The sequence below is a fragment of the Emydura macquarii genome, unplaced genomic scaffold (assembly GCF_026122565.2).
Source record: "Emydura macquarii macquarii isolate MOO-44397 ecotype Brisbane River unplaced genomic scaffold, CSIRO-AGI_Emac_v2 contig_2406, whole genome shotgun sequence".
Lineage (NCBI taxonomy): Eukaryota > Metazoa > Chordata > Testudines > Chelidae > Emydura > Emydura macquarii.
The window spans coordinates 597,541-669,629 of record NW_027132543.1 but is presented as its reverse complement, the minus strand read 5'-3'; positions in this window follow the sequence as shown (position 1 = coordinate 669,629).

Genomic DNA, 72,089 nt, shown 5'->3' with positions numbered 1-72,089 from the left:
ATCTTCTGGCCTTAAAAATCTATGAATCTATTAATATTTTAGGATACAAATGGATGCTAGGTGTTTTTATCTTTGTACACTTGTCAATTACAGCTATTCTAACTACTTAAAGAACTTGAAAAATGTTTTGACAGATTACAAACATACTAAATCCAAAATGTTAATTTTACTTTTCTTCTCTCCCTAGAAACTGGACTTTTATTCTCACACATTGTGAACAACTCAAAGTACTCAATGCTGGCCTAACTCTGTTTCCATGGACATCAATGGTAAAACTCCCACACACCTCAATGGGAGCAAAGTTTGCTCAATGGTGAGCGTTGTGGAATGCTGAAACCCTCTAACCACTTTGTCACAAGGGTTTTTTTTGTTTAAATGGTATTTACTTTGCAGGGATCTCATTATTAATATTTTGCATTGCGCAATGGTTCCCATCCATGTACTTTTACTAGTTGTGGTCAAATTATTCATTGCAAAGAATACCTATTCCTAAAGCATCCCTTTCTTCTATTTGTGTAGCATTCATTAATCAGCCATGATATTTGCAACTAGGTTTATAATATTCACTAAATAGTTTGGACAAACAATACTCAATTTATCCAAATGGTTTCAACAATGAAATGGGAAAAATGACTCTTCAGGCAGGAACTTGGGGTGTTGAATTTGCAGCAGGACCCCCTGGCTTGAGGTGGCTTCCATCATATACAGGTTTTACAGGTTTGTTCAATGACTTTCAGCACCCCCACTATAAAAATTGTTCCAATGCCACTGTCTTCAGGTGAGATTGCAGTTCATTCTTCATAGATATTAAATCATTGGCTTCTTTGCTATGACTTTGTCAGGAAAGATGCCAGTTAGTTTCAATTTATATATATTTTTATGGACACCTGCTCACTAAGAACTAAGATGACCAACCATTTCACACAGGGCTCTGAAGAGCCATCAAATAATAATGACTTTTGATGTCTACTGACTAAAACTAGATGATCTAGGAATACTGTATGACATTCTCAATGCCTTAACCTTATCAGTCTGCCATTTTTCCATCGCTATCATTTCTTCTAATAATGCTAGCAAAAATCAGGAAATGCAGTGTGGTTTAAAACAAGAAAAAAATAAATGTAACCCTTGACCAACACTTTATACACTGTGGCTTTTGTGCCACATATCAAATCATTCTTATGAAAAGAAAAGCATGCTATTTCTTTCATTATTTCATCCTAAATTACTTCAGGTTACATTGGGAGATTTGCTTGACAGAAATTTACAATCATTTCCATATTTTCAAATTTACAAATTTACATATTTACAAATTTACAATCATATTCCATATTTTCTATTTAGTACATTTTATCTTCAGTTTCTAGTCAGCAAAAGTAATGTATCTATTAACTGATCTCAGATAAAGATGCCTTGTAATTCCTTGGGGGTATCTCGATATTCCTGACATATTAATCGCTCAGTGTCTCAAGTCAGTTCTGCTAGAGATTTTTCATTTCACCTAATACTGTTTTTGAACAGCATAGCGGCCAGTTTTGTTTAATATCCAACTCGAAAATGAATAGTTAATGCGGCTACTAATGCTTGATAGTTCTCACTGTATTTTCCTGACAAATTGCTTAGCAAAGTAAGTAGTGGCCCCTTCAGAGATGCAGCAAGAAAGAGCACTTTTGTTACTCAGTCCAAAGGTTCTGTGACTTATTATTTTAAATTGGGCATAAGAAGATTTCCATGACACTTTTCCTATAAAGCTGATATCAGCAAAGAGATTTTCCTATTTCCTTTACAAATTGACATATCAAGATTTTTGATGATATAATCTTTCTAGACACCATATTCTTATATTCATTGCTTCTGCTATAATCCTGCAAACACTTATGCATCTATGTTACTTTACTACCACTAAAAACAATTAAACTATTTATGGTAGAGCAATCCATGTGCATAAGTGTTTTTATGATTGGATCCTTGTTATCTGGTCTATACAGTGTTTGCAGTTTACAAACAAACAGATGCCGTATGTTCAATCTGTTTTAATTAAGCACTCTTGGGAATATTGCATTTGTTGATTTTATGTATAATAGAACCTCAAAATTAAGAACACCTCGAGAATGGAGGTTGTTCATAACTCTGAAATGTTCATAACTTTGAACAAAACATTATGGTTGTTCTTTCAAAAGTTCACAACTGAACATTGACTTAGTACAGTTTTGAAATTTACTATGCAGAAGAAAAATGCTGCTTTCCCTTAATTTTTTTTTTTAGTAATTTACATTTAAAACTGTACTGTTCTGCACTGTATTTGTTTTGTTTTGTTTTTGTCTCTGCTGCAGCCTGATTACATACTTCCAGTTTCAAATGAGGTGTGTGGTTGACTGGTCAGTTCGTAACTCTGGTCTCTGTAACTCTAAGGTTCTACTGTATTACTGTTTGTTTTTGAGCCCTCTGCACTATATTTTACCTGTTATTTTTTCTGGTATTTTACATGATCTTGGTTAGTGATCATCTGTGCTTTTATTTGATCCTATTTAGCTTTTGTTTGTTCCATTGTTTGGTCTTTGATTTCACCTTGGCTTTGTTTTACTTTTACTTTCAGCACTCTTCAGTGGCAATACTGTTTCTACCATTTGCACTGATCAGAATCCTATTCTCAATAGCAATTTAAGATTTGAGATCATGCAAATTAGAGAAATCATGTTCATGTTTATTTTCACTAACAATAACTTCCATGCTTGATTCAATATCAGTGAAGAAAAAATCCTTCATGGGACATTAATAGAATATTAAAAAACAAAACATATAACTAATGATGCATTTTCTCTCATAATTAATTTCTTATCTTTTCCATTTCACCTTAACTCTGATGCCCTCAGTCCCGTTATGGAGTTAGTAGACACTCCATAGCTAAGAATGCAACCAGGCTACCTTTATAAGACTGATTTGGAACCCCTTTGCAAGAAACAAAAATCATGCATTCGAACACTGAAGATAAAGACTATTGGCAACTATTATCAGTTCTGAACATCTTGAGAAGAGTGAGTAGGTATTTTTAAAGGTGCTCAGAAATTTTCTGTTAAAATTAAATCTCAATGAAAAGCAACAGATTAATTAAAGCAGCAGGCTGGAAAAAATTTCATCAGCATAAGATTCTGCAAAAATTGTTTCCAAATAAGTTTGTGATATTTTTTCTAATGCTTCATCCAGGAGCCTATAAGCAACCCTGAAGTGGGTTGTCTAGCTAGCTCAGGTTGCTCGGAAGTGAAGCTGTGCTCTTACTGGTTTCTGCAGGTTCCCCTGATGAACCCTTGTTCCATTATGGCACTGCCTTTCTTGATTGTCCCTATGATCTGCTTCAGCACAATCCTCACACATCAAATCCTAAACCCCTACCTCAGTCTCCAAGACTGGTACCTCTTTCTTCCACACATTCTCCAGTATGTCACTGTCTTACATTACCATCCACCACGCCCCTAGACTCTGGCTTCCACATGTCCTTCCCCCCATCCATATCCTAAACTGCTGCCCTTTCCTCTGAAGCACCATAGCCCTACACCAAGGCTATGAATAGTCTTCTGTGCAGTTAAACTGTATGATTAAATTCATATGCCTTCTCTCTCACATATAATACCCACATGACTCCACTTCCCTTACAACATTCACATCCAGTCCCTTAAAATCACACTCACATGCACAACTTTAACTCCAATGGCCCAACTTTTAAAATAATGTCAGATTACAGACTTTGAAATAAAAAGTCCCTGCCATTCAGATGTCCTGGTCATGTCAGTATTTTCAAAGTGAAAATGGAATTTGTAAAGGTGAGAAGTCCAAATGTTTTGAGAATTATAGTGTGTGGGTGGTAAGTCATGTGACTCAAGATCATTCTGGATCTCAGTATTCCTTTATCTGTGATTGACTTGATTTTTAGTGATTTCATTATAGGAAATGGACATGAGCAACCCTACATTAACAAAAAAATTTTGGGTACTGGAATTGGTACTATGATATCATCAGTTATTTGCTTGTATGTAGCATTTCTCATTGTAGTATTCTTTCATGCACACATTCTATTTTATATTCAATGCCAAACCACAGCAAAATAAATAAACCCAAGCAAACAAACCTGAAAAATGTAATTGATTCGTGCATTTGGCTCCCCAATGGACACTCAAGGCAAACCAACCAAAAGGACAATCCAATAGAAATTGAAATGCTTGCTAAAGTAACTCATTTGCAACAATGCCTCCAGTGGTGCTTGAATCCATACAGCAGAAGCAGCAGATAGCAGTACATGTCTGTTTATTGATATAAGAACTATATTACAATACAGAGTTGTAAATTTTGAAGAAAAAAAAGTGCATATTGAAGTTATCATGAAAAATACTTAAGCAACTCCCTAAGGGATTATCAGAAATCAGTGGCTTAATAGAAATGACAAGAAGTAAGCATAAGGATTCAACTCACTAGACATAAAAGTCCCCATAGCTTACAAAATACTCCCTGTCCCGAAACCTTGGAAGTATGCAATTTAAAATACTCACTTACAGAGTGCTGGAATCAATAACCTCAATTTAAAAAAATTGCCAATTTTTTTATAGTTCCTAGCTCAATGGTCCCTCACTGTCGGCTAATAATCAGGGGAGACCAGGGATACATACTCCTTCTGACATGCCCCAAGAGATACATTTCAACAGGACATGGTGACAATTAACAAGCAACTCAGTAACACAGCAAGCATAGTTCTAATCTGGTGAACTGTCAACTGACTGCCATAAGCTTCTACTGTACACCACTCTTCCTCTCTAGTCCACTCTCAGCATGACGGATCAAAGTTCTCAGCTGCCTGTCTTTACTATACTCCAGTCCCTGGCGTTTCCCAGTAGTTCTCTCGTTGCCCCCTTGTTAACTTTGAACTCTCAGAAAGGTGTAGGGCACATCTCCCAAGTCTGCCACAGGCTGTCAGACGATGTGTGTGCTGGAGGAAGACGGAAGGTGAGAAAAGGTTGTTGTCCTCTGAGTCCTCTCATCTGAAAGAAACCTGTATTCTCTTTTCAGAACACATGCTGTTTTCTCCCTGAGCATGACATCATAAGCAGGTAAGAAACTCTTCTTCCTATAAAGAGGAAGAATAACAGAGAGTTAACTGTGTGTTCAAAATGAGACAAGTGTGTGTGTGTGTGTGTGTGTGTGTGTGTGTGTGTGTGTGTGTGTGTGTGTGCGCGTGCGTGTGTATTATCTGTCTGGGGCAAATTAATAATTCTCCCCTGAGTGAAGATGTCCCCAGAAACAGTGGAATTGGTGTAATTCTGCTGCATGGAAGGGCAGAATTTGGAAATTCCATACATTGGATACCCATGACCTATGTGTGGCACTTCGCCTCTGAGTGTGGCAGAGTTTTCTACGTTATGGCAGCACCCTACTGGGTTTTAGAGGCTAGACAGGAGCTGGACTTGAGAAGTGTAGGGGAATTCACCAGCCATTAGCCCCCGCAGGCCCCATGGGAGCTGTTGTAGCTCTAAAGCCTTAGAGCTGCATTCGTGGCTATAGGCTTGGGGGGAGGTGCCTCATGCATAACTCAGCTACTTGTGAGCTTGAAATGACTTGCATCTTGAAGACCAAGACTGGTGTTTCACTTATCTTGACCCCCGCATTTTATAAAAGGGGTCATTTTTCAGTACTGGCAATAGTTAATTTCAGTACTGGCAATAGTTAATTGTGGGATTTTGCTTCCTGCTTTGGGTGTGGCATGGTATCTATTACTTATGTCTGCTCTGTGCAATGTCACCCACAGCTTTTGATACTATGTGCATTGACATCAGTTCTCAGCATGCTTTGCAGAGTCTATGCCACAATATGGCCCTTAATTTCGAGAAGACTGAAATACATTTCACATGGTCTTTTTCATTTACATAAAATTAAAGCTTGTAAAGTGACGTAAATTCATTTACATAAAATAAATAACCTGACTTTATATGTGAATCTGACTCAATGAATTAGGTGTATGGCAAATTAATGTTTCTGTTACTATTTCACTGACTATTGAACATCTGTCTAATGTCATAGTTTAAGTGCAGACATTTTGTTTAATGCTAAGCCCAAATGAAGCATACTTATTGTGTTAGCTAATATTTTTCAGACATAATAGTGGAAATTCAAGTTATTATAAACTAGATAAATGTCCTAATGGTCACTGGTACAGAACCCATTTAGCTAAGCTTGGGAACGACAGTCTCCTTCCTTTTGGCAGTGAATTAAGAGTTACCAATGCATAGAAGCCTTTCACTAAGGCCTCCCAAAGTATATTAGACTCTAAGCCAGATCCACAAAGCCATTTAGGTGTCTAACTGCCACTCTAATCACCTAAATACAAAATTTAAATCCTCACAACCCTCACCTAGCCCTGTATATGCCTAAGTTTCCTCAGCACTTAAATTTCTGTTGCTAAAGTCTCCTAGGCACCTAAATTTCTGCCCCTGGGCACACACTGTTGCACTGAAGTTCTGACACCGAGGTGCCTGACTCATGCCTACGCCCTAGCAGGATGCTCAGGCAGGGGAAAGCCTTGCTTATCTCTACTGCCAGGTCTGATCTGGTAGGTGGTTTCAGAGGCCTTTGTCTCCTTTGTGGACCTAGTCCCAATAGCTAAGGGTCTGAAATTCAGATAGGGATTACTTCATTTTACTTGTATTAATGCAAGACAAGGTTGTAGAGACTGAAGAATAATGTATATGCTCCCTTTGATGCAAAAGGCTCTTACATCCCCATTGACTTGAGCCCCATTGACATCCCCATTGACTTCTCATGGAGAGAAGGGAAAGTGTGTCAACACAATTCTTCAGGTGTTTTCTTGGATTATAGTATTGTTTACAGCAAAAGCCTTCAAACATATGTTTTACTGCTCTTAAAATATAAACGTGAATGAATTGATGTCTGTTTATGTTATTAAAAAGGCCCACTAAGACTTTCTGCACTTGAGAAATTAGGAGGGAAATGACAGGACTGTTACACTGGCACATCAAGGCTAAAATCATTTAACTATGTGAAAGGATGTAAAGGCAAATAAACAACCCTTTCTCTGAAAACCAAGGGAAAATAATATAAACATGAAAAATTAAAAGGGATATATCAAAGACGGAATAGACAGAGCCTGTGGGCAGCTTTTTCTTTCACTAAAGAGAGAAACATCAAAGTACAGAGTGGTGAGTCAGGAAGTAAAGCTAAACTTTACTTCCAAGCAACTGCTGTCATGAATTACTCAGGAGAAGAAGGTGGTCAATTTTATCACTTTAAAATGTGGTTGTATTTTGAAAAGTAGCTAAAAATCATCATATTTTACATATCAGTGTCTGAATTCATTATTCTAACCTCTTCCTTTGGTGCCAAAAATAAGGTACCAGTCCTTCAAACACGCAATTTTACTTCATGAGTAGTCTTCATTTGAACCACTAATGTCCATAAAGTTACTTACATGAGTGACTAAGTCGAGGATCAGGGCAAAGTTTGTATTAGAGTTACTCTTGTTAACACTGCACAGTTAATACAGTAAGATTTGTCAAAGACTTTTTCAACATAAAATTGGGATTTCAACAAAACAAACATATTTTTTACAGATACTGTCTGCTTTCTTCAAATATTCTCAAGTATTTTGAATTTTAGGTTTTTTGTGTTTTAAAGGAAGTCAAATTTTCCACAGAAACAGAAGTCCATTTTCTGATCTGCTTCTCAATACAGCTATATTCTTTCCCAGTTCACTTCTGAGCAACAGGGTCATTGACAAGCTGAGCAGCAAACAGTAATTCCAGTTTGCAGTGAATTTCAACATCTCAAAGTTAAATTTGTTCTGATTCAGAACGAAAACCCGAAAATTTCCATGAAATTGAATAGAAGTACTGGGACTGCAAGGCAATACACTGAACAGGCTGCCCTGAAGCCTGGGACCCTGGAGTTGGAGTTCCAGTGGAAGATGTGAACTCAACATCTTCATGGAATATTTTGATTTCACCAAATAGGCAAATTTTATCTCTCCTCTTTCCCCTCCAAAAAAACACATAACATTTTTGACCAATTCTAGTTATTAACTAACTTAAATTGTCAGGGTGTGACAATTTGGGGATCTGTCTGTACAATTTATGAAGTCAGCATGATACTATGAACTCTCTGTCAATGTCTTTATCAGACTGCAAACTCCATTTTGAATGTGGGCAAGTTGTCTTCGATGCAGTCTGTCTGCATCCATGCGGGGCAGAAATGATAAGGTGTAGTGATACCGGGTTGACCACCCAGGGTCATTAACTTGGGTCATGTACTCTAATACAAACATCCTAGAGAACAGACTGGCTCCCAACTGGCAGAACTAGTGTGTCAGTGGAGAGGTTGCCTGCCAATGAAGTTACCAGAGTCAACCAACAGAGGAATTAGAAGGTTATAAAGGGAATAAGGTAATCTATTCAGGGTCTTGAGCCATTTTCACCAGTTCAAGATGAGGGAACTGCTTCAGGATCCCAATGAGGCAGGGGGAATACTGCCTATCTGAAGTCAGATGCCCCCTCAAGAACTGCCAAGAAACGGGTACACTAGAGTGAGAGGTACTGCATTCAGAATGTTTGTTGTTTTCTATGTGGTCTGTATTCCCTGTGTATTGTGCAAATAAGTAAAGAATGATAGTGCTATATATCTCTGAGCAAAATATCTGTGCCTTTCATGTGTCACACCTATCACAGGCTCTTGGAGCGATAAACCAGAAGGCTCACACCTTTAAGTAACCCTGAGGGATCAGCACTGATTCCAGGGACTGGGCAGAGGGAAATGTGGTCTAAGCTCTCAAAAGGTGATGCTAGACAGAAAGCTTGCACCCTGAGAATGTGTCTCGGGAGCCCAAGGCTGGGGCAATACTTGGATTCCATTCAGATTTCAGAGACTTAAAATACCCGGGCGTTCAGTGGCTGGTACCATGTTCAAAAGGGAGTGCTCAATTAGACCTATGACACAGGGCCAAATTCTGCTCTCATTTACACCTCAGCATCTCTACTGAAGACAAATGGGTTGCCAGGGTGTAAATGAGGGCAGAATGCAAAGATAATAGGGTTGCATAGTTGTAGCTGTAACTTAATTGGGGGGGGGGGTGGGCAGGATGAGGGGTACCAGCCAACAGAATCTTTGTTATGGATGACGATGCACAAACTAGAAAAGAACACAGCTTGACTTATACACCCCAAGATTAATTTGCAGTTAGGAAAAAAAAAAAACCCTTTTACTTTCTCCCCATCTGATCTGACTCCCACTGAAATAAATGGGAACTATTGATTTTAATGGGAGTCAGAATATGCCCTAAAAAGCAACCTGTTTTTTAAAAGCCATTGAAAGACAGTAAACATGGATTTTTATAGTCACTTTGTGGAATGGAACCACACTTTAAATAGCATTTGAAAAGATTGCATTATCTTGGGAGTGCTGTATTTGTCAAATTATAATAATTACTAACAATGAAACGTAATTGTCGAAGTCAGAGTTCATGGATGCTAAATAGCCTCTGATCCATAACTGTAAATTTTGTTCTGTCATACAATTTTCTTAAGTCTCTTTAATTCTTATGGAACAATGTCCATTCTCTTGACTTTTTAGGCTCTTCTTTGGATTGCAAAAGAGAAATGGGTCCTTGTTATAGAACTTTTAAACCAACCAATAGATTCTATAGAAAGATATCTTCTACTGTATCCTGTCTTTTATTTTTGCAGTATTTTCTATAGAAACCCATTGCTTTCGTGTCCATTATATTTTATATTACTTTTTTAAAGGTTGGTTTGGGGTGTGTGAATTATTTAATCACTAAAAAGTTATTTGAGAATAATTATAGTATGTAAATCTCTGCACTCTGACATTAGCCAATCAGAATGCTTTGCATAACCACTATGCAACTATTTCTCAATAGTTGTACAGCAAATATGCAAATATCTCTACTCTGTCTATATCCCCTCTGATCTTACTACTACTATATTCAGAATATTCAAGTTGTTTTATAGAAATAAAGCTGTCTTCTCAGCTGCTCTCTACCCTTATCTGAAGCAGAAAAATACAAAAAGACATGAAAAAGAGAAGGGGAAGGAATACCTCAAATGAAAAATTTATGGGGCTGTGAAACTGCTGAAAGGGGAATTGTTTAAACACATTTCCCTCATTTATAGGGTTTTTTTTTTTTTTTTTTTTTTTTTTATACATAGAATGAGACATTTTTGCCATTGACATCAGTGAAAGCACAATCAGGCCCTTCTTCTGATTGTTCTCTTATGCCCCGTTTTGCCTTCACAGGCTAGCAAGGGGTTAATGTATCTAGATTCACTGTCATATTTGTGTTCATGTTGACCCAGGTTCAGCACATTTAAGCACATGGCTAGCTTTGAGTAAGTGAATAGTCTCAGCAATGCAGTGGGTTAAAGTCAACCACATACTTTATGTGCTCAATTCTACAAAATGCTGATCATTCTGGTCTCAATCCAGCAAGCCAATTAACTATGTGGTTATCTTTACGCATATAAGTAGTGCCACCAAATTCAACAAGACTGTCCATATGCTTAAAGTTAAGCATGAGCTTTTAATGATCTGCTGGTTTTCAGCCAGAGCCCACAGCACCTTGCAGAATTGAACCCTTAGTGCTTTGCTGTGGGCCCTTGGTCATTGCCACACACTGAGACCTGCACTACACCTTAAACTTAGATCAACCTAGCTACACCACTTAGGGATGTAAAATATTCACACCCCTGAGAAACATAGTTAAGTGGCATAGCTGCAGTTGTGCTGTTCTAACTCTTATAGTGTTGACATACCCTGGAGAGAAGCCCACCTTCCCCTATTCAATTTTGAAACACAGAGGCCAGAATCACTCCTGTTAAGGAATATGGTAGTCTGTGAGGGCTCCTACTGAAAATAATGAGACTATTGCTGAGGTCAGGTACTAGCCAATGTGATGCCGTCAACTCTCTCAGAATCTGGCCAAAATGCAGAAAAGGCTCTGGCTGACCAATGCACAGGGAAGAGGAAGAGTTGAAGGTCAGGGAAACGAGTTAAGGAGAGAGCTGCAGAGGGGGAGGAAAAAAAGACCAAAAATGTTTGAAGTTTCTTTTAAAAAACAAATTTACTTTCCACCTGTTAAAAATCCCAAAACTGGTATTTTACATACTCTTAGTCATAATGTGAATATTGAATTAAATGTTCAGTATAAAAGTGATAATAAGCTAGCTTCTTGTCATTCTATAATAACACCAAGCTGGGTTCATGTACTTTTTGGCCTCAATGTTTCAGGTCATGAATGTACAGTATATCGGCTTAAACAGAAAGTACCCTCGTGTTGCCATTATTGACATTCATATAGTGACTTTCATTCAAAGATTCCACCTGCTCTAAAACCTTTTCAGATAGGTTACAAATGATCAACTTCTGATTTTAGTTCAGAGAGTGAAAGTCCTAGGAGGAGAAAGAAAATAACAAGCCCAGCTAAAATTGTTGAAAACCTGTGTGAGCAGTTCAGAACCAATTTGATACCATCCCTTCTCCCTTCAACCCTTCAGGATCTTCCCCCCACCCTCCAAAACACACAGACTGGAAATTTGGGGTTCCACACATTTAAGGGGGGCATGTACATGTAGGCAAATACAGCGATGAAGGGATAGCCACACTATGTGGCAATCCCACCATGCATTTAGTCCTCCTCAGAGGACAACAATAGGATGACAGAGTGGCTCCAACTGGAGAAGAGTGCTAGCGAGAACATGGAGACTCAGGCAGTAGTGGAGATGACCCAGGCCTCCATGTGACTTCCCTGTATATCTCAGGAGATGTGTGGGGTTGGATGGACACTCCTTCTGCCTATTCTGCAGAGAGGTAGCTCCAACACTCTTCCCACAGGTACATGTTTCCTCAGGAATTCTCTATATGGATTAGGGTTAGGGCACCAATATGGACACAAGAACAAATGGATATAAACTGGCCATCAGGAAGTTTAGACTTGAAATTAGACAAGGGTTTCTAACGATCAGAGGAGTGAAGTTCTGGAGCAGCCTTCCAAATGGATCAGTAGGGGCAAAAAACCTAGCTGGCTTCAAGACTGAACTTGATGAGTTTATGAAGGGGATGGTATGATGGGACAGCCTAATCTGGCAGTTAACTGTATTAGTCAACAACCTCTGATGGGATGTTAGATGGGGTGTGTTCTGAGTTGCTACGGAGTATTCTTTCCCGAGTGTCTTGGCTGGCAAGTCTTCCCACACACTCAGGGTTTAGCTGATTGGAGTCGGGAAGGAATTTTCTCCCAGGACAGATTGGCAGAGGTCCTGGGGGCGGCGGGGGGAGTTGCCTTCATCTGCAGCATGAGGCACTGGTCATTTGCTGGTGGATTCTCTGTACCTTGAAGTCTTTAAACCATTTGAGGACTTGAATAACTCAATCATAGGTTTGTAGTCTATTACAGGAGTGGGTGGATGAGGTTCTGTGGCCTGCACTGTGCAGGAGGTCAGACTAGATGATTATAATGGTCCCTTCTGACCTTAAAGTGTATGAGTCTATATGTACTCACCTCATAATCACTGTTGTCATCCTACAGGTTTTCCCAAAGGAATCTATTATTATTTATACTGAAATATAGTGAGACTCACATGTTGGATGCAATTTGTGGCCCCAAAAGGGGGGGGGGCACAAAAATTTATTAATGCAGGAGGCTTAACATATTATATGGTTCCTTCCTGTGTGATCAATAATTATCATCTCAGTTTCATGATTCTTTATTTCTGATGTAAATAATTTTAACATTAAAAAAGAGGGATTAATAAGTTTGTGTGGAACATAGGTAACTTTGAGAATAAAGCAAGAGAAATGTGAAAAACCTGTTCAGGGCCCCTGTGTCAAATATGGGGGTGCTCATTGATTAATATTAATCGATATTCCAAAACATCTTAATGTATTGGATTTCTCAGATGGTGTCTTAGTAGACTTTCAGAAGGGAGGAGACATTGGCAACACCCTCACAAGCAGGCAGATACAGTTACAAGGCCAGTGATTGCAAGATAATAAGCCTGAATGAGTTTAACTGCCTGAACAATGGAGCAACCATCCTGACAAAATCCTCCATGTTGGCCAGATGGTCAGTTGGGAAAAACAAATCACAGACAGAAGGAAGACTTCACAGATGGGCCCTACCCTATAAGTATATGGTAAATGGCCCAGACACACATACAGGGAGGGGAGGGTTTTATTGGGGAAAACGTAGCTTTTCCTCCTATAATTAGAGAGGAAAGCCTACCTACTTAATTTATGTTGAAGCCTTAGCTTAGATGAAAGTAAATATTCATGAGAGCTCATTGTTTTAAAATCCTTATTTTCTAATGCTTTGTTCCAACTACTAAATAACAATACTGTATTTTAAGAAGGCTGTTGGCACAATATCACTGGTGACAGGTTCCTAGAGGTAGGAAATACATATGCCTGAGATCTAGTCAGACTTTCAGGATGGTAATATTTCGTATATACAGGGTAGAGAATTCAGGTTGACTTAAGAATTATGTTTGACTTAAGGGTATAGAGCCCACAAGGTGGAAGGGTGCATAAAATTAAGTGTTTTAACACTGAGTCCTAGTCCCCTTTTATGGATCCACACCCCTGTATTTGTTTCCTTTGGAAAGCACTATGCTCTATTCTAGCATTATACATACATACATACATACACCCCCTTTAAATTATTGTAATAATAACACTTGAGAGGAGTATTGTGAAGATTAAGTCATTATTGTTTGTGGAGCAGTAGGTGTAAAAATGCTTATTATTCTTATAAATTTTATGAGTCCCTAAGAATCAGGCAAGTTTTGCAATTAAAACTCAAGACGGCTTCTTGCTTGAAGTCATAGCAAGACTTAAAAGTTTAAATTAATAAGTGGAATACGCTTTGGACAGTATGTTACATTCTGCTGAAAACAGCCAAAGTTGCACGTGCCTTTCAGAATAAAGTGCACAGCAATGTTATTAATGTTTTAATATTACATAATTGTTTTACATGGAGTTTAAACATTTGCAACTATTTGCACCAAGGCATAGGAAGCTACTGTAAACTAGCTACTGGTTAGACAAGACAGGAGAAGATAAGTTAGTGCTTTGCTTCACACTAAGCTATGCTGCATGTTGGAGGAGGCAGTAAGGAAAAAAAGGATAATTTTGTGCTTAAGGTACTGAATGAGGGACTCAGGAGATGGGGGTTCAGTTCCTATCACAAGATCCCTGTCTTGATCATTGGGAAGTCACAATCTCTCTCTGCCTCAGTTCCCTTTAAGTAAATATGGGAAGCATTATCTGTATTGTGACTAAAATGTTTACAAGCTGTTCAGATATTGTAGTGATGAGGATGAGCAGTACATAAAATAACACATTACTATTTAATCACTGTAGTGGATGCTACTTGTGTAAGTTTTTGAACTGTAGAGTGGAAAAAATTATCTCTAAATACTATCTTCTTTGGGTTTCATTGTCCAGAGAAATGGTACTGCAGCATTGCTCTTCCCCATGAGCACACCAAGGATTGAACTGTGATTCAAAGTCCTAAGACAACATTTGCTGATGATGATCCCCAGCCACACTGTTTTATCTGACACATGAGGGAGAAATAATGGATATGCCAACTCCCTTCTCACTCCATGCCTGTCTGTGCAGGAGGGGGATCAGTAGCCCCAAGTTTGCTGCTGTCCCTCGATGTAACTTCAAGTGGTAGAACCCCGAGGTGGTAATGTACTTCTTATTTCCTTTCATGGACATTTAGGGATAGCCACAATCTTCCTCTAGTTGTAGATGGAAGGATGGGGATATTGCCTCTTAAAATACTCTTCATAGGATGGGACACAGTTTTGTAACAGATTTATGCATTCTAAAGAACAGTTATGTACCTTATCCGCCCCCGTATTCACATCTTGCACATTATTGTAATAATCTTTGTACAAGATATGCCATGTGAAGTTTCTTCTAAAAAGTGAAGACTCACTGGTCAATGGTGTCATGGTGAACTGTATGTAGCAACATTATGTGCAAAGTTATGAAATCCCTAATGTATGATGTTAAAGGCACATGTTCAAACACACATAGCTGCAATTAAATAGAACTGGTCAAGTAGCACTATTTTAAACAAAGGGATCTGCATTCACCACAGTTTGCATATAAGCTGTAAACAAAGTCCTCAGACAGCAAGTGGGACAAAAAGGAAGACAAAGAAACTTTGGAGTTCAGCATAAACAGGTGGGAAAAACAACAGCATGTCACCTCTTCCCTACCAGAAACCATGTCACCTTGCTCTCAGCTAGAAAGAATTTTATCTAAACGTGACACTCAGGAAAATGCTTTTCAAAAGGGTGACTGAAATATAAAAGCAAAGGGTAAAAAAAATCACCAAGTTATATCTCCTTAACCATCTCTCTTTTTTCATCTAAGAAGACAAAAGAAACAGCCTTTGGACTTTGGGAGCAGTTCCTAGCCTGAGACTTTAGTCAATACTGTACTGAAAATATATGGTAATAATTTCACCATGAACCAAGTCTATTGTGTTAAGAATAAAGCACTTCCTAGCACTAAACTTATTTTTCTGGTAAACATTTCTGACTTTAATGCCTTAAATCTTGTACTCACTTAAAATCTCCCTCTTTGGAGTTAAACTTGTTTTATCATTTAATCAAAACTAATCCAGTGTTGTGAACTATATGGTTCCATTTAAGGCAGCAAATTGTTATATCTTGACTGCAATGGACCTAATATATCTGGATTGTCCAGGAGAAGGTGGACTATGCAAAAAACATTTGGGGGCAAAATATGGGACTGGCAGTGTGTTGGGGTCTCACTGCATATAATAATTAAGGCAGCTTGAAGCCAGAGCATTACTCATATTTGCTGACAGGCTGCTGAGGTCAGACTTGCAGGACCAATGCTGTGGCCATACACAGACGCTCAGAGTGTGATCTGCATGCCATTTGTGAGGAGCCCATATTGGAAGTCACAGCAGCAAAGTATTGTGAACCACCCCAGCTTGCAGGGCAGGTGGTGACACAGCTCCTCACTGGTCTAGATAGCACCCCAGAATGAAATAACAGTATAAGATTCCAATGGAAAAATGTGACAGCTTTAATTGGGAATTTTAAGGAGATATTTCCAGTATAGCCGCTGATTTATATTGTGATTTTGGACCTTTTAAAACTGGTTAATATGATGCCAAGTTCTGGTTCTTATTTTTGACTGCTCCTTCTTTTTCAGTCTTTTCTGTCTGTGCTTTTGTTCCTTTTCCAAAAGCAGAAAATTGCCATCAAAAGCTTTGCAAAGTAGAGTCACAGGTTTCTGAGCAGTCATGTGGGTTAACTTTAATTTTTTTTTTCTGATTTCAACACATGGACAAACTTCTGTCACCAAGTTCCAAGCTGCTTGATCATGAGGCTGACTAGTGTTATATTCTTCATCTGTCAGGGTAGAAATATTCCTGCACCAACTTTCTATGTCAGTAGCACTGAGAACCCTTGCTTTTTCTGGAACTATAAAGTTGGAAATGACCATCTGTTCAGCTTTCTGTTATCTAAGTTCTCCATAAATAGTTTCCAAGCATATATTGAGAATAGCACAGAACCAGGTAATTGGTTAAAGATTGGTGATGTTACTTTAACTCTTTCACATATGAAGAGAAGGATTTCACTGAGAATATATAGTGTTGTATACTAAAATAAAATATAGAAGTCTAAGTTAGTTTATAACTTTAAGCTCTTTCAATCAGCAACCAGAGCGGTCCATGTTTTTTGTACAGTGCTTAGCACAATGGAGCCCCAGTGCAGAGTTCCAAGAGTGTTCAGTGTTAGTCAAAATCAATGGTAAAAACCAATGCTGAGCACTACTGAAGTGCCCATTCACAGTCTTGAGTAAGGGTCTTGGGTGCTAATACATTGCTAACTGAGTTGTGGTAGTCAAATATGACCTATCCACTGTGATAAAGTATTTTGAATGTTGCCTATAAAAATTGCATATAAAAAAAAGCCTAAAATAATTTGCAATGTATTTACAATCCATAATTTACAACATAAACACTGTTAGAATCATACATGTCCTTTATTTAAAGAATGCATATTTCATTTTACCAAAATTAAGTAGTTACAGAATCTGCACTTAGTTTGTCTTAAATTGTCTAACTCCAAACCAGTTTGGAGTTTGTCTAACTCCATTGTTAAATTACTGCAGTCATTTTTTAGTAAGTGAAAAATAAAATTAAATAAAAAGAATCCTGCTGCACTTACACAGGGCAAATTGCTGTGCTCTGATATTTCTTGTGCGCATCTCCTTAAATATGCATATTAAAATTATCCTCCAATGTAGCAGTGATCCGAAAGCCCCTCCGTGCCACTGGCAAGGATTCATAGTCATGTAACAGAAGCTCCAATTAGGTCTGACAAATGCACTACACCTAACACACTGCTATCATAGTATTTATCTATAAAGAATGTTGTGTCAGGTACCACATGAAAACTTATACTACCCATAGTAATCATTGTGTGTTGTATGTATGGGTAATTAAAAGGATTTAGGTTTGTACTGAAAATATGCTCAAACTATGAAACCAGGTAGGTTTGATTTGCCTGTCAGCCCAAATCTCAAATGTAAATGAAGCAGAGTAAACCAAAAAGACAATGGGAATTATGTCTGCATCTGAAGTCAACAGGTGTGACACGCTGTACCCCATGTACACCCTTATGCTGTGATTTGTGTATCATTCATGTTCACCCTTATGGTGTAACTGTGTATTGTCTAATGCAAAGTATGTCATGTAAGGTGTTCTGGGAATGCTCATGACATACTGAACATTATTGTTATGGTAGTATGTTTCCTGCAATGTCATACATAAATAGCTATGGAACTCTACTATGTAATATTCCCAAATGTGTGTCTCACATGGCTTGAATAGATCCAGGTAAACACAAAACTAAGTGAGAGTTCACGCCTTGCTGAGGCATGCGTACAGGAACAATGGACTGGCCTGAGCACCTGATAAGATACCGCTCATTTAACTTAAGTGGAGGAAATCATGCCCATTGCCGGACACGACCAATCACCAGGCCCCAGTGGTGAGGAGGAAACCTGTTAAAGACAGAGGCGTTTTTGTCTCTGGAGCTGTCCCTTGGAATCCATCTATGAAGCAACAAAAAGCAACTGACAGGCTGCCCATGGGGGGAAGGAGGGAGGGCTGGTTGAAGGAGTCAGCCAGCCTGTTCGGTAAGATAACACTAAAGACCACTAAAGTGTAAAGTTTGGTTTAGAATGTGATTTACCCTTTTGTTTCTTCTTGATCAATCTGACTCATATTAATCTAATTTATAATCATTTAAAATCTTTCTGTACTTGAACATATTTATTTGTTTTATCTAAAGCAGTGCCTGTGGTTTGAGTGTATATAGAGACTTCGTTTAGACTGATAGAGCTGGTTCATATCAATTTATTTGATAAATTGACTTACCAATGAGCTTGCAGAATCCAGTGGGCAGCACTGAACTCTGAAAGGCAGCAGTTCCTAGGGTTGCATCTGGGACTGGGGATGTTGGCTAAGAGTTACACCCTTGCATAATTCCATGAGTGACTGGCCGGAAGCATTCACTCACTAAAATAAGAGCATCTTATCTGCAAGAGGCTGTGAGTGAACTGACCCAGGAGTTGGGGTTCATACAGCAGGACGAGGGCAAGATGAGTTTCAGGAATGCGGAATTGAAGTGACTCAGCGATATACCAGTCCAGATTGCAAAGAGGAACATCACAACAGGAAAGCTAATTAACAAGAGAATGAGAAAAAAAAGACATGGTGCCCACACTCTGAGGAACAAACAAAAATACTTCTCAAAGTTTTACTGAACTATAAAAACAAGGGAGAAAGACATTTTGATTATCCATCCATGAATGGTGGATACCCAGGCAGGTGGGTTGATGATGTTGAGAGGTTTTCTATCTAACTTAGAGTCCTGAATTTCCTGAAAAAGCATCACAATAGCCAACACTTTCACCAAGTCCAACAGTGTAATAAGACTTATGATCTTCTCTTTGCTTAAGTAGCAAGAGAAAGCAGCAAGAGAAAGCTTGTCCTAAAAACTCCACAACAGACAGAGGTGTCTACCATCACCACATTCATAATATAATGGGCAAAGGAAAAGTAATACACATGAAAAGAGATTCAATGCTACTAGGAAGAACATTAACTTTTGGTCCTTTTAATTTGCAGACCAGGTCAAATTGTATTTCCCACCCTCTTCCCCTCAAGTGGACCTATACCTGTAGTCGAACAGAGCTCAGCTCATGCATTGTGGGTACATAGGATTTCCTCATACTCATGTGTGCTCTTTCATTTTCTATGGTATGAAACAGCTGCAGGTAAGCAGCAAAATGTCACTGAGGTGGTAAAATATCAGTTTCACTGTACATAGATTTGGCAATATCCAAATGTGCAGTTAAGTTTGAATGACAATAAATCTACAGCTATTGTAACCTTTGGGTGGGCCATAGTTTATTTCACTGCCCTTCTCCCAAAACAACTTTCATAGAAAAGCACACAGAGAGCCAGAATTCAGTCACTGAGGATTTTCAACGAGGATTGCACAGGGTCAACCTCTCCACAATCAAATCCGAAAAGAACAAATTAACTTAATTCTTAAGTACCAACTTTATAAAATCTTATGATAAAGAAAAAATAAATAATAATAATAACTTATTTTTTACAATGTAAGATGGGAACTTTATAATCTACATACATTATACAACTTATATCATGGTTATACGTAAACATAAATAAAGAAAATAAATTAAATGTAAACAAGTCAGTCCCAACAGAAACACAGTGAGAAGACACTCAAAATTCCCAAAATCTTAGGTTGAGTTCACCGGAGTCTCAATTACAGTCATTGAACACTAAAAACTATACAATCTGCTGAGTCAAAAACACTGCAACAATCTCTTCCCTCCACTTGCTTGTAAAAAAATCTTCAGCTGGAATCAATGCAGACTCTTCCTCCTCTACCACTGCAATCACTCAGTTGGCTAGTCAGCTAACTAATTGACCAATTACTCCCGTAGATCTCTTAAAGAGATATCTCCCTATTAGGCATGTAGGTTACACCATTTCATTACAATTGCTGCAATCAGGTAGCAGAGTGCAACTGTAAGGTTGAATATTTAAGATTTTTATACCCATCAGTATTCATCAGGGGCATGATCCAGAGCCCAGTGAAGCTAGTGGGAGTCTTCCTATTGATTTCAATCTGTTAGGCCTCCACATCATTAGTTTCTCAACAGGTAGGCGTCAGCAAGGTGTCCCAAAGTATCATTGTTCTTGGGCCACACATGACTCAGTATTACAATGTGGACTTAGTTCGTTGGTCTCCATTAACTCTGATAAATGTTCCCCTTGTTCTATCTCATAGAATCTGTTGTTTTTAGTAGAATAAATGAGCAATTGCACTTTGCACACAGAATTAATTTGAATTGCAATGTCACAAATTAAAAATTCATCTTGTAACATTTTGTTCTTGTGACAGAACATTTAAAAAAATAATGAAACAACTCACTATTATTTGAAGCATCCATTGTTCTCCTTTGTTTTGGAAACTGGAGCAAAACAACTGGAAAGATTTCCATACTTTGCTTCATTAACAAGACAGATGTGACTGGTACTGTGCCAGCACTGCTTTAGTCTCATCCCACGGTGGAGAATTAAAAACCACAAGGAGGCTGAGCCATTCAGCACTCTGTCCTTTTCTTGGTACATTTTGAAAAACAGACCTCTGCAAAGGTGCAAATAGTGGATCTTATTTTTTAAAATAATCAATAATTCTTCAGTATCTGAAAATATTGTAGTTTGTCAAGTTTAGTTACCACCTCCTTTACCAAAAAGCTTTCATATTAAATATCATGAAGGATCATCTGTGAAGGATCATCTGTAAATATCATCTGTGAAGGATCATGAATCAGGTAAGGCAATAAAGCACATGTTTGAATTTGTGTGAATTGAAGTCAATTGGATTTAAGCATGTGGCTACAGTTAAGCATGTGGTTAAGTGTTTTCCTGAATTAGTATCAAAGTGATCAAATAGCAGAAGAAAACATAATTTAACAAGACAATGAAATATTGCTAAAATTAAATCATTGAACAGTTATGCCATTTAAAACATCACAATATACACTATACAAGACTCTGTTTACTGTATCTATACAGTGTGTTTAGAAGTCAAGCATTAAAATCAGTTCAGAATATGATGATTCTTATTCAAACAAAGCTCCAGAATCTAGTTATTAGAGTGGGTTGACAAAGTCAAAATGACACAGTGAAAGAATGTATTTGATTTTAAACTGTTAATTATTTAAATAAAGAATACAGCTTACCAATACTTGAAACAGTATAGTGGCTCAGCTGCAGTGCTATGGTGTAAACACTATCTATGCCAAAAGAAGGGATTCTCCTATCAGCATAGGTAATCACTTTCCGAAGAGGAGGATGCTAGGTCGATAGAAAATTCTACACCAGTGGTAAGTTCAGTTTAACTACATTGCTCAGAGAGGTGGATTTCTCATACCCCTGAGCGATGTAGCTGGGTTGACCTAACTTTTTAGTGTAGACCAAGCATAAATATATATGTTTAGAAAAATATTGCAAAATCTTGAACCACTGATAACAAGATTTCTCTTTGTGTTTGGCCAGCAACTCAGTCCATGCAACCTGGATTAGAAGCAGCTGGAGTTTTACTAGCAAAAGTAAACTCATAGGTCTTGGATGGGCTGCTATACACAAACAAAATTGTTCAAACACAGGTTCCTAAAATAAATCCCCTAAACACATATTTAGTTATATTTAAGTAGCCTGGTTATTTAAATACTTGAGTGTGGGATTTTGGAACTTAACTTCCAGTACTTACATTGAAGATTTTGGCCACAGTGTAGTCTTTAAGCTACGGGCTATGTAGAGAGGGATGCAGAGGGTCATCCACAAGCATATCAAGGGGCATTCTGATTGATTCAGCGCAAATTTCCCCAGTGGTCTTTGGAAGAGTGCAGGCTGAAGCAGTAGCTCTCCTACACTAGCTTAGCTTTGTTGGGCTGTGCAGTGGGCTGTGGGGCTTACACCCAACCGCCCATCTCGTCCATTACCATCAGAAGTGGATTCTTCGTGCTCCCAGTTGGGATTGTGGCTGGCCTGTTACACTAGGTCAAGGGAAAAAATGAATGAAGATTTTTTATGTTCTGTGCCTACCCTAGACATAGTGCACAAACAGCAATAATCCATTTTACAATATCTTCTTCCAAGTAATTAACTATGGCACAGTTTTGACATAGATCAGATAAATCAAACTAGATATTTTTAAAAGTTAGGATATGAAAAATCCATCCTCTTTGTTCAGCCTTCTGTACATGTAGAGACATCATTGATTGTAACAGGACCAGACCTCTCCCCATGGCTTTCCTCCCTCTCTCTAGATTAAAATAATAAATAAAATATTGCGGTGAAAATGGGTAGGTTACAATTACACAGCTATAACTCTGAAGTATCTTTTCCAGTATACCCTTTCTTTTCTATTCTTCTAGAGGGGGGCAATCTGAGAGAATGTTTAAATTGTCCCACAGTTTGTACTATAGGAGTATGAAGATGTTTGTTCAACATCTTCATTAATGATGTGGAGGATGGGGTGAATTGCACCCTTAGCAAATTTGCAGATGACACTAAGCTGGGGGGAGTGGTAGATACACTGTAGGTAGGAATAAGATAAAGAGTGATGTAGACAAATTAGAGGATTGGGACAAAAGAAATCTGATGAGATTCAACAATGAGAAGGGCACAGTCCTGCATTTAGGATGGAAAAATCCCATGAACTCCTACAGACTGGGGACCGACTGGCTAAACAGCAGTTCTACAGAAAAGGACCTAAGGGTTACAGTGGACAAGAAGCTGGATATGAGTCAACAGTGTGCCCTTATTGCCAAGAAGGCTAATGGCATGTTGGGCTGCATTAATAGGACCATTGTCAGCAGATCGAGGGAAGTGCTTATTTCCTTCTGTTCAACACATCTGGAGTATTGTGTACAGTTTGGGGCCCCCCAATACAGAAAGGATGTGGACAAATTGGAGAGAGTCCAGAGGAGGCAACAGAAATGATTAGGGGGCTGGAGCACATGACTTATAAAGAAAGGGTGAGGGAACTAGACTTGTTTAGTGTGCAGAAGAGAAGAATGAGAGGGGATTTGATAGCAGCCTTTAACTACCTGAAAGGGAGCCCCAGGGAGGACGGAGCTAGGCTGTTCTCAGTGGTAGTATATGACAGAACTAGGAGTAATGGTCTTAAGTTGCAGTGAGGGAGGTCCAGGTTGGAAATTAGGAAAAACGTTTTCACTAGGAAGGTGGTGAAGCACTGGAATGGGAAGCACCTAGGAAGGTGGTTGGAATCTCCACCCTTAGAGGTTTTTAAGACCTGGCTTGAGAAAGCCCTGGCTGGGATGATTTAGTTGGAGTTGTTCCTGCTTTGAGCAGAGGGTTGGACTAGATGACCTCCTGAGTTCCCTTCCAACCCAAATCTCCTAAGCTTCTATGAATAACAGTGCACACTAAAGTGCTGTGCTGTAACTCCCTCGTGTAGATGCTCCAGGCATGAACTTAAAGGTTTGTAGTTTGAACTAAAGTTTGCACCTGCAGTATCCGTACTGGGGAGTTACACAACTCAGCACTTTAATGCACATTGCTATTCACACCCCTGTAGTCTGAACTGTGTGGCAATGTTGACATGCCCAGAGTTATTTTAGGTTTAGTTTAGAGCTGATCTTAGAATTTCATTTCAGATCAAATTTCACACACAAACCCACTTTATATCTGTCTGAGTTTTGGACACAACCAAATTTCAATTATATTTGAGCAGACTTCTCACAGCTTAGTTTCCTTCCCTGGAGTCAGGCCTCTTGGCACTACCTGGGAAAAATCTTTCTCCAAAGCTAGGGTCTGCAGAGATTTGTCAGCTGCACTCTTCTCTGAGGCAGCACGTAGTCCATGACAGACTTTGGGAGTGCCCTAGCCCTCAGAGCAAATGTTCTAGGCCCTTGTTCTGGTGAGCTCTCTTGGGAGCTCCTCTCTTGAGAAACTTCTTGTCTGCAGGAACCACCGCAGCTGAGCCCTAGTAACCCTTTATCAGGCTAATTAACTGCCACCCAGCCAACTGGGGAAGTAATTACTTCCAGGTAGGTTTGAGTTGGTCCTTTTCCCTTACCAGAGCTTGTCACAGGTAGGTTAGACCCTGTCTCCTGTTAAAGACCAAATCCCACTTGAAAATCCCATTAAATGATTGCATCTGCTTTTTTTATATTTGTGGCATGGGAGATTCTGAGGTTTAAATCTATCAATTATCATTTAGTGACTTCTGTCTTCCAAATACCAATGAATATTAAGAGTTATCACAGCTGTAGAGGAGCAAGTCTAATGGTGCAGTGAACTATGTGTCATTAGACAGGAAAGTTCCTTTGGGAGAAATAAGAATGCCTAGACTCGGACACTTCAACCAGTGAAAGACTATCAACTTGACACAAGAAACATCAAGTGAGTCACAGAATGGCTGCTAAGGTATCCAGTGCAATCTGGTGTGGAAGATGGATGAAGGTCCTATTTCTTCATAGAAGCACTACATGAAGCATGCAGCAAACTAGTTAGTTTTCTTTGTAGTGGAAAAGGTGGACAGACCACATTCAGATTCTCAGTCTGCTACTTTAACCATGAGATCAGGGTTTCTCAGCATTTTCCCATTAGGGATCTAAATGCTGGAAACCTCATACCACACAGTCCTTGAAGATAGATGGACTATTAGAAATCACTGAATGCAAACTGTTGGAAAGAAGAGGATTAATACCTTAAAAGGGACATGTCAAACCACACTTAAATCATGAGAGTATTTCAACAAGTGCTTTATAATGTTTCAAATAGAAATGATATTCTTTCTATAAACAAGTAAACCATTAACAATGTCTAAGTCAAGTCAACTATCATATTACCTGTTTTAGGCCTCACTTCATCACAGTAATTTCACCTACAGCTCAGACACTGATTCAACATTTAGATACTCTTTTTTTAGGCACATTAACAATAGTGGCCTTCTTTCTTTGCAGGTTAACTGTTCAACATGGGTGTTGCTTTAGGTAACAACAATTGCTTCTTCAACAAATGTGTCCTTATATTTCTATGCTGTGAAATTGAGGAAAGAGTTGCAAAGTTACTTTATAGTGATTTGTGATTCTTTAAATGAATAGCTCCCATTTAATTCCCAGTGACATACCTTATCTTAGCATTACAAATTGCATTAAAATCATGGAGAAACAGATAAATGATGTCTGTCTTGGCACAATAGACTAATTATCCATACTAATTTAGCTTCCCACCTGGGGAAGCAAGCAGTGATTTCTGACACATTTCAGGGTATTGTTGACTGTATTGTACTCTAAGCACTGTAATTGTTATTTGTTCTGCATTCATTTAGGTACTGTAATGTGTCAAAAACATTTTTTTCCATTAGCATATGTTTACTATATTTGTCTCCTCTTGAAATTCAAAACTCACAACTACAGAGGAAAGGAGAAAGCCTAAAAAAGTAGTGCTAATTATATGAAAGGAAAAATGTCATAAGAAATTCTAACATAACTATACAGATAGATATTTTCAATGGAAAGGAAAATGGTTCATTGAAGATTCCATAGGCTTCCAGATTGAGATGCTGCCAGAGTCTGAATTTGGGGTTGAGATATTTATTTATATGCTGGCAGCCATCTGCATGCTAATTTGGACATGGCATCCTAGTCAAAATAGAAAAATTCTTGCAAGGACTTTCTCAGCTAGGGATATGCTATTTCTGTCCCCCACCTGTCCTGGCCACCCTCATGGCTCTTTCTGCTTCTTCATGGAGATTGCCAAATCAAAGTCATCAGCCTCCTAATTCAGAATGGAACTACCAAGAAGTTGTAACTATCTAAACAGACAGCATCAGGGAGTAGCTCTGTCCACTGCTGGTTAAAGAGCAAATACCATAATTTCTTGAATAGGTGCAAAGTAAATCCTAAGGAAGGGAGACAGTAAAGACCCATGAGACTCCCTCCCAGAGAATAACAGCAGTGAGTGGGAGCCTTTTAGGGGAGGAGTTCTGCATTCTGGATCCAAATATTCCCCAGTAGTGGATCAAACCAGTTAAAGTTGGCCCCTAATTTCATAATCTTCTAGGGCACCTGCAGCATTCTATGTTGAGATTCTATGAAATCTCAGTTCTCAGGAATGCAACTTCTACTTCTTGACAGTTACCATTAGTTTGTTCTTAATGAACCATTTTAAGGATTTTAACAGACGGCAGGAATGGTATCTAATTCTTTTGTTGTCATTCCTGATCTCCTATCAGATGTGTCATTGGAGTCTCAGTGCTTTTAGTCATGCAGAAACTTCAGAATGAATTACACAATCAATACCACTCTACGTATGCATTCACCCATAGACAAGAATATTACGGATTTACTTTGTGTGCAGGCTTAAGCTGTTTATTGACTTGATAGTTTTAAGGCTTAGTAGGAGGTCAATGGCTTAGGGACTAATTCATTAAAAAATACTTTACATCAGATGGAGTACAGATTTTTTTCTAAAGATCTTAAGCTTGTGGGTGGGAGTTGAAAGCAAAAATTTGGCAAATGTATACCAACTTTGGTTTGCTTATATAGGTATATTCTGGTCTAGTATGCAAACACGGGCCAGGCAAAAATACATATATATCTATATTTCACAGAGGCATATACATATACATACACCAATACATTTAGAGATTATTAAGGTTATGAAATAATGTGACAAAAGCAAAGGGGTGAAAGTTAAAACTGAATTGAGCCAGTCCAATTCCATAATAGTTATTTCTGATCTAAAATAGTCACAGTAAAAATGAGATCAGAAACAAGTCTGAAATGTTCTTGAGTCATGTCAGTGTGCTGTGGGTCGGAAATAAATTCATAATGTGTACCACCACCTACTTTATTACTTGAGCAAAAAGGGGAAAGCCTGGTAGGGATGGAGTTATCTTGTCTTTTTTTTCAGCCATTTCTCACAGTGTTAAATACACAATTTAGAGATAAATATATATGGCTCCTTTTTGAAAAAGAACAGCACAGATTATAAGAAGAGTGCGGGGGAGTGCTGATGAAAACTAAGTCATATCTGCCTAATAATCTAAGAATTACTAAAAATAGATATTTAGACTATTTATTATGTTAAACCTGGGAGCAGCAATGGGTCAGATCATGAGACCCAACCTGACCCACCCTACTGGATTTGGAGAAATCCACTCCCTCCTATCTGCACTATTCCACTACCCCTTTGTTTGACACTCAGTCATGCCACTCCCAGCTGGACTACATCTAGGCTTACCCATTTAACATTTTACAGGCCCACTCCTCCAGCATCAGGCCAGCTGCATTCTCAGAGCACCATCTGGTGGCTAAGACAGTTTCATTAATGACTGAGCAGCTAGGCTAGCCCACTGGCATTTTAACAACAGTCTGCTGGAGAATGTGGACTTTTGTGGCATCTTACCAAGAGATTTGGCTGGCCTGGTGGGAGGCAGAGACATGCCTTTCCCTTGGAAGGTATGTGCCCGGCTTTTCGGCTATGATTATCCCGAAGGGGGCAGTCATAGGAGGGATGTAGTGATGGAGTAGTTGGAGTGGGAGGTTTTGGAGCTGGAGAGGTGCCTAGCTGCTTGCCCCAGGAACCCATCTCTGGGTAAATAGGTGGGATGAGCTCCAGACCCTTGATGATCATTGGGACAAGGGTGTTTTTGTTAGATCCCATATTCAGTTCCTTCTGGAGATGGATCACAGCTCCTAATTCTATGCCCTGGAGAAAAACAGAGGTGCTGAAAAACACATCACCTGGCTCCTGATGGATGACAGCATCCTTCTTATATATCGGGTGGAGATGGGGGAAAGGATGAGGGTTTTTTATGCTAGCCTCTTCTTCCCATACCTGACCATCCCACAGGACCTTGAAAGCACCCACATTGAACTGCAAAAGGTCAGCATGGGTGACTGAGACCAGTTAGAGCTCCTTCTCACTCTGGCCAAGTTCTCAGAAGCCCCCCAGCTCATTCCCACCAACAAATCTCTATATTTAGCATTCATGTACTGATCAGTTCTGTCACAATTCTGAGAAGTTCTTTTCCTGTACCTTGCTACCAGCTGGGCAGAGTCATTGGGAAGTGGGACGCTCCCCTTGTTGTGCAGGTGGGACAAACTCACTCTGCTGCCCAAAAATGGGGACCTCCGTTACCTAAGGAATTGGAACCCATTTTAGCTCTTCAGCATGGACTACAAAGTCATAGCAAAAGCCACCTTGCTGCAACTGAGGTACATGCTGGTGGACATATGCACCATCCTGGGTCAGACCATCTTTAACAACCTCTGTCTGCTCTGGAATCCTGCATTTAGGGATGGTCCATAACTTGCCTTTCTGTCCTTGGACCAGGAGAAGGTATTTGACAGAGTGGATTATGGGTCTCTTATGGACATTCTGTGGACGTTTACCCTCAGGCCCTTCACTGGGCTTCTCCAGGTTCTGTACGCTTCTGCAAAGTGCCTAGTCAAGTTGAACTGGCCTTGACCGAACCAGTCACCTTCATTCAAGGGGTACATCAGGGCTGCCTGCTGAATGGCCAACTATGTGCCATCACTACGAAGCCCTTCCTTTATTGCCTCTATAAAAGGATGATGAAGCTGGTGTTTCAAGAGCCAGACTTGCGGGTGATCCTGTTGATGTATGCAGATGATATACTCTCTGTGGCCCAGGACACCTGGCATGGAAGGAGTCTTGTCAAGCCAAGCCAAGCCATCTCTTCAGCAGTCTTCTCCATCCGGGTCAACCAGGTCAACAACTCTGGCCTGATGGGTGACAGGTAGGCTCCTTCCCACCTGCACTTTATGCCATCTGTTGGGACATGGGTCTGCTGCTATACTGTGGTTTCTGTCCTTTGTTTCTGACAACTATCCCTCCCAACTGGAGAACTAAATTGATCTGGAGATGAGGGTGTGTGACCAGCTGTGGAGGTAGACAGAGCTGCTTTTCTATTTTTCTCTTAGAGAGGTGTCTGGTGATCAACCAGGTAGTCCTGTCCATTCTTTGGCACTGGTTCAACACCCTGAGCCCACCCTGGGTACCCTGGCCAGCCCCCAGAATAAGATCCTGGGGTTTTATGGCCAGGGTCGCATTGGGTCTCTGCACATGTCCTAAGCCTCTGCCTGGAAAAGGGCGGACACGGCCTGGTATGTATCTGTAGCCAACTCCACATATTACAGCTTCAGGCACTGCAGAGGCTCCTTGATAATGCTCATAAGTCTGGCATGGTGCATACTGCTGCATATCTTCCTCTGCCATCTCCGAGGACTCTGACGTATCAGTAGTTCCTCTATCTCCACCCAAGATGTCTCCCCTGAGATTTCTCTGAGCTGCTGGTCTTCTATCGGGACCTCTTCTGGACCTGGAAGCTACTGTCAGCAACCAGGTCTGCAGCAGCCGGGGAAGTGGAAGATCTAACAGAACACCTGCTACACAACCTCAACCTTCATGTGCAGGTGGTGCAGACCACCTTGGTGCATCCAAGGACGGTCCTGACTGGTAACATCAGAACTAAAGACCTCTTGGACTACAATCAGAGAGACTGGGTGAACTCTGCGGTGCTTGTCCAGCACATAAGGTTGCCCACTCAATGCATCCCTTGCTGTGTGCTCCAGGAGGTGAAGAGAGCCTGGGTCCTTGTTTTTCCCCCAAAACATAAACTCCTACTTACATTGAAATATATTTCCCTCTAAGGTCTAATGTCAGTTCCACTTCTGTGGAACTTTCCTGCTGGTGTGGAAACTTATTTATAAAGAAAAGAGCAAAGTTTTCAAGATGATGAGTTTTTCTATCCAGCAATTAGAGCAGAAGGAGGTAAAAAAGGAAAGGTCCAAGACACTTAATTGATAACTGGCAAGGGCACTGTCCCTCTTTTATACAGGTATTTTAACTATAAACGGTATGTATAATAAGTCAAGATCTCAGGTAGAGTAAAACTACTGGAATCAGGAAAACAAGGAAAAAGATAGACATATCTCTGTCTTATAAACTAAAATAAGACACAGCATGGTAACTTTCATCTGTTCATTTAGCCACAACCAGTTTCAACAATATCCTATATGTACCTCTGTTTTATTAATTAATATCAATAACCTTTCTAGAGCATGAGACACCCAAACAACAACTCCTATGAGGCACTATGACAGCATTTCCTAATAAAAATGTTGAGTTTGTGTGCGTTTGGTTTTTCAACAAATGGAATGTTCCTGGAAAGAAGACACTTTTCATAAAAAATTAATTTAGTCAATGCAGTTCTCTTTTGAAAAATAATTTCAATAGAAAAATTTTGGCCAGCCCTCACCAGAGTTAACATTTCCAGAGTCATCATAACGTTTAATTTTTTCTAACTTTCAATCTCAGAGCATTAATGTTACATTAATACTATCTTTTGCATTTAACTATAGATTGTTTGCTTGTGTATGCACTGTATGGCATAATCTGCATACATTAATATCCTGCTGCCACTTGAGATTGTTGAACTAAGTATTGCAATAATAAATAATTATGTAAAATCATAGGACTGCGCTGAGAAGGCTACCATAACTGTTCTTTAAAATAATCTTTCAAGGATTTTTTAAAATTAACTTTTTGAATTAATAGATTTGTGTTTGACTTTATGCATCATTTCCCATTTTGCTTATTTTGAGCTCCTGTCTCCAACTGATTAGCAGGAAATCCAAGTGAGGTGTTCAATATTACATGAGTTCATTCAAAACACACTGCTGTGATTTACATGTTCATTTCCAAACCAATGATGTTCAAGACTAAACAAACAAAGCACGGTACAATTATTTATGTCCTGTAAGTAGCTCTGTTAAGGAATGTTAAAAATAGAGTTGGTTGAAAAATGGAATTTCCATTCCATAGAAATTCCAACATTTGAAAGTTTGTTTTTGTTGCAAATAAGAATAAAAGCCAAAATTTGGAAGTTTCCTGTGAAATAAAAGTTCAAAAAAAGTTTGGTTTGGAATCATGGAAACATTTTGATGGTGTCAAACACAATTTTACATCCTTATTATATAATTAAGATTTTACTATAATATAAAAGTCTAAATGGAACATTTTTACCTTCAAAATAAAATATTTAGAGATTATCAAAACAAAATGAGAAAGTTGAAGTTGTAGAATCACTGAAATGTAGGACTGGAAGGGACCTCAACAGGTTATCTAGTCTAGTCTGCTGCACTGAGGGAAGACTAAGCATTATCAAGACCATCCCTGACAAGTGTTTTTCTAATCTCCACTGATAGAGATTCCACAACTTCCTTAGTTGATTTGTTCCAGTGCTTAACAACCCTTAGAGTTAGGAAGTTTTTCCTACTGTCTAACTTAAATCTGCCTTGCTGAAATTTAGACCCATTACTTCTTGTCCTGTCCTAAATGGTTAAGAAGAACAATTTGTCACTTTCCTTTTTATAACAATTTTTTACATATTTGAAGACTGGTTATGTCCCTCCTTCCCCAGTCTTCTCTTCTCCAGACTAAACAAACCCAATTTTTTCAATCTTTCCTCATAGGTGATTTTTGTTTTTCTCCTCTGTATTCTCTCCAGTTTGTTAGCATCTTTCCTGAAGTGTGTTGCCCAGAACTGAACACAATAATCCAGTTGAGGCCTAATCAGGGATGATTAGAGTGGAAGACTTATTTCTTATGTCTTGCTTACAACACTCCTGCTAATACACCCCAGAATGGTGTTCACTTTTTTTGCAACAGTATTACATTGTTGATTCATATTTAGTTTGTGATCCGCTGTAACCCTTAGTATTCCTTCCTAGACAATCATTTCCATTTTGTATTTGTGCAATAGATTATTCCTTTTTAAGTGTGGTACTTTGCATTTATCCTTACTGAATTTTATCCTATTTTTATACTTCAGACCATTTCTCCAGTTTTTCAAGATCATTTTGAATTCTAAGCCTGTCCTCCAAAGTACTTGCAACCTCTCCCTGCCTGTTGTCATCTTCAAACTTTAAGTTTATTCTCAGTGCCATTACCCAAATAATTTATGAAGATATTGAATAAAATCAGACCTAGGACAGATCCCTGCAGGTCCCACTTGATGTCCTTCCAGCTTGACTGTGAAAAGTTAATAAACTACTCTGAGTATTCTTTTCCAACCAATTGTGCACTCGTCTTATAGGAGTAGGTTAGTCTAGTCTATATTTCTCTAATTTATTCATGGAAGAGGGTCATGTGAGACTAAAGTTGAACTATATTACATCAGGTGCTTCCAACCTATCCATAAGGTTTGTTACACTGTCAAAGAAGGAAATTAGGTTGGTTTGACATGATTTATTCTTGACAACTTCATGTTGACAGTTACTTATAACATTATCTTTTAGGTTCCTACAAACTGATTGTTTGATTATTTGCTCCATTATCTTTCTGGGTACTGAAGTTAAGCTGACTGGTCTGTAATTCCATGGGTTGTCCTTATCCCCCTTTATATAGAAAGGTAATATATGTGCCCTTTTTCTGTCCTCTGAGATCACTCCTATCCTCCAGGAGTTCTCAAAGATAATTGCTAATGGCTCAGAGATCTCTTCAGCCAGTTCCTTGAGTATACTAGGATGCATTTCACCAGGCCACACTCATTTTAAATCTAAATAATTCTTAGCTTGTTCTTTTCCTATTTTAGCATTAGATCCTACTCCATTTGCACTGGTGATCATTATATTAGTCACCAATCACTGCTACCTTTTTGGTGCAAATTGAAACAACAAAAAAAGGCATTTAACACTTTGGCCATCACTGTGTTCTCTGTTGTCTTTCCATCCTCATTGAGAAATGGGCCTATCCTGTCTTTCTCTTGCTTTCTCATATATTTGCAAAATGTTTTCTTGTTACACTTTATGTCCCTAACTAGCTATTTCATTTTATACCTTGACTTTTCTAATTTTCGAAAAACACTAATGTAACTGCCTTGAGGGCAGATATGTATTATTAAATGACACCTGTCTATAACTGTACACAAACAATAGCTCTTTGATCTGATTCAGCAAAATGGTGGCAAAACTTGTAGGTGAACTTTTTTATGAACATGAATTGTACCTTCAAAAGAAGTGGTGCCTCACTCCTCACACACTATTATTCTTGACAGAGCTTTAGACCATTTTTATTTCTGTTTTATGAGAAAGTTAATGATGTGAGGGATACTTTAATTAGTCTTAATACTGTAACTGGTTCAAATGTATTTATAATCATGAACTTTATGCTTTTGCATTTTTTCCCTCACCACTCTATCAGACATGAAATTTAATCTTCAACTATTTCCAGAGTCCTGATGTATTTCTGATATAAAATACAGTGCTTTTGACTGTAAAATTACTGTGTGTATTCTGAATCATAATTGTTTCCTAGTATGTTTTTTCATTTCTCTGCTTTATTTCTTTTCTTTCCTATCTCTCTCCTTCTGCCTTCTGTTTCATGATAGTCTGGTTTAGCCAGCTAAGACTGCATATTTTGCAACACTGCTATGAGCCTGTGACTAGAAAGGCAACTAAAAGCAGGGCTGAAAACAGCCTGATGCTGGTATAGGTTTGCCGGGCTTCAGAGTGGCTTATAAGACCAGGTGTTGGAACTGTGTTATATCAGGTTGAGATTGCAAGTGAAAGTCAACACCAGAGCCAGAAACAGCAGTTTCTGTATTTGCTATTCTTTTCTCTCCCCTTTTGTGTGTGTTTGTCTTCATAGGAAATGGGACGAGACTTTAACAACAATAACAAAAGCTCCAAACTATCTCAACTAATTTCTTTTTTCTCCAGAAAGGACAGTTGGTACCATATAAAAAACTGTCAGTTAAGGGTTTTTTTGCCCCCCTTCTAAAACCTCTCTCTAGCTAAATGGAAAGGGAACAAGATGCTGTTAAAATAAAAGCCTTATTTGATATTTTATCTTTCAAATGCTGTAACTGTTTTTCCTTCTTTTCTCTATGTCTAATAAAAATAATATAAAGGATTTTAATGGTGACTTTGCTATGGTACTAAGCAGGCTAAGGTGGCTGTATGTCAAATCCAAAACCTTGTTTAAAACTGTTTAATGTTGAATTGTGACTGGGTTTTGTTAACACCTTTGAGACCATATATTCCATCTAAATTCATAGAGATGATCATGACAGCATGTGCCATAGAATAGAAACATAAAATATTAGAGTTGGAAGGGACCTCAGGAGGTCATCTAGTCCAACCTCCTGCTGAAAGCAGGACTAACCTCAGCTAAATCATCCCAACCAGGGCTTTCTCAAGCCGCAGCTTAAAAACCTCTAAAGATGGAGATTCCAACACCTCCCTAGGTAACCTATTCCAGTGCTTCACCACCCTCCTAGTGAAAAAAGTTTTCCTAATATCCCAACCTAAGCCTCCCACACTGCAACTTGAGACCCTTGCTCCTTGTTCTGTCATCTACTATCACTGAGAACAGCCTAGCTCCATCCTCTCTGGAACCCCCTTTCAGGTAGTTAAAGGCTGCTATCAAATCCTGCAGACTAAACAAGCCTAGTTCCCTCAGCCTCTCCTCATAAATCTTGTGCTCCAGCCCCTAATCATTTTTGTTGCCCTCCACTGGACTCTCTCCAACTTGACCACAACCTTTTTGTAGTGGGGTGCCCAAAACTGGACACAATACTCCAAATGCGGCCTCACCAATGCCGAATAGAGGGGAATAATCACTTCCCTTGATCTGCTGACAATGCTCCTACTAATGCAGCCCAATATGCTATTAGCCTTCTTGGCAACCAGGGCACACTGCTGACCCATAACCACTTATCCACTGTTACCCACAGGTCCTTTTCTGCAGAACTGCTGCCTAGTTCGTCAGTCCCCAATCTGTAGCTGTGCATGGGATTTTCCATCCTAGGTGGAGGACTCTGCACTTGTCCTTGTTGAACCTCATCAGATTTCTTTTGGCCCGATCCTCCAGTTTGTTTAGGTCCTTCTGTATCCTATCCCTACCTTCCATGATCTCCAAGAGATGAAAGTAAACTGGATGAAGTAACAAGACAAGAAGCTTGGTTCAGATACACCTTGCCTTCAACAGATCAAGGGAAATGTATGATTCATGCTTTGCATTTATGAACCCAAAATCTCTTTGGCACAGGGCTAACCCTATAACTGATTGAAGAATGAAAAAGAAACTATGAGCTGAAACTCATGAAGTTTTTATTTCCCTGTGTAAGAGTATCCTGTGTATGGTAGTAAGGTCTCTAGAATTTGTAAGACTGGTTGTTAAAACATATTACCTTTTTACTTGAACTGAGTACATTTGACCTGGAAGTCATTGGGACACAAGAAAAGAATCATATGATATGTTTGAGTCACCTTTCAAAGTAGAATCACACTTTAAGGTGATATGTCATCATTAGGTTGTGTTGACACATCAGTTTTCAATATGTCACAACATAAACCGGCAAAAATATAGCATACTATAATGCAACATCTTTTGTTAATTGTTTTACCTATATTGAAGGGTGGCTCAGAATACAGATGTAACATGTAATGAATACTGTTGGCTGCAAACAAAGGTATCTGAACTATTTTTCTTTTGCAGTAGTTGGACACTTCAAGGTCTGGGACAGAAATGGAGAAAAGAAAGTATTGTTGATTTTCATGTTTAAAAAAAAAACAAAATTTCATTTTCTTCCCAGTTCAGGAGGTTAGCTAGCATTGTAATTAGTGGATTAATTTTTGTTTTCTTTCTGAAAGGAGTCACCTTTGATGATGAGTTTAATCAAAGAGGAAAAGCCATATACTTGACATTACAACCTTTGTTGCATGTTGGTGGAGTGCCAAGGGAACTACGGTGGTCTTGTCTCACCAGCCTCTAATAATCAATAAGAAAACTAGAAAAAATATCAACTAATATGTAACTGACACAGGGCAAATGCCTTGAATCAAAATCTAGAAATTTAAACACTACAAATAATTTTGTTTTTGTCTTTCTTATATTGTACATGAATGACAGTGTAATATTGATGATTATCAGGGCTTTTGGATAAATCAGAAAAAAGCCCCTCTTTTCATGTCAAACCCACTACATTTACCATGCTTGAGGTTCTAACAGTACACCACAATACTTCTTGAAGTACTTATCAAAGTGTTTTCCCCACAGTCATAAGATGAAGATTTTAATTAACCTTTACAATAACCTTGCCTTGTAGTTAATTAAACCAGTACAAGCCATTCTAGCTCAATTTTGAGTTTTAAAATTACAGTGATCAAAATAATGAAGATATTTGGACACTTTTTGGAACTCTGGATGCCCTGTAGTTTAATACTGTATATATTGTGTTAAAATATATATTTTTGAATAAAAGGTAGCAGAGTTCTTCAAAAACTTTTTCACTTTATTTAAACAGCTGCTACTTCTAAGTTCATTTGCTGGACATTTCAGCATTTCTGTAAGCAGGTAACCCATAAGGCATATGAACATTTTCTTTATTTACCCATTTAATTGCTTTCCTAGTTTATGAATAATTTTAATAATGCCTGGATACACAACACCTAATTGGTAGGTGCCTTGAAAAAAAAACAAAAACTGGAGCCACAAACCCTAGGGTAGGTACATAGGCTCCCTATACAATGAATGGGGATAGATAGGATCCTGAGAATGGGATCCATAAAAACCTGTACTAGATGTGAAGCTGCTTACGCTAACCAATGCGAGTTGCCAATGAGAGGAGTATGTCCTAAGTCTTGCCCCTCTGAGTTCAGCACCTGTCTCTGCTTGCGATCCACAGCCAGGAACCATTCCCTGGAGTCAGGCACCAAAGCAGTTTCAAGCCTAACTCCACACAAAATGGTTGGGGAGAGGAAATGTCCCTTTTTTCACCTTTAGTTCAGAGGTCAGAAAGCTCATGTATGTGGGAGACGCATGATCAAATTCCATCTTCTCATCAGGCAGAGAGGAGAATTGAATGGGGGTCTCCTACCTTCCAGGTGATGTCCCTAACTAGTGGGATAAAGGTTGTAAAGAACACCGCCTCCACCACCACCATTTTGTGTAGTGTTAGGTGTGCTCACAGCCTCACCTACTGGATCAGTCCCTGCAGATGAGTTAGGCAGAGAAACCTGGTCTGAGGAATATGCTGGGGCTTAGGTGTCAGGTGCATGCCCAAAGCAGCAATGCTTATGCCCAGAGGCAGAAACTTAAGCCCCTAAGGAACTTCTACTGCAAACATGTAGACACCAAGTGAGTTTAGGTACCTACATGAGGTTTGGAAGCTGAGCCTGGACCCTGAACTGTGTACTGTAATAGCGCCTGAACTGAAACCCTGTGAAAAAGGGAACATGCTATTTGTGTGTTGTCTTCTTCTTGCCACATGCTGTTCAACTGACCCTATTGCTGTACCAGTTGGAGAAATTAACACAGGGCATAGTTAGAATAGCCACCCTGGGCTGAGGGGGCATGTAGGAACTGCACACACCTTTATAAAGTGTGAAACATTTTACATGCACCACATTTATTATTCATGCAATCAGCATCAGGGATAATATTTACAAGAAATTGCTAACTTGGCATTATCTTCTCATGTCTGTGTAAACCACAATATAAAGCAATACAGTTTCAGAGAGAATTATCTGAAAGAGTGAGGAGTATCTCATAGGAGGCGCTAATTTCCTTGTAAACCTGGGCCTTTGTGTTTCCATATGTTCTTGTACAGCTGATGTCCTGAAGTTTCACTCTAGAAATGGTTACATTTTAACTTCAATGAGAATTTGAGTAAAATGAGAATGAGGATTTCAGTTTATAGCCCACACTTGGTATAAAGAAGAAAGTTTGTAATGTGCTTTGAGATCAAGTTGCATGAAAGACATTCTATAAACACACACACAGAATAAAAGCTTGGACCCTCATAAGAGATGCTTGTGTTGCCTATTTGTCAAAATTTGATTGCACAGAGAATAATGCAGCATTCACTATCAGTAAAACTATTAAAATATATAGAATCAAGAGATGGTGGCTTTTGGTAGAAAAAAAGGAAAATTTAGTACCTTTCCTCATTCGTATAAAGAGACTAAGAGCTGGATTAAAAGAGTAAGCAGAGACTTGATAATGAGCTAATTAAGAGTTCCTTAACATGGATGGGAATGCTGCAAAGAAACTAAACAGCCCATATTATATGTGATTTAAATGAAATATATATGCTTATTTAACTAGTTAAATAAAAGTGATTGACTGGACACTTATAGCATGACAACTCAGTTAGTCAGCAGTATCCCCACACAGAGGAGAATGCATTCTGCAGTGAATTACCCACCCATCCCCAGCAAAATTAAGCTACCCTTAGACCCTTTTCCAATCCAAACTATGAGAATCAGTCAGTTGCCAGATATCCCAGACCCCATTTCCTTGCAAAGGGGGTGAAAGGCCATGGTCAAATGCTTCGTGGCCCTTTGGAGACAGAAAGCTCACTGCCTTTAGTTGACTTTGAATGGCCCAGGCTGATCATGTATGGCTGCCATTGCTCCATGGCCCCTACTTCCAGGAGAGAATGTATATATTTCAGTTCATTCATTTTTAGTCTGTTAATGTTTTGTTGTAAATATCACTTATAACTAAGTTATTTTCAGGGTCACAATGAGTGATACCCTTCTCCTTCCATTAAAATATCAAAAGCAGAATTTCTGGCAATGCAAGTTAGCCATCTTCGTATTTTAGCTTAGAGCCAATTGAACAATTTTGTATTGAACAATGTGGCTAATTTAGCACTTTTCCCCCTCTTTGTAGATTGTCTATTATCAGACTTTTTCTAAAGGTTGTTAGCTATTTTTAAAAAGTTGTGGAAACAAATTTGAACCTATGGATTGCTCAAACTATTAATTGTGAGCATTCCTTTAGATTGCAATTGGTCAGCTAAATCACATTATATTGTTTCGGCTCCTTGATTAGTGCCTGATCCAAAGCACCCTGAAGTTACCAGGAGTCTTTCCAGTTATTCAATGGGCTTTTCATCAGGTCCTGAATGAGCTGCCACTCAAACTATTTTCACTTGAAACAAGTTTAGTTTTGCAATTAAACAAATCTTGGCTATGAACAAAGCCTCACCTGCAATACTATTCAGAAAAAGCAAAAAGAGGATGCAAGAATTACCCCAGAAAAATTTTATTCTGAAGATTGTGGAAATGTTTGTGAATATTTTTGGGTTCTCTTCGCTTTAGAGTAGAATACAGATTACCAGCGTGGCACAGGCAGAAATGTTCCTGCATGAGACAGTATTGCACAGAATAGATGCATCATGTCACTTTATGCTCTCCACTGAAGTGTCTGTTTACTTTCAAAGGCAGGATAACAGATAAGATAAATGGTTAGTTTGTTCTTGTATAGAAATTCTTACATTCTTAGGAATTACAGTACTGGAAATTCAAATACAACTAGAACAGTCTACCATTTGCCGGAGATTTGAATTCCATTAAACAAGACCCTAAATGCTTGATAGATTGATCATGTAGTTTTATTCTTCAGTAGGAATTTATACATATGTTAAAGACTGCTATAAGTAAGTAGTCTAAAGGTACTCAAATTGTCTCAACATTGAATAGTCAGGAAATCCAAAGATGAGAAGGCAGTAGAGATTTGAAGCATAATGCAGAGGGCAGTAAACATAACCTTCAATAGCTTTGAGCTGATAAAAGAAAGACATTCAACAAGGAAAATAGGAAACAATCCAGACAAGAGGAAATACAATCCTATATCGCTTTCGAACTTCAAGAGACAGCAGTCACAACAAAGGGAGGCAGGTTTGATGGAAAACTGAGTACAGGAGCCTGAGAAACAAGCCAGAGCCTGAGGCTCCAGACACACAAATACAAAATAGTAGATGAACATGCACAAAGAAGAAAGAATAGAGGTTCATCTTTGTAGGGCTGTGTGGCCGTTCCTCCCTGTCCATATCAGAGGGAGGCCACTCCTCCTCACCATCTGAATGGCATTCTGAATGGGGGAGGTTAGCAGTCTATGGGTCCAGGCCTCTCAGGCCTGGCAGGACAAGTAGGCTCTATAGAGTCTATAGGCTCTGGCCCTCAAGCCAGATGGAGCACCAAACAGTCTATGGAGCCCCAGCCCTCATTTAGGTAGGTCAGTACACAGTTTACAAGGCTCAGAGCCAGCAAGCGGTCTAGGAGGATCTGGCCTTGTGGCAGGGCAGAGCAAGCAATCAGGCCTCCTAGCCTAAGGAGGGTGTGGAGTTTGGCAGCAGGAGGCTGGGGGATCCGGGTCTGCCCTACTCCACCAGGTCCCAGCCCAGGGTCCTAACAGTGGCAGAGGGGTCCTCCACTGGGTCAGCAGGGATCTGCCTGAAACACACTTACCTAACAATCACAACACAACCAGACTATGATCTCATTTCCCTGGGCTGCTTCCTATGCTCCCTCCCTGGGGTACCTGGATATTGGGGTCATTGTCCATCTCTCCAGGATACACAGTGAGCAGGAGCCCAGCAGTTCCTTGGCCTCCCAGGCAGCAGGCAGTTCCAGCAGTTCCTCAGTGTCCCAGATGGTAGGCAATTCTGGCAGTGGGGAAGAGATTACCTTCTCCTTGGGTGGCTCCAGTCCAACTGAACTAGAGGGCCTGCCTTTTATACTTCCTGTCCTGCCCTTCTGCTTCTGACAGGGTGAGCATGGCCTGCCTGGCTCCACCCCCAGGAGTTGGAGAGTGGTCCCTCCCTGTCCATCTCAGAGTTAGGTCACACCCCCTCATTATACTCCCACTGACTAATACAGCCAGTCTGTGCTAACTGAGGAGTCATATTGTTCCTTTTAAGGAAGCAGCAGTGTGTGTTCCATGTGTTTTCCTGCTATTTCTTGCCCTGATCGATCCTGCCTTGTAGGATGCTTCTTGGAACATTTTCACTGGACTCCCACGTAGCTTCTACAAGTAAGGGCAGGATGTTTTAATAGATAAATGAATATGCAAAAGATATATCTACACTTAAAAATGATACAGAGGCACAGCTGCATTGCTGAGGTGGCACTGCTGTAGCTCTTCAGTGAAGACATTACCAACACCAAAAGGAGGGATTCTCCCCATTGGCATAGGTAATCCACCTCCCCAAGCACAAGGTCGACAGAGGAATTCTTCTGTTGACCTAGTGCTGTCTAAACTAGGGGCTAGGGTGGCTTAACTACACCACTTACACCTCTGAGCCACATAGTTAAGCCCCCTTAATTTTCTAGTGTAGACCAGTCCTAACTCTTGATATTATTCTTGATAAATCATACGGAGCTTGAGGGTATGTCTACACAGCAACTGGGAGTTGCTTCCCAGTGCAGGTAGACAGACATACACTAATTCTGCTTAAACTAGCATGCTTAAAAATAGCAGTGAGGCCATGGTGGCGTGAGTGGTGGTTTGGGCTCGTTGCCAGCATTCGTTCCAGGGTCTGGCAGGATTGTTCTTGGGCAACTAGCACCAGCCACCGTCATGCCACCACAACAATACTGTTATTTTTAGCATCCTAGTTAGAGCAGAACTAGTGCTTGTCTGTCTACCTGGTTTGGGAAGAGCCTCCCAGCTGCTGTGTAGACATCTTCTGAATTAGTTTCATCCTGCCACTTGGTTTTGTCTTTGTGATTGTGGTTTTGGGTGGCTGAGAGGAATTTTGGGTTACTAATAAACCCAGGTTCATGGTTGACTCAAAGCTAAAGGAGACTCTCCCACTTGTTATAAACTGGAGTGGAGCTAATTAGCATCACCCACCAATTTAACTCAACAATAATTAGTCTGAATATTAAACAGGATTATACGACCTGAGCCTCAACTGACAAACATTATACCAATGTTTAAAGAGTGCCACCCTCATACAGGAGATACTGTAGATCTGTGTGATTCTCTGTCTCCTTGTTAATTGGAAAATGCCCTCTTTTCCAAAAATGAACATTTTGGGGGGAAAAACCTTTAAAGATTCCAAATACTTTATATTAAAATGTTTTGTTTTTCATTTCTTTTTTTTTTTTCCATGCATTTGAAGACAGACATTTTCAATAATGGTATTGTTTTCATTTTGAATTTTCTTTACATCCCACACTGTGATGAAGCAGAACAATCTAAAGGAAATTTAGGAGAAAATAAAAAAGCACCTATTTCACCTTTTTTGTGAGGACCCAAAGCTCAGATATGTTGTTCCTTACCGTCTAAAAAGGATCATTCTACAAACTACATGAAATTCACTCTCCTACAGGCTTGGGGGTGTAGTAGGGAAGAAAGAGGGTCATAGCTCAAATAGAAGAGCACATAGATCAAAATCTACTGTGCTCAGTCTGTTCTTAGAGTGTATATCTACGCTGCAAAGAAAAACCTGCAGTGCAGAGTCTCATAGCCTGGCTTAACCAGGAGATCATCAATGATCTCAAAGTCAAGAAAGAGTCCTACAAAAAGGAAGTCAAATTACAAAGGATGAATATAAACAAATAACACAAGTATGTAGGGACAAAATTAAAAAGGCCAAGGCACAAAATGAGATTAAACTACCAAAAGGCATAAAGTGTAACAAGAAAACATTCTACAAATACATTAGAAGCAAGAAGAAGACAAAGGACAGGGCAGGCCGAATTACTCAAAGGAGTGGGGAGATAACAAAAAATGTGGACATGGCAGAAGTGCTAAATGACTTTTATGTTTCAGTTTTCACCAAAAAGATTACTAGCATTTGGGAATCTAGATTAATGAATGCCAGTGAAAATAAGGCAGGATCAGAGGCTAAAATAGGGAAAGAACAAGTTAAAAATTACTTAGACAAGTTAAATGTCTTCAAGTCATCAAGGGCCTGATGAAATACATTAAGGAGCTAACTGAGGAGATATCCGAACCACTGGCAATTATCTTCAAAAACTCATGGAATATGGGAGAGTGTAGCATGGGGTCCTGTCCGGCCCCGCAGTTGTGGCCCTTCTTCGGCACCTTCCTAAAAGGGGACTCTTCGCTGCGGATATGAGTCTATCGCCCCGGCCCGCAGGCAGGCAAGCAGTCTATCACCCCGGCCCTCAGGCAGGGCGGGCGGGCAGGCAAGCAGTCTATCGCCCCGGCCCTCAGGCAGGGCGGGCAGGCAAGCAGTGCTTTCGAATCGGGAGTGCAGGGGACGGTGCTCACTCTCTGGGTGGCAAGGATAAGCGGGAGGGGAGGGGAGGCAGACGCAGGCCTGCCCAACTCCACTGCATCCCAGCCCAGGGCCCTAGCAGTGGCAAAGGCGTTGCCATTAAGTCGGCAGGGCTCCTGACGCAACATGCCGACGGGGCTTGCCCCTGTCAGCCACCGTTATGGCTGCCCCTGGGCTACTTCCTCCCCATATCCCCAGGTACCTGCATCTGTGGGTTCCTCGGAGTCACTGGGGTAGACCGCCCGCAGAAGGCTCGCCGGTCCCTCAGCATCCACAGGCGGCAAGGCGGGAAGCTCCTTGGCAAGCGGAAGCTTCTCCAGGTCCCAGGGTTCGGGGGATGGCTCTGCCTCAAGCAGCTCCTCTAGGTCAGGTCCGGCCTCAGAGTCTCCCAGCCCTCCGGCTCAGGGGACTGAGTCCAATCACTAGGGCCTATGGGCTTGGCCCAGCCCTGGGGGCCTGTAGGCCTTGGCCAGTCTAGGGGCCCAGGGGCCCTACCCAACCCTTAATGGTTGGTTGCTTGGGCTGCTCCCGGGGTTTGTGCCCTGGGAGGCACTCACTCGTGTCAGCGGCGCGGCCCGGCCCGGTTCAGGCTTCCTCTGTAGCCGGCGGGGCCGCATGTCTGCCTCCAGCGGCAGCTTCCACCCTTCTGAGCTGTGGGGCCTGCTTTTTGTATTCACAGCCTTGGCTGAGACTCCGCCCCTCTGCAGTGGGATTGGTCGGTCAGCAGGACCTTTCGCGAGCCGGCCTCCCAGTTGCCGGGCAGACTGGGCTGTCGGCCCTTTCTCTGCCTGGCCCCGTGGTTGTGGCCCTTCTTCGGGCCCCGGCTCGGAGGAAGACCACTGCACCTTCCTACAGAGAGATTTTAGAGGACTAGAAAAGGGCATATATAGTGTGAATTTATGAAAAGGGGAATAAGGATAACCTGGGGAATTACAGATCAGTCATTTTAACTTCAGTGCCAGGAAAGACAATGGAGGAAATAATTAAGCAATTAATTTGAAGACACCTAGAAGTTAATAAGGTGATAAGTAACAGTCAGCATGGATTTTTCAAGAACAAATCATGTCAAACCAAACTATTAGCTTTCTTTGAAATGGTAACAAACCTTGTGGATGGGGAGAATCAGTAGATGTGGTATATTTTGATTATAGGAAGGCTTTTGATACTGTCTCACATGACCTTCTAGGGAAATACAACCTAGATGAGCTACTATAAAGTGGATGAATAACTGGTTGGAAAGCCATTTCCAGAGACTAGTTAGCAATAGTTCACAGTCAAGCGTGAAGGATATATCAAGTGGGGTCCTGCAGGGATCAGTTCTGGGTCCAGTTATATTCAATATCTTCATCAATGGTTTAGATAATGCCATAGAGAATACACTTATAAACTTTGCAGACAGTACCAAGCTGAGATGGGTTGTATGTGCTTTGGAGGATAGGATTAAAATTCAGAATGATCTGGAAAAACAGAAGACATGGTCTAAAATAAATAGGATGAAATTCAGTAAAGAGAAATGCAAGGTACTCCACTTAGGAAGGAAGAATCAGTTGCACACATACAAATAGGAACTGACTGCTTAGGAAGGAGTACTGCTGAAGGTCTGAGGTCTAATCACTCCTCCTCCCGCCCCTCCCCCACAATATTAAACAAGGTTTGAGTGAAATTCAGGGAGTTCACCACTAAATTTGAAGAGAATGTCCTGCTGCTGATAAAGCACCCCCACCTCAGGAATGTCCCTAACAAGAGTTATAACCACCAATGTTGTAGAGACACCCGGAATTGAGAAATTTATGGAGAATAGAGAGACTCAACAAATGGTAAAATAAGCTCTGACCAGTGAATTTATGCTGACCATCTGCACAAATAGAGAAGGTAACAAATAAGTTACAATTTGAGCATGAAAGATAAAATGTAAAAAACATGGTCAGGAAAGATGACACAGGTGCCAATTTATAAATGGTTAAAATGTGTGTTACTTAGGAGTGTGGGATAATGTGATAGTTTAGTCAATCTGAAAGAGGTAGGTTTATCTATATAATATAAATGAAAAATAAAGCTCTTTGGGAACATCTCTGGACTGTAGTTCAACAGCAAGTTGTTAGAATTCTTACCCCTCAGCACAACCATGGCTTGCAGAGGCATTGCCGGGTACCCCCAGGCAAATGGATCCTGACTGGCCATCAGGTGAAATTTGTCTGGATATTGGGAGTGGTAAGCATAAGAGATTTGCCTGGCATATGTATTGTGTGTGTGTTGCTAATAAATAAATGTTTAGAGCACCTCTGTGTAAGGTTCTTTCTCTGGGAAAAGATCCATAGGGCCCTGAACCCCATAGGTAAGGGTAGATGCTTCACAGCCCAAGCCTTCGGAAGGGTGCCTAAATTGACTGGGTCACGTCTTGAGCCCTTGGTAGAGTATAGGGTGGGTGCCCTAGATTGTGCGGGTAACACTGCAGAAAGGGATCTGGGGGTCCTAGTGGATCACAAACTAAATATGAGTCAGCAAAAAAAGAAACATTATTCTGGGATGTATTAGCAGAAGTATTGTAAAAATTGTGGAAAGTATTGTGGAAAAATTGGAGAAACTCCAAAGAAGAGCAAAAAAAATTATTAAAGGTCGAGAAAACATGACTTATGAAGGAAGAATGAAAAAAAAATGGGTTTATTTAAACTGGAGAAAAGAAGACTGAGGAGGGACATGATTGTAGGCCCCAGCAGACCCCTGCACTATAATACTGTAATACAGATTTGAACCAAAGCAGGCCTAAACCCTGGATAACACAACATGAGGTTTAAGGGTTAATTTTTACACTGAGAAATAGAACAACGAGGCAATATAGATAAGGGAATTCCGGACATACTAATTGTTTGTTCATGCCACCCCAGGCACCACTGTGATAATTAACTGAAGTAAGGACAACCTGCCTAAACATTTTGTGATTTAACATTCATGATGTATATTAGAACCCTGCTGTTTTGTGACTCTGAGTGGATGTTTGGGAACATCTTGAAACCTGATTGTGTGGTAATTTACAAGTGCTGGGTAACAGGCCCAATGCGTATTAGGAATGTGGTTGATGTGTAAATCAGGGGGCAATGAGGGGACAAACAAGACTAAAGATTCCTACATATGTATTCCTTTCTAGTAAAATGATGTTAGTAAAACTAGTATAGATATAAGAATTTGTATTAAGTTGGTAAATAAGGTAAAACCAAAAATGGTATTAATAGAGTGGAATAAGAATGTAATGATTTTTAGTAAGTATGAATGAAGAATGAATGTGGTTTGAATGCTGAGATGAGATGGCAAGAAAGCAATCACTGAGGCAATAACTTCAGCCTCAAAGACAGGAGGGAGAGGAGATGAGATGCTTTTGTTTTAAGAACCTTTTGGCTGAAGATTGAGATAAGTAAATTCAGAAAACAGGGGGGAGTTTACAACCCCAGAACAGGAACAAGATAAGGTGATAAGATGTGAAACGGGAATGAAAGAATGGTGGGAAAGTTATCACTCCTGCAACATCAAACGTAAATGATGATCACATCAAAAAAGAAGACCATCTGACATAACAAATCCATAGACCCTAATGGGGATGGATTATTATAAAAGAAGAATGAAGAAACCTGGACTTTGGGCTCGTTCTGCATTTCCCAAGGAGCATCGTGTCGTGTCTGACAGAGCCTGGCTCCACCCTCATGTCTGAATTACCTGGCCAGTGATTCAGCACAGGCAACAAGGGACTGGTAACTATATCCCTCCTGCAGAATTTTGTGTGTCTGTCTGTCTGTGTGTGTGACTGAGAGAGTGGTTTAGGCAACTGTTTGTTTTTTAAAATGTTTCTCTTTTCTGTATTCATAATAAACGCGACATATTGCCTTATCCCCTGAATAAGATCCTGCTGTTTATTTCTAAATATAACAAGATAACAGTTTTCAAATACATAAAACGTTGTTACAAGGAGGGAGAAAAATTATTCTCTTTAACCTCTGAGGATAGGACACTGGGCTTAAAGTACTGGGCTTAAATTGCAGCAAGGGCAGTTTAGATTGGACATTAGGAAAAACTTCCTGTCAGAGTAGTTAAGCAGTGGAATAAATTGCCTAGGGAGTTTTTGGAATCTCCGTCATTGGAGATGTTTAAGAGTAGGTTAGACAAACACCTGTCAGGGATTGTCCAGATAATACTTAGTCCTGTCATAGGTGCAGGGGACTGGATTAGAAGACCTCTCGAAGTCCCTTCGAGTCCTATGATTCTAGTGCTTTCAATAAGTGATTGCAGCTTGACTTAGCACAGGCAATAAGCTCAAGATAATATATGTTGGAAAATGACTAGTTACACACGCTGTTGTGTTTTGAATCAGGTGTAACTTCTCAGAACAAGAACTTCTAAACACCCTTGTATATACCAATGAAGATGTCTGTTGAATAAGCTTTGGTGACCTAAAGAATGAATAAAATGTACTGAGTGTCTTTCAAATGTAATATGTAATAATACAGAGGGCCATTGCATTGTGTACACTGATTTTACAATACAGCCTCATCTAGACACTTTGTGCCATACTTTTAAAGTTATGTAGGCATCTAATGATGCAGATAATTGCATTTTGAAAATACTGCTAAGCACCTAGGCCTCTTCAGGGTACAACACAAACTACAAGGCAAACTCAAGTAGGGTGCAAAAGTCCACTTGAATCAGTTCCCCTCACACCTCTCCCAAGCATGGGAATCCATTCAACAGTCTCTTTATTCCCCCTCAGGCCTGCTCCAGGCAGGAAAGACGGCCTAAGAGTCCTTAGGCCACACAGACTGCATAGACACTCAATAATCTTTCTGAAGTAAAGCAGAGAAATAGTCTCCAAAACAAACTCAATGGTCTTACTTTCCTCCAGAGGACTCTGGCAGTCTCTAGTCTCTGCAGAGTCCCTGGGCTGATCCTTTCTGCTGGAAGCAAAGGATAGGATCGCCACTCTCCTCCCTGGTCAACCAGCTACTGAGCTATCTTTGTTCCTTTTTAACTATCCCTTCATTATTTGATATTGAGTGTGGGTGTTGGGCTGAGTGGGCCCACAGCAGCTTCTAAACCTTTGCTGATTCAATGTGAAGTTGGTGAACCCCATCACAAAAACATTTTATTTCTCTCTTCGATTTTTATTATGTTACCCAATAGTATGTTTCTCTGCTAAGTAACATTCCTTAAAACTCTTTAATAATCTCCACTACACCACGATAAAAAAGTATCATCTCTAAAGGTCAACTTCCTTGCAATATTAATTCCATTCTCCTTTAATTTTCCAAACTTTGCACATAATACTACTTTTCTATTTTTATCTCCAAATTTTATGAACATTCTTTTAAAGGGAACTAAAATATCTAATATATGGTAAACCACATTAAAGTCATAAAATATCCTGGAATTTAGACTGGTAATGCCACATGAGATGAAAGAGTATTTATACATACAAAGAAACTCATAAAAATCCAATGAAAATAACTTTTTCTAGTTATCAAAGGGGTTTATGATTATTTGATTTTTTTTTTTTTTTTTTTTAACTAAGGCAAGTTGTATTTTCCCCCAAGTAGATAGATTAATTCCCACTGGATATGTTTTGACTCTTCAGATAGCTGGTGAAAAGCTCTCAGTCTCCCTGTATTTCTTCTTTACTCTTGCATGAATTAAATATGTCACACTGTTTGTTGAATATAGATGACTGTTAATTTAGTACTTTATCCAAATCCCACTTGAAGTCAATGGCATTCTTTTCATTGTCTTCAGTGGACTTTCAGTCAAGCCCTAAAGACAGATGTTAAATACTTTTGAGCTAATAATAACAACCTGAATGTATATCTTAGAGAATTTCCAGGTTCTGGGACTGTGTGTTTCTCAGCTCAAGTTTAATGGAAGCTGAAGTTTTCAGCATACTTTGTAGGCTGTACTCAGTTAGAAGTTAGGAGCCAGAGGCTATGTGAAGTTTCAAGATTAAGTAAAACAGGTAGGGATCCTTATGCTAATGTTTCAAGATAAATGCCTACAATGATTTATACAATGCTTCTATGTGAAAGTCCAATTTTGTCCCCTTTATTCACACTCAGTATTATATCACTATATATGTTATTCCATTGACCGTTCAATGAAACTACATGTAATGAAACTAAGGTATTACTCAGCATGAAAAAGGGTGGCAGAATCAAGTACTAAATAAATAAAAACCTCCCTCATGAGAAATGGGGATTTGAGATAGTGTAGTGGAATTCTGCATCTGTTAATGCTGATGGGAACCATGATTTCATACATGGAGGAAATCCCTTCCAGGATTGAGTAGGATAATTTCATGAGGAACAGTTTTATCCACCTTTTATTCATGCAGTAGCATCACCATCATAAAGAACAAAAATGTGTAGTTCTGTGCGGGTACTCCTATGGAATTACTGGGAGGGAGATGAAGTACTGGTTCCGTCTGCAACCCCCCAGGAAAACTGGGCCTTTTCACAGGATTTTCATGGTTTTATTTTCTCCCATTGAAAAATGGAGGAGATCATCTGTTTATCTCCAGTCTGTTTGAAACTGCTTGAATTCAAGCACTCTTAGGCCTGACACCACTAACAATACAACCATACCTAAGCTTTTAGCCTGGTGGACAAAGTTATAGTTACAGCTACATTACAAACTGAAACCATGCCTTAATTATAATATATCCAGGTCACCCTATATGGTTTTACTTGTAGTGTAAGGTGGTGGGAGATGAAGAGAATTGGGGAAGAAAAGTTGATGGGGGAGAAAGAAGGAATAAAATTCCAATAATTTGAAATCTGCCCTGATTACCTTGTGGGAACTAAACAGGACATTTAGGGCAAAATTCACAAAGTGGGACGTAGGCACATACCTGCCACTTTATTCACCTACATCTAACATTTAGGTGCCAGTGGAATTCACAAAACCATGACTCAGAGGCCACCTAATCCTCTAGATGACTAAGAGCCTACTGCCCAAATTTCTGCCATTAAAATTCCCAAGGCATATAAATTTTAGTGGCGGAGTATGTAACCCGCTTCCTAAGTGCTGAAGCCACAGGCAGCTTAGCACTTAACTCATACCAAAGACCCAGCAAGACTCACAAACTAGGTATTCACATGCCAATCTCACCTGCAGGGCCTGATCTGGAAGGCATGCTGTGAGCACACCTAAATCCGCATAACATAGCCAGAGGAAGAGGAAGTATTGGTAGTGGTAGTGCCCCCTCCCACCAACTCACAGAATTAGTCTTTGGGCCAGAGAGGCAATGTGAGTGCCTCTACAGCCTAGTAGTTAGGCCACTCAACTGGGAGACACCAGTCCTATTTCCCCGGCTCCACTGAATATTTAAGTATTTATATATAGTGGAACAGCTTTAACAGGAGAGACAGAGAGTTCAAAACCAGAATACCACATAGTCAAGTTGTTTGGTCTCCCACTTGCTAGGAGAATGCAGTACCTTCAAATCACTTCTCCACATTAGGTAGATGAAGGCATCCCATCACCTGTGAGTGCCCTAATTACTTGTTTATTACTTAAACTGCTGACTTTATTGCTGAAGCTGCTAATTTTCTGCAAAAACTGCTTATTTTTTGCTGACTTTATGGTCAGCTGGCTTCTATATTTGTCTCGAGGGTATTTCCAGACCCGGAGATAGTTTCCCTTATTTTAGGGGCTTTCCGGAGGATAGTTTCAAGTTTGGCTCTGGAAAAGCCTAACTCTTGCTCACAAGCCTGCATGTTACTTCTAGGGCCTAGCTCTTGCCATACTAAACTGACCTCGTGTTACAATATTCTTGCGCACCCTACAGCCTCCCAGTGCATAATTTGTTCCAGGGCTTGCCAGGGCTGAGCCCAAGCACCGCTAGGCTTGGCAGTTCATAGCCGTGAAACCTCTGGGCTTACCGTGTCAGTTATGAAAGTAAAAACATTGCTTGAGCCCCGGCACCTCTTTCATTACAAATTAAGCACTGAAGCCTCCTCATTTTTTCTTCAATAAGGACTGATCTGGTTTAGGTTCTTAACTCTAGGAGAGGGCTTATGCCTGTGAATCCCAAGTGGTGACAAAAGCCTCCCTTCAGCCTGGATTTAGGCACTAAATCCCTTTGAGGGGCAGGGTTAAAGCCACACCCCTATCCTCACCATTTCTTATTCTACCTGAGGTGGCTCCCTCTAAGTGTGTTGGGGTTTCTGTGACTCCCATTCCTAGGTACCTAGCTGTCCCCATGCATTTTATAGGGAAGCTGGGCTCCTCACCTGGGTTGTGAATTCCACTTGGCAGCAGTATACCTGAAAGTTAGGCACTGCAATGGCCTAAATCCCCCTTCAGAATTCTACTCTGAGTCTTTTTCTCTTTTGTAAAGTACTCAGATACCACAGTGATGGATATTTTTATAACAGCTTAGACAGACATGCCTTCAATTGCAAACACTCTAAATCCTAAGCCTCCATACTCCAAATAATTTCTTCCATATTGTAATGATGTGTTTGTCTTATGGTTCATGGGGCTCAGTCAGGTTTTTTTTTTTTTTTTTTTTTTTTTTCATTTCTTGCTGCTGACACTGTAAGGCCATATATAGAAATGTTCAGTGCCCACAACTGGGGTCAGATTTTCTCAAGAGATCAGCTCTCATTTAGATACCTAAGTGAAAAACCAAAATTTTTAAAAGTGCTCAGCACTCAGCATCTCCCTCTTGAGTATAATCCAGCCTGTTGTCTGTTGAGCACTTTTGAAAACCCATCCCACAGCCTCTGACTATTTGAGGTTGTTGTGCAGCTCAAAGGGAAATTTTCTTTACATGGTGAATGCTTCTCAATTGTGTCTTCTTGATTATGGCTAGGCTTGAACTACAGTTATGAGGGCCATCTTTGGATTGATGATATTAACTGAACTGTGGTAAATTAAGTCTTTTAAAGACAATGGCCTCAATTACCTGAGATTTTATGAAAAGTCTATGTGTGATCCTGCTGGGATTTTAATTCCTTGTGCTGAACGATTGCTCTGCATCTCAGGTATTAGACATTGTAGGTCTTTTATCAACTGAGACATAATCATTCTTAGTGCAAGAACTGAGAAAATGGCCTCTTAGTAAAAGTCAAATATTTAAAAGCAAAAGTAAAGGGGTTGGACACATGCCAGGAAATTATCTAAAAGCCAAGAAAAATCAAACCCAAAACTATAAAAGCACTAAGATCAAACCAAAATAGCCATAAAGAATATTAATAATTATATTGATATTACATTGAATCCTTCTGAAATTCTCTCAAAAAACATAGCTTCAATTTTTTGCATATTATGGAATTATGGCACAGTACAACAAAGAAGAGAAATTATGTAGATCTAACAAAAATTAATGAAAATAACTCAGTATCTGATTGCTTTGATGGCCCTGCAGCTTAGTTTTACATTAATTACAATCAAGATCTTGTCTTTAAACTAAAATAAATAATTTATTTGATTAATCTTTGGAATAAGAGAGGACTACTACTTAACTTACTGAACTATAATTGTCTAAACAGAGAAACCAAGTAAGGATGTCCATTACCATGGTAATACAGTCATTATTGTTAATGACCAATTCATTATTATTATAAGTTATTTACAAAGGTTCTAACTAACAGTCCAGAAAAGGTCATACAAGAAGTCATCCAGTCATCACTTATCAAGTAATGAGATTTCTTATAATCCATTTCTGGCTAGATAAATCCAGAAAGTGCTATTACTGTGATAAATATTAGTATGCTAAACACCAACAAATATTTACTCAAAAAACCACCCAGAAGACATCTGCCTATTTCATTTCTGCAAGTGTGTCCTATACCTACTTTCCAATGATTTATTCTTGGATTCCTTTTTATCCGATTCATTTAAAGCAAGATTCTGATACTCTTACACATTGTGCAATATCTTACTTTGTGGATATTTTACCACTGAAGTTGATGAGATTATTTGTAGAGTACAGTATTATTGAACCAGAGTAATGGTATCAGAATCAGATTCTTATTTGGATTTTCTACTTTTGAGTATGAAACTAGGCCAACTGCTTTACTGGTCAACAAATATGTCTCAGATACTAGCAAATAAGGGTGCTCCCTCCCACTCCTCTTGTTTATTGTCTTTCACTCATCCAACTATCCTACAATTTTAATAATTGCTCAGTTATTGGTAAACATTTATAATGATAGACAAGGTAACTAACATCAAGTATAAATTTCCAAATCACTGCTTGTCTGGTTAAATCCAGCCTGAAAGATAATTAAACAAGAATTGTTTGTTAAAGCATAAAAACATCACTTTAGATAATAAATATATTAATTTCCTGGAATTAAAAATAAAACACAATAGTATAAACCTATAAAATTTTGAATTATGAATCATGTATTATTTTTTTCATATAGAATTAATGTAAACCACCTATATGATTTTTTTTTTTTTTACCCTGAATGCATTGTTGTCTTGAAAAGTGGTGGATTGAGCCCACATCACACTGAACCAACTGGACAATTGCTCCATCTGGTTAATGTAATTTCAGTTATTTTGTCTGTTTTACAGCTGAGACTCAATCTAGGAGACTAATAGTGAAAAAAGAAGCAAAGCCTACTATATAATCAAAAAATGAGCCCCCCTCTGGTCATGCAAGCAGGAACCTGGTTAAAAAAATCTCATCTGAAAGTCATTCTTATGTTAGGTCATTTATAGAGAATTTGGAAAATGAAGTTGTTTAAAAATCCTTACAGTCTCTGGATCCCAAGTGTAGACATAGTCTAATTGATGTGTAATTAACACATCGTCACCCAAAAGTGTAGTAAGTAAAAAAGTAAAAAAAATCTTCATTATGGGTTTTGGTGTGTTGGTTTTTTTTCCTATCCTACAGTATTTTACTCTACTGGACATATCCAAATAGTGCAATTCAGAGTACAGATACATGTATGTAACCAAGAAAACAATTTATCTCCCACCAAAATCTCAACAAGTATTATAGAAGCAATAATATATGTTACCATTCTTCTTGTTTATTACTGACATGTAAGAGAGTTTAGGGAATACCTAGGGGAAAAATACAAAATCATGGGCTGATTTCCCCTAGTCTCAAAGTGGAATGTAAATTGGCACTTGCATATTAATCTAGTGGATATATACATGCACAGAGGAGGTAATTAGAAATGTGTCATCCATTTTGCATGTGCAAAGACGTGTTTGCACACACAAACTGGTTCTGATAATTGTTGGTAGGTGTGCATGCACAAAAGTAGGGTCATTTCTGGAAAGTGTGAAATCTTTCAAATTTTTTTGTATAAGTTAAGGGCCAAAGGAGGACCATAATAGAAAATAATCACTGAAAGTTTGACATATTCTCCATATTATACAACAGTAGCAGGTTTTCCTGCAGATAATAATGTTTGCTTTTTGTATATCTGTTGAAAACCACCCTTTCTGGAGGATAGGAGAAACCTCTGCACTTAACTGAGGATCAGCTGGCAATTATACACAGTTTAAATGTATAAATAAAGCCAACTCGTACAGAGATGCAATGCAATTCTTACAGTAGCATCTGGCCCTTAATATCACCTGTTCTTGGTTACTTTCACTCTAAATATATTCAGGTCTCTGTAAAACAGGCTTCCTTAATGATTTATGTCACAGTCTGATCTCTACAAGAATGCAAGTGCTGCTTCTGAAATGAAGTAGTAACTAAGTTTCATGATAAACTGTCACCTTTTATACAATAGTTTCTGACTTTTCTCTTCTCTTCCTTTAAGATAGAATAGACTTCTCCTCAGCAATTCAAGATTTATTTGTTATCAAATTATAATTAACTTTTAAATGTACTTTAATTTTATCATGACATAATTTTCTACTGTCAGTTCACATGCACTCTTTTACATAAAATTCAGTGAAACCATGGGAGCAGCAAACACCAATTTTAAACCCAGTCAGATGAAAACAAAATAAATTTACATTTAAACTCAGCTAGATGAGAAATTTTCAGTCCCGCAATGGCAGATTTGGAAAATAGTTGGAGGGTTGTTTTTTTGGGAGGGTGGCAAGAAGGCAGAAATTTGAACTGCACCAAGAGGAGTAACTGTATCAAAGATGCAGACTGGAACCTGAGGACAACTAGATACACAACATGAACAAAGGCTCATGACTGGAAAAAATAAGCAGTTATATACATTTGATGAGGTAATTTATGTGTAACATGGGTATGTCTGAGCACCTTTATTCCCACAGCCTCTTCCTGGAAGCATGAAGCATCTTGGAGGATCCGGCCATCCATTTTCAGAAAAGTACCTTAACCTTGAATGATTAAAGTGACCCAAGACTAGTAAAATATTTAAAGAATTTATTTAAAGTAGCATGGGTCCAAGTTTCATGTAACCCTCAGCAGTTACTCCATAGTTAAGTTTACATTTAAATTTGCACTCAAAGCAAAAACAAAATCACTCTATTTTATATTATAATGATTGAATTTACACTCCAAATTTAACACAATTGTTCTTCAAGGGACATTTGTGTTTCCCATAATTGTTTGTTAAAATATTTATTAAATTTTGTAGAGGAAATATTTTAAATGGTCCCTCTTCCCTCTGAGAGGCTGATTTTTTGCCTCCTGTAGCTAAAGTAAGACAATCAGCACACTCCAAGCATCACACATAAATACATTCTCTTTAGATCTCAGACATAGACACTTTTCAAATTTTACACTTAAACAAACTCACAAAAACATTCTCCTTACTTGTCATAACCAATATGAACTATATGGAGAAAAGGAAGAAATGTCCTGAACAACCAGCTATTTCCATTCTTCAACAGTGCCCTCCTGACTGTCTATCCCCCATACCCAGCCTCCTTTTCTCTAAAGCTTCTTATCCTATATATCTGTGACACACTGCACTCCCAAGTACACCCTTATGGTGTAATTGTGTATCATTCATGTTCACTCTTATAGTGTAATTGTATATTGTTTAATGAAAATTATGTCATGTAAGATATTTCTGGTATGTTCATGGCACACTGAACATCATTGTTATAGTAATATGTTTGTTGCAATGTCATGTGTATGGTTATGAGGATTCACTATGTAATATTCCCAAATATGTGTCTCATGGCTTGCAACAGATCTAGGCAAAATGTTACAGCTGAAGAGCAATTCACATCTCATTAGGATTTGTATAGAACAACCCTGCTCAGCATTCCAAGAACAAAGGACTGACCCAGACATCAACAAACAAAACCACAAAGGACCACAGTGACTCAGAGCATGGAGGGAACCATGCATGGACACTGTTTGTAACCTGACCGTGAAAGGGGGAGTGAGGCCCCAGGGGGAAGTAGGAACATTTTAAAAAGGAGAGACATTTTGCAATCTCTCTTTCTCTTCCACCTCCATCTGCAAACACAACCAAGCAACTGAAATGCTGATCACAGGGGGAGGGCCTGGCTGAAAGCAGACCAGTCATCTGTGGTGAGATTCATCTGAATAAGTAAGGTTGCTAAGTGTTAAGCTTAGTTTTGAATGTGTTTGGCTTTTGTTTATGTTGATCAAATCTGATTTATTTTCCTCTGACTTAAAATCACTTAAAATTTTCCTGTACGTAATAAATGTATTTTTGTTTGTTTGTTTTATCTAAAGCAGTGCATTTGGTTTAAGGTGTGTTAGAGACTCCATTTGAAGTGACAAGGCTGGTGCATATCAATTTCTTCAATAAATTCATGAACATATGAGCTTGCAATGGGAAGCACTGAACATCGTAAGACAGCAGTTCCTAGGTTTGCATCTGGGATTGGGGATGTTGGCTGGGGTCGGACCATTGCATAGCCCTGTGAATGGCTGGCTAGAGGCACTCACTCACTGAGTTGGGATCAACCTGCTTTCTGGAGGCTGTGCATGATCTTCCCAGGAGTAGGAGTTCACACAGTGAGGCAGAGTGAGATGAGTTCCAGGAGTGGGAGATTGGGGTGACACAGCATCACCAGTCCAGATTGCAGAAGGGAATGTCAAAACACCTCACTGATTTCTTTCATTAGCTATGCTTTCCCCCAACTTCCCTGCAATGTGATACTCTTCAGCAGCTGCAGTCCCATTTTGATATGCCTACTAAAGTTCACCAGAAGCAGAAACTGTCTCCCTTGCTAAGCTGCCTTCCCTAGAAGCTGCCTCCCAGGCATTTCACTTTATACTCTCTTCTTAACACTGCCTCCTGACACCATATCCTAGCCTGTATTAGCAACAGGAGAGCAGGGAGTGAGATGAAAGGGAGAGTTGTATTGAAAGTTGACTGAGGAATGGTGCTAGGAGCTCCATTAGGAGGCAGCTCCTTCATCTGGCAAACTTCTGGTATTTCTCCAGAAGAGAGATCAATTTAATGTGGTCTATTGGAATGGGATTCCATTCTGGAGGCTTAAAACATTGAAGAGAGGCCAAGGAATATGGAGATGGTGGGAGGTTTAAATTTTGGATGAGAATTAGGACTAATTAGTCGGACTACACCTTCCTAATACCCCTGACTAACCCAGTTCCCTGGTCCTAATGCCCATCCCAGCTTCTGCATCTCTGTCTAGGTACATATATGAACCTTTCTGCATATTATATGTAGCACCCTGCATTCTCACCTGACCTCTTTTGTTATGTTTCACCACATACAAACAGATAAAATCATGAATACTCCTGCTGAAAGGTTGCAATGTAACACTACTTTATTTCTTAGAATTCAGAATGATCACATATAAGAATCCAAAAACAGAGAGAGACAAAGAAGGCTGCTCCCTAAAACAGTGAGGCACAACTCAGCCCAGCTTACCTACCACTTGAAATCAGTTTCCTCCCTGACAATCATTTCTGTTCCCTATTGGCTTTAATTTCTGCAGGTCAGCTCCAGAAGATGAACACATTAGCCAATACATTACACAGTCTGGTGTTTATTAATATTTTATGGAGCTTCAGAGAAGAAAATTTATTTTTTTAGCTTGAATCTCAATAATAATAAATATTAATAGTAATGATACGTAAAGTGTTGTTAGTCTCTATGCTTCTTTTACACTAGATACTGTGAACCTTCTTTTAATATATCAGGTGGGTCTACTTATTTCACCCTGGAGTCCTGTTTCATTAATTTTTAATATCATATCTCATTGATCATCTGAATTTTCTTATTAAACATCACTTTTTCCTCTCAGAGATATAGGCAGTTACTCCAGTTTAATGCTGACAAGCGGATCAATGCTTTTGTTATTCCTCAACTTGACTTTTGCGTGGAAGATCTCTACTAGTTGGTAGGTTTAATAGAATATCCCCTGCCACCTCTTGGCTTTCGATATGTTGCACCACTTCTCAGTAAAATCTTGGCTCTTCTCCAGCATCTCAGAACTAGACTATATTGCCTAAGTATCACTATTATAACATCCTTCAGTCTGTGATGAGAGACTTCCTGATTTTTTTCAGAGCAGAATAAACTCTTGTTCCTCTACCGATCTAACACGAAAATGCATTTTTGAACAATTATACGCATTTAACTTACATTTATAACAGTGGTGGGGGAGCAGGGAAGGTGGAATGGGCACTTCATAGATAAAGAAATCCCAATAAAGGCCAACATCTTTTATTCCCACTGCCAATCTTTTTTCTGGCTGGTGATTGTTGAAGATGAAAGGAAGACTGTCTTTGCTGGTTAGGGGTTCAAAATATTTTTGTGTGAAGAGTAATTTAGAAAACAGAATTCTGGCCTGTTACATTACATCAAGACTTCCTAATGGGATGAAGTTAATAAAAAATAACATGAGTACTGCTCCCAGTCTCTATGAAATGATAAGAGTAACAATCATCTCTGAGTGTAACAATGAACAGTATTCATTACAGCACAGAAAATAAAAAGGCAGCTTTTAGGGAGCTGTTCTTTATGCCAAGCAAAATGAAAGGACAGCCTTAGCTTTTGGTGCTTTTAAGGTTGGTGGGTAAAACTCCCATTAGGGAGGATATTGAGTCTTAAAATATTACTGTGAAGATTTTATGCCATTTGTTTGTTTCTGGCTTATCTGAGTAGGATACTAATTCTCTCTGATTCTGGCTGACTGGCTCAGTTTGCCCCCACTGTTCTTTTATGACATTGCAAGTCATCTTGTGCTGCTAAGTTTCACAACAGGGGAAGTTACTGCCAGCAGATACCACAGTTTCACTTAGCATTTGTTTATGTTTCACACCAAACTGAAGAGTCATTTTATAGTTGGTGCTCATGAAGTGCCTTGGTATGTTTATGCAAATATTGCTCTACAAAGGAGAAGGTTGGTGCTGTGGTTTATGAACCAAGCCTCAGTGTACTTAGTGTAGGTAGGGGAACAGATCATTTTAAAAGTAGCTCCTTTAAACCACCCCTGAAGCAAAACCATTGTATTGTCACCTTATTGGTCTAGCAAAGTAGTCTGTGGAATGCTGGCTGGTCATTTGGTCTGGGGAAAAGAGTTGCTGGTAGGAGCAGCTGTTGTGTGAAGGAGAAACTTAGATGCCTCCATGAAAAGCTAGACAGCTGATAGGAGAAGAGGAGCCAAGCTGCTGTGCGGGAGCCTGGAGCAGAGAAAGACAGATCACTTATTTTACGCTGTGGTGTATGGGATAGGAGGAACAAGGTGGAGAAGAATGGGTTCCCCACAAGCCTGATGCTGCTCAAAAGATGTGAAGAGGAAAATGGAGCCAAAACAGACACAGAGGACAGTGGGCAGGAAGAGGAATACATGTATGAGGGGAGACAAATAAAGGGGAGACTATTGAGACTGTATTTTGAAAGACATATTTCCATGTAATAATAAATGTAATAAAGGACTGAGGAGTTCAAGGAGGTTGTAAGCCATCTTTCCTTGGGTCTTATGCTGTACTGCTCAGCAGAACTAGAGAACCTGGCCCTATCTCTTCACTTTTTCTTTTTAATTAAATGGTTCTGCCAGTATGATCATAATGTTTTGTAAACTACTTTGAGTTTTATGTTTCTTCTAGTATATTTTCGGCCTTGTAAATACTGTGAAATAAATGCTAAACTATAATATAATAATTGGCAGCATGGTATTTTAATAGTATTCTCTCAAGGGTATGTTACTATACTGTTCTGTCCCTTTTGGATGACTCTATTTGGTCTTCATTTACTAGGAAAAACCGAATAGTGTTTAGATCACAGATCCAGTGCTTAGAGCACTCTTTTGTAAAAATACAAGATAAATCCCAGTGGTGTGTCTTAGGCATCCCCTGAAAGATTCACAATGCATCATAAAGGCAAACACCAAGACCCTCATGCATTTCCTGTAAAAGTCAATGGGAGTCTTACCATGGACTTCAATGTAGCTAGTGATCATGGGACTGAAATATTTGTGAGGGAAGCCTGTGAATCACTAAAAAAAAAGTTAATACAATTTTGTGGTTTTCATGATCAATTCCATAAGGGCTTGTGTAGTTGCCAATAATTTGTCAAGTTCAAGGCCTTCTCATAAAATTTAGCAACAGTATTTGATTTACTAATGGAAACTGCCTATAGTTAACTGCAAAATCTTGAAAAATTGAACTGATAAAATGAACATTTTTTTGTCATTTTCTGAAACTGTTTGAATTCCAAAATCAATTGTATCTGTCGTAAGTGGAAAATTTTCTCTCCTGCTTTAGTAAGAACATAAGAATGTCCATACTGGGTCTGACCAATGCTCCATTTAGCCTAGTTTCCTGTCTTCTGACAGTGACCAATGCAAAGTGCTTCAGAGGGAATGAACAAAACAGGCAATCATCAAGTGATTCATCCCCTGTGAATCAAGTGATTCATCCCCTGTCGTCCATTCCCAGCTTCTGGGAAACACTTCTGGGACACTTCAGAGCATGGTTTTGAATCCTTGCTCATCCAGTCTAATAGCCATTGATGGACCTATATTCCATGACTTTATCTAGTTTTTATTTTTTGAGCCCTGTGATAGTCTTGGCCTTCACAATACCCTCTGGCAAAGAGTTCCACAAGTTGACTGTGCATTGTGTGACAAAATACTTCATTTTGTTTGTTTTAAACTTGCTGCCTATTTCAATTTAATTTGATGACCCCTAGTTTTTGTGTTATGAGAAGGAGTAAATAACACTTCCTTATTTACTTTTTCCACATTCATGATTTTATAGACCTCTATCATATTCACCCTTAGTCGTCTGTTTTCCAAGCTCAAAAGTCCCAGTCTTATTAATCTCCCCATATAGGAAAGCTTTTCCATACCCCTAATCATTTTAGTTGCTCTTTTCTGTACCTTTTCCAATTCCAATATATCTTTTTTCAGATGGGACGACCAGGTCTGCACACAGTATTCAAGATGTGGGCATACCATGGATTTACAAAGAGGCAATACAATATTTTCTGTTTTGTTATCTATCCCTTTCCTAATGATTCCCAACATTCTGTTTGCTTTTTTGACTGCCGCTGCACATTGAGTAGATCTCTTTCTTGAGTGGTAACAACTAATTTAGACCTATAATTTTATAGATATAGTTGGGATTATGTTTTCCACTGTTCATTATTTTGAATTTCATCATCATTTTGTTACCTCGTCATGCCAGTTTAGTGAGATCCCTTTGTAACTCTTCATAGTCTGCTTTGGACTTAACTATCTTGAGTATCATCCTAAATTTTGCCACCTCACTGTTTACCCTTTTTTCCAGACCATTCATGAATATGTTGAACAGTACTGCTCCCAGTAATGACCCCAGGGGACATCACCATTTATCTCTCTCCATTCTGAAAACTGACCATTTATTCCTACCCTTTGTTTCCTATCTTTTAACCAGTTACTGATCCATGACAGGACCTTCCCTCTTATCCCACGATCACTTACTTTGCTTAAGAGCCTTTGGTGAGGGACCTTGTAAAAGGCTTTCTGAAAATCTAAGTACATTATATCCGCTGGATCACCTTGTCCACATGCTTGTTGACCCCCTCAAATAATTATTGTAGATTGGTGAGGCATGATTTCCCTTTACAAAAACCATGTTGATTCCTCCCCAACAAATTTTATTTATCTATGTGTCTGATAATTCTGTTCTTTACTGTAGTTTTAACCAATTTGTCTGGCACTGAAGTTAGGTTTACCAGCCTGTAATTGCCAGGATCACCTCTGAAGCCTTTTTTAAAAATTGGCATCCCATTAGCTATCCTCCAGTCATCTAGTACAGAAGCTGATTTAAATGATAGGTTACATACGACAGTTAGTAGTTCTGCAATTTCATATTTGAGTTCCTTCAGAACTCTTGGATAGATACCATCTAGTTCTGTTGACTTATTACTGTTTAATTATCAATTTCTTCTAAAACCTCTTCTAATGACACCTCAATCTGGGACAGTTCTTCAGATTGGTCACCTGAAAAGAATGGCTCCAGTCCCTCACATGTCCCTCACATCCTCAACCATGAAGACCAATGCAAAGAACTCATTTAATTTCTCCTCAATAGCCTTATCTTCCTTGAGTGCCCTTTAGCATCACAATTGTCCATTGGCCCCATTGATTGTTTAGCAGTCTTCCTGCTTCTGATGTATGTAAAAAAAAATTTGCCATTACTTTTTGAGTCTTTGGCTAACTGTTCTTCAAATTCCTTTTTTTGACCTTCCTAATTATATTTTACACTTCACTCGCCAGAGTGTATGCTCCTTTCTATTTTCCTCAATAGGATTTAACTTCCACTTTTTAAAGGATGCCTTTTTGCCTCTAACTGCTTCTTTTACTTTACTGTTTAGCCATGTTGGCACTTTTTTGGTCCTCTTACTATGTTTTAAAATTAGGGGTATACATTTAAATTGAGCCTGTATTGTGGTATCTTTAAAAAATTTCCATGCAGCCTGCAGGGATTTCACTTTTGGCACAGTACCTTTAGTTTTTGTTTAACTAAATTCCTCATTTTGTGTAGTTCCTCTTTCTGAAATTACCATGGTGGGCTGCTTTGGTGTTCCCTCCTCTGCCCCCCACAAGGATGTTAAATTTTATTATAGTATGGTCACTATTACCAATGGTTCAGCTATATTCACCTGTTGGGACAGATCCTGTGCTCCACTTAGGAGTAAATCAAGAATTTCCTCTCCTCTTGTGGATTGCAGGACTAGCTGCTCCAAGAAGCAGTTGTTTAAGGTATCAAAAAACTTCAGCTCTGCATTTCGTCCTGAGATGACATATACCCAGTCAATTTTTTTCACATATAATGCCAGTCCCTCACCAATACTACCTATGCTGTCCCGCTGATATATTTTATACCCTGGTATTACTGCACACCATTGATTATCCTCCTTCCACCAAGTTTCTATTATATCAATATCCTCATTTAATACGAGGCACTCAAGTTCACCCATCTTAATAATTAGACTTCTAGTATTTTTATATAAGCACTTTTTAAAAAGGTCAGTTTTTAGCTGTCTGCCATTATGTGATGTAATTGAATGGGACTCTTTTTCATTTGACTGTGTCTCATCAGATCCAGCCAGATTTATCCTCTTCCATCTTTTCCTCCTTACTAGGATATAGAGAATCTCCATTAATAGATTCTCCCCTAAGAGATGTCTCTTGTGTTAATTTGTAAGGTCCAATTCTTAAAATACTTACACACATGGTTATATTTATGAATCTGAGTAACTCCACTGACTTAAATAGTGTTCAAAATACTTCTAATTTCAAAGAGGAATTTTTTCATTTAATTTAAGAGAACAATCAAAGGAATCTAGTCTCCTTAAAGTGTGCCTGCATGTATTTGCCATTAAATACAGCAACATGAAGGGGAGTTCCTCATAATGACATCCAAAGAAAAATATATGCCTTATAGGCAGAAGGGATAATTAAACAAAACATGAATTTATGTCACAGACAAGAATGATAGGTGAAAGAGGTGTATTTCATTGGATTTTGAAATTATGTTGTTACATTTTTATTAAATGAGTCATAATTCCTTCATCCATCTCTTTTTCTTGTTTCATTTCTGCTTGCTACTTATGTATATAAATTGAGCTGCAGGCTGTTTTCTTGTGTTGATCTAAGGCTGCCTAGAATATCAGTAATTGTTTTTTAAATTTCAGGCTAGGATAGATCTGAGTTCAATTGCATCCAGAGACTTCTACAGCTACATCAGATCATTTCAGTTCCATAAATAATATAATAAAAATGTAAAAGTAATCCTGTAGTACTGGTTTGCTATTTTTTTAAACACAAAACATTAGTAATTTTCCACTGCAGTAAAATAAGTTTATTAAATATTATGTCCTTTACTTCTGACATAAAACAGTGTACATAAAAAAGCCTTATTCGATCTTCAGCTATGTAAAATTACCAACCCATGGAATCACAGATATTACAGATGAGAAAGCCATCTAGTCAATTTGCTTGCCATATACAGGCTAGTTTTCTTTTCCTCAACATTTTCAAGTGTTTTAAGAACCATGAAATAAGAGTGAATTGAGAATTTCAAGGATAAAACTAGGTGGTAGAACACTTTGTTGCTTCAGTGGTCCAAGATCACTGCAGATACCTGGGGCGCTTAGCATCCTTTCATTAGCACCTGTGTGCCACCCTCCTATACTATTAGAGAGGTTCCCTGCAAATGCCCATCCACTGCCTCATTCCAGGGGTTCTGTGTGCTCCCCATGCCCCTCCTCCACCACTTGTCACTACCCTGTGTGTCCCCCTGTCCCACTCCTCCATTCTCCCCCTCCATGCTGTTGGCTGTACATGGCCTCCATTTCCCTTATGCCCCCATTTCCCTCCCCCCGCCCATACTAGGCTCTGCATTCTCCCTATAGCCCTATACTCCTATGCCATGGCTACTTTCTATGCTCCCATTCCCAAATCTGCCCCCTCATTCCCTCTCCCCACCTCCTTATTTCTTTGGATCTGCTGCCCAGATGCGACAGAAAGAGAAATGCCATCAATCTGGGTATCTCTCAGCCAATTAATACACTTTGTATAGGTTTCATTTATTAACCCATATTAATCATTATTAAATATTCCTCTTAATTTCCTAGAGGAGAAGTCTTTAATCTTATTGTTCATGTTTACTTTCTACATGCAACAAACTTTTTACAGAGTCTCCAGTAAAAAATAATAAATAAAAACAAGAAAATTTAGGGCAGAATCATAGTTTGCCACAAGGCCTGCCTGAGTAAGTAGCAGCATGGATTTGTTCTGCCCCAGAGACAGACCAAGGACCAGGCTGTGACTCAGCATCATAGTTCCTAGTTACCCATTTGCTCCCAAGGGGCAGTAATTAGCACCTGTCCTATCCATGGAGCAGACAACTTTCCCTGCTGCACCAACTCAGCTGGCTAAGGCTCCACCCAACCCCTATCCAGAAGCGGCAGTGGCAGTACCGCACAGATTACTGTCTCTTCCTCACTGCTAGCCAGAATTCAGGGAACCAAGTCATAGAAGAAAAGATGTGTCATGTGCAGCATTGCCATCTCTGAATAATCAAAAACCGAGATTAAACCCTCAAAAATCATGAGATTATTTTAAAAATCATGAGATGATTTAAAAAAGAAAGAACCTTTGGGATTCCTTTTATTTTGCCTTCTGAACTGCAAGCATTTAGGATTCAGTTGGGTCATGTTTTTGAGCTTTTCTGTGCAATCACAACAGCTAGAAATGTACTCTTAAAACATGAAATCTGAGATTTTTCTGTATTCACTTGACCCCAGGAGGCTGATACCTAAAGGAAAGCCCCAGTGATTGCAAAATTTACACTAAAATTCCAATTGTTAGCAAAAGGGGTTGTGCCCCAAAACTCCTCTGTGTGAGCAGGTTGCTACATAGATTACAATCTGCCCTTTAAATGTTAAGTTTGAATCTTTCTATTTATATTAACTCTCATGGCAAGATTCTACAGCAGAACAGTATTTGTATTTTAAATGGGTGCTTGCTAGATGAATAAAATGGTAAAAAATAATCTTTATTCAATAACAATAAAGTCATCTTAGCCTCTGAATATTAAAAAAAAAAAAGAAAAAAGAAAAAACCCACTTGTCCCAAACTGTTTGTTATGTAGTGTCCTTCACAAGAATTATCAACACTTTACAGACAGGTAGCGTAGGGTGACAGTTTGTTTGAGAATGTAATAGAGTGGCTCATGGAAGCAGAAAGAGGAACAAACAGCAATATTTTATGTGAGAACTACAGAGAAAGAGGAATCAACTCAATAGCTCAGAAAGCAGTCTAGATGTATGGGTGGTGCAAGTGAAAATGCAACCCTCAGAAAGAACAGAGGGTGCCAAAACTAAATGAGAAGGGAAGTAAACAAAGTTCAAGTAGAAAGGAAGGCTGGAGAAAGTCTCTGGGTTTTTGAAAACAGAAGCATATTCTTTTAATTGAATTTGGACATGAAGATTCTTGGAGGATGAAGGAATATGGACCTTTCTCCTACTTTAAGAGAGGAGGACATACAGAGTGTGCTTGAACCATTTAAATTTTGAGATTTGAAAATTAGGAAAATAATGAAAAAGATTAACTTAATAGCCAAGACAGTAAATGGGTGAACGAAAAATACATATTTTGGAAATGTCACAGTCAGGGTAAGAATGTGCTCTTGAAATGTTCAGGAGATAACAACAGCAGACAGGCAAAGCAAATGTGAGAGGCCTGAATCAAGCATGAGTCTAAGGTTTCTGCTCTGTGTAGCAAAATGAAGCTCTAATTTAAGAGAGTGCCAACAAAACCAGATGTCTGAGACAAAAAAGACATTTCTACCCAAAGGAATAATTCACTCTGAAGGATTTAATGATAGGGAGTTTTCATCTTTCACAAAGAGGTGCCAGTATTGCCACGTTTCATCTATCTTGGGAGAATTATTTTTTGAAATATCTAAACAAATTATCAAAAAAGAGACTGCATTGGGGAAACTCTTGTATTCTAGTCCTTGTTATATGATTCTGATCCCCGGATTCTTGGCTGGCACAGAATCACGGAGAAAGATTCCTTTAACATACTTGATTGAGAAAGACATTTTAAGGGGGGTGGAAAATTTGTAACAAGCTATTGATTTGGTGAATGTAGCCCTTTTCCCTGTTGATAAATGTCTGCAAACAGAACTTGATTTTTACTAACTTGTTTACTACTCAGAATTGTTCCAGTATTTTGTGCCTATTATATTTTCTGCCCAGGAAATCCATTATGACACCACTTGTGAAATGTTCAATGAGAATATTGCTTTGAGAATTTAATGTCTGTGATTCAAAATTTTAGCTGCATGGTCACCTAAATCTCAGGGCGCTGTTTCTATTTCCTGATTGGATAACCTAATGTTTGTAAACTACTTCTGCTTCCACCCTAAATTAATTTTCTTAAATGAACTTCAGATTTGGCCCTGAGATTTATGTTACATGAGCATTTGTGTGAACAAATCTTTCCTCATACACAAAGGAAATAAAAAAGGATGTGTATGTGTTTGAGGTGCAATTCAATGTAAAAGTCCCTGGAATGTTAGTAAATTTCCCACCCCTCCATTTTTCTTTCAGCTTTACTCAACATCAAATGGTATATGGCTGTCTCTAAAAGCTAAGGTTTTGCCTCAGTATATTGTTCAAAGGCTCTCTGAATGTTTTTCAAAGAAAGTCTACATTCTATCTTGTGAATATTCTTGTCATCATATTTCCAATTTGAAGAATACATTGTATGTGTGCAAGGGTGGCATACACAAGGATCTTCCCTCCCAAGTGCAAAGCACACTAGCAGGCTATCATGGTAAGGACTGATCACTCCTTGATCTGGGGGAGGGAGAAGAAAGGAGTTTAAGAGTTCTGAAAGAGGCAGAGCAAGTCTGCCTTTTGTACTGGCCCGTGGAGTGGAGCTGGCACATTGGGGAAGCAGTCTATTCCATGTGGAGTGCTCTCCACCCAGTGTGCACTGAACAGGCACAGTCTGTCTTGCTGCTGTTCCTGGGGTGACAGATAATCATACCATCTGTACAAATTGCACTGTTATGCCTTTTGCATATATATGGGACATTACACAAGCAAGGGCCCCCTCGCTTGTATTGATGTGCATTATGGCTGACATTCCATCATTCCTGGGAGCAGACTGAATAGAATGAAGATCCATAGTCAGAAACGGAGTAGTAATGACTGAGGAAACAAGGTTTCCTTAATATAATTCCTGGTAAACCATGATCTTTTTTCTCCCCATTCTAACCACCTTGGTGGTTTGCCTTCTTTGAGTTCAAAGGGTTTTGATGATCCTGATAAACAGGAAGTTTTGGTGTAGCCAGGAGCTGACCCAATCAAAGCAGGTATTACCTGTCATCTCTGTGTTCTTAGGGATCCAAGGCGCAAAACCCCTACTCTCTCTCTGGCTCACCTGAATCACCCCCCACCCCAGCCTCTGCCTGAACCAGAAACCAAAAGCAATGAAAGGGCAGTGGGAGACACACCTAAACCCTCCAAACAAGGGTGAAAGGATTAAGGCAAATCCCCTAGCCTCATCTACATCAAAGATGTAAAAAGGAGGCATCTCGATTAGCACATCGAATGGAAAACAGAAAGCCTCATCTACATCGAAGATGGAACAAGAATTAGCATACCGAATGGAGAGGTGTAGTTATTAAAGGTTCGCTGGGTTGGTTTGTTAGTTCTGCAATATTCACATGCAGATACTTTATGTCCTTGATGATGCCACAACACTGGCTGGCCCATTCATGCATTTAGTTAATCCTTGATGTCCTTCATGGTTGAAGTTTTTGATTCCTCCCTGTCATTTTGTTTGGAATTATAATGCAACTGACTTTAATCATGAGTTGATTTGACTCACTTAACTGTCCATGCACCACAAAGTAGTCTCTTGTCACTTCCTTAGTATCCTTTAGGATACTTGGGCCAGCCACCCCAATGTAACTTTGAACTTCTTGAAGTTGCATGTCTGTCAAGGTTGCTGTTTGTAGATGGAGTGGCTTCTTCTCTGACTCTGGTCTGTATATGTCCACAGCATCTACGTATGCCTTTACATCATCTTCGAGTTCACAGATAGTAGAGCGCAATGCTGGACTCCATGACAGGATATCTGCTACTATCAGATTTTTCCCCAGGAACATATTTAGCTATTGAGTTAAAATCACATTAGCCTTAGTGATAGACAGTGGCATCTCTGCAGTGCTTGTGCTGGGTCTTTTCCACTGATGAGGCTTACAGGCAGTTTATGGTCTCTTATCAGCATTAATAAATCCAGTCCACACACACATCTGTAAAAGTTCTCAAATGCCCATACACTTTCCAGGCACTCCTTTTCCATCTGTGCATATCATCATTTTTCTGCTTCTGTTAGTGTGTGAGAACAAAATGAAACTGGTTTCCATTCAGACCCATATTGTTACACCAGCTAGGCCATAGCTGCTTGCACCCGCACTGATCAATGTGGGTTTGGTCATATCATAATTCTCGAGATCTGAAACAGCTGAGATAATTTCTTTTACATTTCTGAAGGCAATTTCTTGATTTGTCCTCCATAGTCAAGATGTGTTGGACTTTAACAGTTCATTCAGTGGTTTTGTCACTGTAGATAGGTCTTGTAGGTATTGACCAAGGTAATTTACCATCCCAGTATAAGTCTTCATTCTGGTACATTAATTGATGCATTACATTCCCAAATTGCTTTTGCTTTTTCAGGGCTGGGACTGAGTCCATCATTGTTTATTGTCTGTGCCAGAAAATGTGATTTGGGTTAGGTGGAAAATGCTTCATTAAGTCTTTTAAGATCCACATATACATATTTTTCAACTTTTCTTTATAACTGGTACCATTGGGGCACACCATAGATTCATAGAAGTGCAGGACAGGAAGGGACCTCAATAGGTCATATAGTCCAGTTCCTTGCACTCGAGGCAGGGCCATGTAAAAACTAGACCATTCCTAACAGGTGTTTGTCTAACTTGTTTTTAAAATCCTCCAAATACGAAGATTCCACAGCCTCACTAGGCAATTTGTTCCAGTGCTTAATTACCCTGATACTTTAGGAAACTTTTCCTAATGTCCATCCTAAACCGCACTTGCTGCAGTTTAAGCCCAGTGCTTCTTTTCCTATCCTCAGAAATTAAAGAGAACATTTTTTTATGTATTTGCAAATTGTTATGCCCCCCCCCCCTCTTCTCGTCTCCAGACTAAACAAACCCATTTTTAAAAATCTTTCCTTATAGGTCATGTTTTCTAGACTTTTAATCATTGTTGCACTACTCTGGACTGCCTCCAATTTGTCACATCTTTCCTGAAATGTGGTGCCCAGAACTGGACAAAATACTCCAGCTGAGGCCTTTTCAAAACAGAATGGAATGGAAGAATTATTTCTCATGTCTTGTTTACAATTCTCCTGCTAATACATCCCAGAATGATGCTCCTGTTTTGTTTTGTTTTTTTTCCGATAGTTGTTACATTGTTGATTCATATTTAGGTTGTGATCCCAGATCCCTTTCCATGGTACTATTTCCTAGGCAGTCATTTACCATTTTGTATGTGTTCAATTGCTTGATCTTTCCTAAATGGAGTACTTTGCATATGTCCTCATTGAATTTAATGTTTACTTCTGCACAAACTGGAGATCATTTTGAATTTTAATCCTATCCTCCAAAGTACTTGCAACACCTCCCAGATTGGTATCATCCACAAACTTTATAAGTGTACTCTCTCTGTCATTGTCTAAATCATTTATGGAGATATTATTACAAAGATATTTATTAACCAGACCTAGGATCTATCTCTTGGGGACCCCACTCTCTGGGGAACCCTACCCCTTTCTGTGCATAACTGATAACTACTCTGGGAATCGTTTTCCAACCCACCTTATAGTAGCTCCATCTAGGCTGTATTTCACTAGTTTTTTTATGAGAAGGTTATGCAAGATAGTATAAAAAACCTTACTAAAGTCAAAATATAGCACATTTACCATTTCCCAGCTATCCACAATGCTTGTTCCCCTGTCAAAGAAAAGTCTTAGGTTGATTTTACATGACTTGTTCTTCACAAATCAATGTTGACTGTTACTTATCACTGTATTATCTTCTAGGTGTTTGCAAATTGATTGTTTTATTATTGCTCCATTATTTTTCCAGGGACTGAAGTTAAGCTGACCGGTCTGTAATTCCCTAGGTTGTCCTTATTTTCCTTTTTTATAGAAGGACAAAAATAGTGCCATCTTCCAGTCCTCTGGATTCTCTTCCATCTTCAATGAGTTTTCAAAGATAATTACTAATAGCTCAGATATCTCCTCAGTCAACTCTTTGAGTATTCTAGAATGTATTTCATCAGGTCCTGTCAACTTGAAGATATCTATCTTGTCTAAAGAATTTTTAATTTGTTCTTTCCCTTATTTTAGCGCCAGATCCTATGTCATTTTCACTGGTATCCACTATGTTAGACATCTGATCACTACCAACCTTTCTGGTGAAAAACAAAACAAAACAGTCATTTAGCACTTTTGCCATTTCCACATTTTCTGTTGTTGTCTTTCCTACCTCATTGAGTAATGGGCCTACCCTGTCCTTGGTCTTCATCTTGTTTGTAATGTATTTGTAGAATGTTTAATTGTTACCCTTTATGTCTGTAGATAGCTTAATGTCATTTTTGTGCCTTGGCCTTTCTAATTTGGGGAAGACCTGAAGAAGAACTCTGTGTGTCTTGAAATTTTGTCTCTCTCACCAAAAGAAGTTGATCCAATAAAAGATGTTACCTCACCTACCTTGTCCCCCTACAGTTTCTAAGCTAGTTTCAGATTTTTCAAATTTCTCTAGGTTTTACTGTTTCACTATTTCAGACTGTTTTGCTATTTCAATAGCTGTGGTTAAAGTTAAATCTCTCT